We start from the raw sequence: 55,065 nt of genomic DNA on the forward strand, positions 1-55,065 counted from the left end.
GAGATCGTGAGCCGGGGAGCGGCAGAGAGAGAGGGAGAGGGAGAGAGAGAATCCCAAGCAGGGCATTCAGGGCTTGATCCCACGACCGTGAGATCATGACCTGAGCTGGTATTGAGAGTCGGACCTTTAACTGATTGAACCACCCAGGCACCCCTCTCTTTCTTTTTTAGAGGTGTTATGATATGTGTGTGTGTGTGTGTGTGTGTGTGTGTGTATATATTAGTATTTTAAAGATGTCTTTCTGTTGTGTTTTGGCCTGCATGATTTCTTCTTTTTTAGAAATAATGTCAAACTTACACAAATTTACAAAAACAGTAGTGTTTTCAGATGCCCTTCACCCAGCTTCCATGTGTTGCATAACCAGAGCACAATGATCAAAGCCAGGGAAGTACAGCGGCACAATGTTTCATTACGGTCAATCCCAGTTTGTCACCTGCCCCACTACAGAAGAGCCTGGAGAAGACTGGGGGACCCTCCCCCTGCCCAGAGCGTGTCTGTGGGGTCCCTGATGCGCAGAGTCAGCCGGTGCTGGGACTCCCCGGGGGACTCCCCGTTAGGTCGGATTCATAACCTTGCCCAGGAAAAGGCTGCTCCACGTGAAGTGGTCGAAGATCATGACAATGAAGGGCCGGTTGATGTGGACGGCAAGGCGCTTGTACGCCGCCTTCGGCGTGAGCCCGAAGGGGGCAGCCGCCTCCAGGCCGCTCTCACTCAGCTGCAGCATAGCCTTATGGACCACCTGTCGGGGAGGGGGGGGCGGAAGGTGGGGGTTGCGCACCTGCTGTGTGTTGGGGGCTTTCCACACCTCGCTTTGAGCCCTCCCACCCTCGGTTTGTGGTGGCAAAGCTGAGGCTCAGAGAGGGTCGCTTGCTGGCTCCCTAGGTGGCGGCCCCAGGATTAGGGCCAACGTCTGTCCACCTCCGGAACCCAGGTGGCACCTAGGCTTCTTCCCTAGAGCGTGGGCAGGTGGAGCCGGCCGCGGGGAGTTTAGGGGGCTCATGGTACTAACTGGACTTCGGTGTCCACATCAGGCACTCCTTCCGGGGTCCTGGGCAAAGGGAGACCTCCCTCCTCCACCCCACTAGTCACATACTAGGGTCCAGTTTATGCAAAGTGCTTGGGCCTGCCCAGGGTGGAAAAGGGACCGTTGAACGGTCTCTCGTTGTGATCAGAATTAGGGAGAATTTCTGAAATCAGCAAAATGCTGGAGTGGCTCGCGTCAGGAGCCTTGGGTGGGTCAGAACTGACCAATAAACAACATCCGAGGGGACGGTGCCTCTCAGCGGCTGGACAGCGAGGAACCGGAGGCTCTGAGAAGCTCCGTAAATGGGCACACGTAGCTAGGAGGAAGCCAAGCGGGGCCAGGGAAGCCCTGGGGTTTGTCCTGGGAAATGAGGCTTCGAGTGGAAGAGACCCAGGGCCAAATGTCACGCCGTTATCCACGAGCTCTGTGGCCGTGGGGGGGGGGGGGGGGCGGGGGCGGGGTCATCTACCTTTCTCAAGACAGAGAGGCTCCTCCCCCGAGAGATTGGCTCAGGGCTGGCTGACTCAATCCTTCAAGGTATGCGTTTTATCCAGCACATACTGCGTGCTGGACGGAGGGGCTGCTGCCTCTGGAACTCTGTCCTGTCCCCCGTCTGGTTTTGTCACCCACAGGACTGCGAGGTCCCGTGGGGGAAGGGCCCCGTCAGAATAGCGCAGGCATACCCAGTGTCTAGAAGTTTGGGGCACAGAGTGGGTGTTCAATACTTATGTTCTGGAGTGACCAGCAGAACACAGAGCTGACGGATGAAGGGTCATGAGTGTAACGGGTAGACGGGCCGATGTGATTTCACTCAGAATTTTCCCATTTCCTTGGTCCCTTCTTGGTACCGGCCGCCCCCAGTCCTGCCATGATGGCTTGGTTTCCCACCCTGTCCCCCTCTGTGTGGCCCGGCGGAAGGGGCACGCGCCTGGGCTGCGACCCTCCCTTGTCACTAGCTTCCGTGTAACCTTAGAGACATCGCATTTCCCTGCGGAGCCTCCGTTTGCCCTGTTGTAAATAAAAGTAGGGGCGTGGACAAGACCCGGGGCTCTCAACCTGGGGCTCAGAGACCCGTTCGTGAATGGGCTCCGTGTTGCTTATTATATTTGTACCGTGAATTTGGGGGGCTCTAGGGAGACCGGCTCTAGGGACATTTACCTTCGACGCCTTCAGCTGGGCCTCTCGGGTGATGCCGGAGAAATCCGTCCCGTTGACCCGGTCTGCAATGCCCATGTCCCTCAGGATGGCCCTGAGGTCGTAGTCTCCAGAGATGGACACCTTTGGGATGTGTAGGTCCACCTGGCTGCTCGGGGGGCAGGGGGTAAGCAGATGGGGTTAGACTTCCCCTCCCAGGCGACTTCCGTTTCCTCTGTGACCCCTCCGGACCCTGCCTCCCAGCCGGACACACTTTTGGGGAAAAAGAGAAGGGACAGAACAAGAGGCAGGCTTTGTCTCTTTCGCCATCACACGCATGAGCTTCCTCTCTGGGCCTCTGAATTGCTCGATCTTTTCTTCTAGGCTCTTTCTCTGAGTGGATTCCACTTGTGGTACAGCTGGACATTGAAGAAGAGGGTCCCTGAAGGAGTCCTTGTGGTCCCCCAGGCACCCCTGCAGAAAGGGAGGGGTGGGGGGAGCACCTGGGAGCACGGTCCTGGCCCCAGCATTGCCACTAATGCTGTGTAGCTTTAGCCAAGTCCTTGCTTGTCCTCATTTAAAGAGCAAGACAGCGCAGGGGCAGGGCCATGAGGGCACTTCTCTCCTAGAGGGGAATCAACCTGGTGGATGTCTCCTAGCTTCTGTATTCGCATCCAATGCCTGTGTGTGTGTGTGTGTGTGTGTGTGTGTGTGCGCGCACACACACACACACACACACACTCACTCATGCAACCTCAAGGAGTTGGAGCCAACATCTTCAGTTTCCAGATGGAGAGAACTGAACTCAAGAGAAGCTGAAGAATTTCCCCAAAGTCACACCACTGGGAAGCAGCAGAATTGTGAAGAGGTCAGGACTAGTTGCCTCAAAGCCCCATTGCCTCATGGGAAGAGAGAGAGGGAAGGAGGGGGAGAGAGAGAGAGAGAGAGAGAGAGGAGGAGGGCAGAGGAAGGGGGAAGGGGGGAGGGAGGAAGGAGGGGCAGGGAGGGAGGGAGAGAAAGAGCCAGGGAGGGAGGAGGGCAGAGGGAGAAGGGGGGAGGGAGGAGGGGGAGGGAGGGAGGGAGAGAAAGAGACAGGGAGGGAGGAGGGCAGAGGAAGAAGGGGGAGGGAGGGAGAGAAAGGGAGGGAGGAGGGCAGAGGAAAGAGGGAGGGGGAGGGAGGAAGGGGAGGGAGGAGGGAGAGGGAAGGAGGGACAAGGAAGGGAGATGGAGAGAGGGCTCTCACGAGCTGTGTGTGGGGGCAATGAGTCTTCCCTAGGAGGTAGGAGACAGCTGGACCCTGAGGGGTGCTGCTCCAGGGAGGGGGGAGGTGATCATTGGAGGGGTGAGGTGGGAGAGTGGGTGACACAAGCCTGGAGGTGAGGACCCCTAGGGTCTGACTTCTAGGACTAGCAGAGTGTCATGTGGATGGAGTAGAGAATTCCTGCCCAATCAAAATTCTGCCTTGGATGTTTGTTTAAAAAAAAAAATCTAGAAGAAAATAGTATATGTTTTTGATTAATGTTTTTTAAGCTGAAGTGTTTTAGTGAAGAGCTTATTTTTGGTGTAAAGAGAAAGATTATCCTTCTCATTTTCAACAGAAAGGGAGCCAGAATTTGCTTGATCCGCGGTGCACAACCACCACCGGGGACGCCGTTCCTGAATTCCGGGCTCCCTTGGAAGGGTGGGGGTGGGGCAAGTGAAAGGGCGAGGAGGCAGCGAGGGATCCCTCACGTTGCCCAAACACAGGCTCACGGTCACACATACCCACCCCACTCCCCCCCGTGGCCATGGGAAAGGTCAAGTGCGAGGGGTCCAGGACTAAGGACAACTCTGGGGCCCCACGTAGCGCTAGGGCATCTCCGGGAACCACGGAGCTGACCACACGGCTCTTCCCGGCTGGAGTGAGGTCAGACCCCAGGCGTCCACGTCTCCACTCGCAGAATAGGACTAAACTCTCCAGAAGCCCCGGCCCTGAGCAGCTCTCTGAGGCTACGACTCGAAATAAAAATAACTTGAAACCATAAAACCCAAACCCCGCACATGTATTAACAAAGCAGAACTTCTTTCTGGATTTTCTGCCAGCGAAGCTCTTGGATTACAAATTTCATTCAACTAGAATTTGTCTCAGTTTTTGCTGCTGTTGCTGCCTGGCCCTGTGGGTGCCCCGGGACACGGCCTCCTGGCCGGGGTTTGTGCCATTTCCTGTCCCATGCACGCTCTGGGTGGCCCTTCCGCTGGCTGAACTTGCCCTCGGGCTTAACACACAGTTCAAGTGGAAAGCAATTCCCTCCGCAGCCCTTTCTGTGGTCCCCTGGGGCAGCCAAGCAATCCTCCCTTCCCTCAGCATCGAACATTTACTTAGCTCCTTTCTGGTCCCGCGAGGACAGAACTGACGTCATTGTACAGTATTAATTCCAGCAGAATCTGTGTTTCTGCTCTCGAATGCATGTCTTTGAAGTCCATCTTTTGTCCTATCCACCTTCTATCCTTTCTGCTTAGCCTAGTACATGGTCTAAGCTGCTGCTTCCATTTGTGTGTATTGAAAGAGGGGCGCCTGGGTGGCTCAGTTGGTTAAGCGAGTGACTTCGGCTCAGGTCATGATCTCACGGTTCGGTTCGTGAGTTCGAGCCCGGCATCGGGCTCTGTGCTGACAGCTCAGAGCCTGGAGCCTGCTTCAAATTCTGTGTTCCGCTCTCTGCCCCTCCCCTGCTCACATTCTGTCTGTCTCTCTCTCTCTCTCTCAAAAAAAATAAACATTAAAAAAATTTTTTAAAAAGTTACGTGTATTGAAAGAGAGAAAGAAAAGAAAGGAAGGAAGGAGAAGGGAAGGAAGAAAGAAATGGCAAGAAGGAAGAAAGAGAAAGAAAGAAACAACAGAAAGAAAGAAAGAAAGAAAGAAAGGAGAAAGAAAGGAGGAAGGAAGAGAAAGAAAGGAGAAAGAAAGAAAGGAGAAAGGAAGGAAGAAAGAGAAAGAAAGGAGAAAGAAAGGAGAAAGGAAGGAAGAAAGAGAAAGAAAAAGGAAAGAAAGAAAGAAAGAAAGAGAAAGAAAGGAGAAAGGAAGGAAGAAAGAGAAAGAAAGAAGAAGGAAAGAAAGAAAGGAAGAAAGAAAGGAGAAAGGAAGGAAGAAAGAGAAAGAAATGAGAAAGAAAGAAAGGAGAAAGGAAGGAAGAAAGAGAAAGAAAGAAGAAGGAAAGAAAGAAAGAAAGAAAGAAAGAAAGGAGAAAGGAAGGAAGAAAGAGAAAGAAAGGAGACAGAAAGAAAGGAGAAAGGAAGGAAGAAAGAGAAAGAAAGAAGGAAAGAAAGAAAGAAATAAAGGAAGAAAGAAAGGAGAAAGGAAGGAAGAGAAAGAAAGAAAGAAAGAAAGAAAGAAAGAAAGTAAGAAAAAAGGAAAGGAAAGAAAAGGAAAGGAAAGAAATGGCATCTGTTCTGGAAGCCTTCCTGACTACTCCAGACCCCAGTGTCCCCTTCCTCCCCTGAGTCCCCTTTGCCCTTACGGTCTGCACTGCCCCACGCCCCGCCAGGGCCCACGCTGATGGTGCTGCTCGGATTGCTTGCACACAGACACAACTGCAATCTCACGAGAGTGAGGATCACGTTCAAGAACATCTATCCCCTCCTCCAAGGTGACCATGATTTTGATTGCCGTCTAACTCAGAGGTGCCTGGGGGGGGGGGAAATGAGTTCGTTCGTCCATTCATTCATTCATTCATTCATCATGCATCATTCATTCCCAGCTCCCATGCTCAGTCAACCCTCCCTGAGTGTGCACCCCTTGCGTGGGCCTCGGGTTGGGCACGCGTTGGCTGGTTGTCCCTCCCCCCTCCCCACTGGCCCGTGGGCATATACACCCCTCACCCCTTTTCCCTTACTCCTTTATTACCTACCTAGGTCCTTACTTCCTTTTTTTTTTTTTTAATTTTTTAAATATTTATTGATTTTTGAGAGAGACTGAGAGAGAGAGAGAGAGAGCCAGAGAGCTGGGGAGGGGCAGAGAGAGAGAGGGAGACACGGAATCCGAAGCAGGTTCCAGGCCCCAAGCTGTCAGCACAGAGCCCGATGTGGGGCTCGAACTCACGAACTGAGATCATGACCTGAGCTGAAGTCGGACACTTCACCGACTGAGCCATGTGTTGGCTCCGGGATGAAGGAAACGGTCATTTTGGTGTATTTTTTATGGGGTCTCTCAGGAGTGGTAACCGTGCTTGATTTCAGGGGAAGCAAGATAATAACAACGGGTAAGCGAGGGGCCGGGGGCAGTTGGTGAACACAGTTTAAGCCAACAAATCAGAAACGTGATCACGCAGAAGGTAGCTGTTAGCCTCCCAGGGACGGGGCACCTCACTCTGTGGACTGCCCCAGCGTATCTCAGTGTCAACCGACAGGTGGATGAACAGGTGTGACCTCTCGGTCAGAGAACCTCAGGCCGCTGGGGACCCAGCGGACGGGAAAGCGATGAGCCCCGGAGGGCGGGTCCAGGGGGAGGGCAAGGGCTTACCTGATGGTCAGCGACTCAGACCACCTCTGAATGGTGTCCCTGCTCAGCGCGGCGATGACCGTGTCCATCTTCCCCTCGTCTGGGAGGATGAAGAAGACGGTCCCGTTGCCCGTGTATTCCAGCTGTACCAGCTGGCAGGGGAGCACCCGGTCTTTCAGGTACTTGGTGGGGCTTGACTGGAACATCATGGGCACGGTCACCACGGTGCTCTCGTTCACATAGAAGTTCTCCTCCCTGGTGCTTTCCGGGTCGAAGGGGTGTGCCCACATGCCTGGGAGAGGAGGGAGGGGGAGGGCAGGAGACAGGCCCGTGAGAGTGGGTGACACGAGAGCTCTAGGCCGGGTCGCGGCCCCCACCAGGGAGGCGGGAGGTTCCCGGTAAGGTATGAAATCCCCGGCACTTTTGGGCCTGTTGTATTCTCCACCTCTTGGCACGGACTGAGGGTTCACTCTGTTCCTGAGCTGCTAAAAACAGGAGGAGGGAGACAGAGGAGAATGCTGGGCCTTGGATTTGGGGGTCGGATTCAGGAAACCAGATTTTGCCTCCCACCCGAGCCCGGAGTGGATCCCAGATTGGAGGGCTCTGAAATCGTGTCGAATGGAACTCGGGCTGTGAATTCGAGGTCAGGAGTGGGGGAGGTTTGGAGCAAGGGACCGCCCGTCCCGTCCCCGCGCCTTGACGTCAGCCACAGAAGCCCAGCAGGCCCCCTGGTCCCCCGTGGACCGTGCCCACTCCCCCGAGGGCCACACCCCATTTCCTGCGGGCAAAGTCAGGATAAGATGCCCTTGAGGTCACAGGCTCACACCAGCGGCCGGACTCGAAGCCCTCCGCCGTGTTCCGCGATGGCATCCCGTAGCCTCTCTGCCTGCCTCGTGATGGGGAGCTCACTACCTTCACGGACCAGACTCTCCACCACTGGTCAGCTCTTAATGGGAAGAAAATTGCTTCGAGAGCCAAAGCCCGCCTGATCGTGAGGCCTGTCTGCTGAGCCCCTTCGACCCTTCTGGGCTCATTCCAGGCGACCGTGAGTCCTCTCCCAGGTGACAGAACTCTGGATATTTAAAGACGTGGGCAGATCTCGCCAGGGCCTCCGGTGCTCTCCAGGCCCGGAGATGACTGGGGACCCTGCCTCCTGGGGGTCCCCGGTGTCTTGGATGCCTTCGGCCTGAAAGCCCCGGTGCCCTTGTGAGGTCTCTGTGTCCCAACTGAGGCTGCCTGGAGGTGGCGGCCAGAGCAGAGGTCCAGGCAGGCCTCTCTCCATCCCGCCGCCTGCAGGATCTGCGGACCACAAGGCCAGAACTCTTGTTCTGTTCAGCCTCAGTCTCCGTGAAGGGCTCCTAAGGGAGGCAGTAGGGAGAGGTGGGTGGAGGTGGGGCAAGGGCCGGGTGGAGGTGGGGCCTGGAGCCTATGCCCCGCCCCCTCCCTGGTGCCTGAATGTGACGGTCGCAGCCTGGCTGTCTCACAGCAAGCGGGATCATTTGAGGGCTTTCAAACCATCCTCCAGAGGAGGCCTGGGATCCCCTGGACTGAAGGCAGTGGTTCACTTACTAAGTGGTCACTTAGTTCACTTACCTGTCCGACTTCCAGCAAAAAAAAAAAAAAAAAAAAGTGAATTTTTTCAGGGTTAGGTTTTTCCTTGGGCACAAAACAAAATACAGAATGGGGCCCGACCTCTATTTTAGGGGATTTTTTTTTCCTTGAAAGTTCTCGGGCCATGAGAACTCGGGGTTGGGAAACTTAAGAATTTTTGGGGGCGAACTGGGGAGAGCAAGGATGATTCCTGCAGAAAACCTTCTAACGATATTTTTAGTGTTCTCAAAAAAAAGAAAAAAAGCTGTCGAGAGAGTCCACTAAGTAAGGGACATGCCAGGGACACTTTGCCTGCCCTAAGTTTAGTGACGGATAGCTATGCCGCTGCTCATTGCTACTTATTATGCCGGCCTTCTGGAAACATATTAGGGTAGCCCCAGCTTAAACAGGAGCTTGCCACTTAGTTTGGCTGTGTTCCAGAAAATCTGTATACAACAAAGCAGCACACGCCCCTGTCGGCTCTCGCATTCAGATTTCTATTTCCAAAGCCGTTCGGATTTTATCACCAGGAACTACTCTTTTCCATCAGCTCAGTCCCACCGTGGTCGTGAGAACATTGAGAAACTGCCAGATGATGTCACCAAATGACGTCATCAAATGACGGCTGTCCCACAAGCCCCCTCGCGGGCCCCGGAGCACCCCTTCCCCCGTACCTGGGTTTACTACCCTCTGCTTCCAAGGAAGTGCTGCCAGAATCTCTATGCAACCACTGTTGAGCTCCTGCCATGTGCCAAGCACTGTGCAAAGGCACTGGGGCCTCCAAAGAGACAAGGATACCAGGCAGGAGCACACAGTCTGTGGGAGAGATGGCCTGTGGAGTTTGGGGGAGCACTCGGAAACCTTTCTGGGCAAACATTCCCAGAGTCCTTGACCCTCCCGCGATTGAGTGTAAAGAACACGAATGGAAACACCAGAGACCCTGAAGGGCCAACTAATATTTGACAAGGGAGCCGAGATAACTCAATGGAAAAAGATAGTCTCTTCAATACCTGGTGCTAGGAAAACTGGGTATTCATGCAAAAGAATGAAGCTGGACCCACATCCTACACCACATGCAAAAGTTAACTCAAGGTGAATTAAAGATCGGAAACCATAGGGCACCTGGGTGGCTCAGTCAGTTAAGCATCCGACTCTTGACTTCGGCTCAGCTCATGATCGCGCAGTTCGTGAGTCTGAGCCCCGCATCAGGCTCCGTGCTGACAGTGCAGAGCCTGCTTGGGATTCTCTCTCTCTCCTCTCTCTGCCCCCTCCGTCTCAAAATACATAAATAAACGTAAAAAAAAAATCTGAAACCATAAGGCTAGAAAACATAGGGAAAAAGAAGCTCCCTGACATTGATTTTGGTGCTGACTTTTTGGACATGACTCCAGAATCGCAAACAACAAAAGGAGAAATAAACCAGAGGGACACCTCAAACTAAAAAGCTTCTGCACAGCCAAAGATACAATCAACACAACGAGAGGCGGCCTACAGAATGGAAGAAAACATTTGCAGACTGCATATTGGATAAGGGGCTACTATCCCCCATATATAAGGAGCTCATATACTTTGATAGCAGAAAGCAAATAATTCAACTAAAAAATGAGCGGAGGCCTTGAATAGGTATTTTCCCACAGAAGACGTACGAATGGCCAACAGGTACGTGGAAAGGGGCCCGACATCCCTCATCGCCAGGGAAATCCAATCAAAGCCACATGAGCTATCACCTCCCACCTGTGCGTGTGGCTAGTGGCAAAAAGACGAGAGAGAACAAGGGTTGGTGAGGATGCGGAGAAGAAGGAGCCCTCGTGCCCTGCGCGTGGGAACGCAGATCGGTGCAGCCGATTTTACGTGGAAAACGGTAGGGAGGTTCCTCAAAAAGTTAAAAACGGAAATTCCATATGATCCAACAATCCCACTCCTGGGAATACATCAGAAGGAAATTCACTCACCATCTCAAAGAGATAAAGACATTATCTCTACTCCTATGTCCGTCACAGCGTTATTGACAATAACCGAGATGCGGAAGCAACTTAGGTGTCCACTGATGGATGGATGGATGGGTAAAGAAAACGCGTGCGCACACACACACACACACACACACACACAGGGATATTATTCAGCTACAGAAAAAAGAAGGAAAACCTGCCATTTGTGACCATATGGATGAATCTTGAAGGCATTATCCTAACTGAAATGAGTCGGACACAGGAAGACAAATACTGTATGATCTCACAGGTATGTAGAATCTAAAAACCTAGAACTCCTACCACGTGAGGGGATGTGGGTGTCAGCTCGCCTCATCTTGGGGGTCATTTTGCAGTTTGTGCGTATATCAAGTCATCACGCTGTAGGTCTTGAACGCAGGCAATGTTATAAACTAATTATGTCTCAGTAAAAGTGGAGGGGAAAAAATTGCTGCCTTGGCCGGGTCAGCCTCACACCCTCCCGGGAGGGACATCGCTGCCAGGTGGGCCTCCAGGCTGGTGTGGAGGATGGAGGACAGAAGGAGGGGGGCTTAACATGACGGTAAGTCTGTCCAGGTAGCATAGAGCTGGGGGGGGGGGTAAGGTTGGCTAACGGGGGGCTCTGAGTAGGAGTTGGAGAGAAGAGAAAAGGGCAAGTGAGGATTCTTTCTGGAGACTATGATCTGGATGAGCTTTGAGGTTGTTGAGAGATACATATTAAATGTGGTTATTACCTTTTCCCCCCGTTTCACTTGCATTTCTTCAAATATGACTGGTTAACTGAGACCGAACCACCTGAGCACAGGCTTATAAGGTCTAACAAGATGTTTGTTAAAAATGAGGTGTGGGAAGACTGTAGGGGGTGCTCACGAGAAGCAAGGATTTGCCTGAGGGAATCAGGGGAGGCTTCATGGAGGAGGTAACTTTTGAGCCAAGATTTGATGAGTGGGAAGAAGTTTTTGGCGCAGGCAGGTTGGGGGGCGGCTCAGGGGACAGAAAGAGTATGGGTTTTGTGGCAGGCAGAATGGCCGCCCAAATATGCCCACATCCTAATTCATGGAACCCGTGACTCTGTTCTGTTACATGGCAAGAGGACATTAAGGTTGCCAATCCGGCGATGTAGAGAGGAGGAGATCATTCTGGATTATCCAGGCGGGCCCAGTATCGTCACAAGGGTTTGCTTAAGAGTGGAAGAGGATGGTAGGAGGGGCAGGGGCAGAGGAGAGGTCATGGTCATGTGCTAACTAACAGGCTTTAAGAGCAAACGAAGGGCCCAGCATCCAAGGAACGCAGGTGGCTTCTAGAAGCTGGGAAGGGCAAGGAACCGATTCTTCCTTGGAGCCTCCGGAAGGCACGTAGCCCTGCCAACACTTTTACTTTAACCGCCGCGTGACCCATTTTGGACTTCTGACCTCCAGCATTGTTAAGATAATAAATCCACGTTGTTTTACGCCACCGTGTTTGTGATGGTTTGTTACAGCAGCCATAGGGAACTAATTCAGGCTTCCATGAGGACAGGCGTGCTCCCGGACCGGAAGGAACTCGGTGTGGTCGGACACTGTGCACGTGTGCATGTGTGTGTGGGCGTGGGCGTGCTGTGTGTGTTAAGGTGTGCCTGCGCGTGTAATTGCTCTGTGTGCACACGTGTGTGTGTACAGGTGTGTGCGCGTGCGCTCACGTGCACGCTGTGTGTGTGTGTGTGTGTGTGTGTGTGAGCGTGCTGTGTGTTGGGAAGTTGGAAAAGGGAAAACGTTGAGATGCGAGGCTAGAGAGGACAGAGAAGCAGATGTCTCTAGGCCAGGGTCCTCAGCCTTGGGATGATAGCCACTCTGGGGCAGATATCATTGTGGGGGCTGTCCTGTGCATTGTAGGAGGCTTAGCGGCCTCTCTGGCCTCTACTTACTAGATGCCAGGAGCACACCCCACTGTACCCGCAGTTGTGACAACCCAAAATGTCTCCAGACACTGCCAAGCGTCCCTGAGGGTGGAAGGAGGAGGTGGAGATTACCCTGGGTTAAGAACCACTGCCATAGACTAAGGATTGTAGATTTTATTCTCAAGGATAAGGTATCCCTTGGGGCGCCTGGGCGGCTCAGTCGGTTAAGGGTCCGACTTCGGCTCAGGTCATGATCTCGCAGTTCACGAGTTCGAGCCCCGCGTCGGGCTCTGTGCTGACGGCTCAGAGCCTGGAGCCTGCTTCAGGTTCTGTGTCTCCCTCTCTCTCTGCCCTTCCCCCACTCACACACACTCTCTCTGTCTCTCTCCCTCTCTCTCTCTCTCAAAAATAAATAAACATTAAAAAAAATTAAAAAAAAGAATAATGTATCCCCAAATTATCTGATCATAAATACGATTGGGGGAGGGGGCCTTGTTAAAAATGCAAACTTCTGGGACTTTCTTCCAGCAGTTTTGCTTCAGTACGTCTAGCATGGGCTCTGGAATCTATAATTTTAACAAGTCCCCATGGTGACTTCTGTGAACAAGAACTTTGGAACACCCTGCTCCAAACTGGGGAGGAAGGGCTGGAGTTTGGCTGAGATGGCACTTGGTCAGAGCTGGCTGTGAATTCTGGGGGTGTGTGTAGCCTGGGGGCCATCTGGGGGGAGTTTCTGGGGGGCACGGGCTGTGTCTGGCTGGGCTTCCAGCCCCTGGCCCAGTGCCCGACTCCCGGCCAGCACTCAGACAACATACGTAGACCACGGGGCGGTCGGACTGTTCACCATTACATGTTTGGGCCTTGAATGAACCTACCGGAGCTTGGGTGAGTGGCTCAATTCTTCTAGGTGTCATTTTGAACATTTGTAAGATGGTATCATTCTACTTTCCTAAGAGGACTGTGGTGAAGACAGAGATTCCCAGATGAAAATGTGCTTTGTAAAATCCAAGATTTTGCCCAAGAATGCACCCTGGGTTTTGATGGCTCTTACTGTTCTTGGCAATGGGATGGGTGGGGCGGTGGGGGGGGGGGGTACCTTTGAAGAAGATGTAGTTGACCAGGACGAGCGTGGCTGAACTATCCAGCTTCGATAACAGGTTCACAATTTTCCCATGGGTCTTATTTTCGATATACTCATTGATTTGTCTGCTGGCTCCAGCCCAGTCCTCGAAATCCGTAGCCAAGACCTCCAACCCATAGTAGTGCTTGCTGTCTGCTGAGAACGACTCCAGGGGCTCCATGCTGCGGTCAAGGAACAAGGCGTTACCCATAGCCATCTCCAGTGTGGCGTCTGACTCCTTGTGGAAATGGTGAAGGTGCTGAAAACCCTGGTGGATCTCAGCTTCGGATGTCTTGGTGAGGTTGAAGCCCAGGCCCTGGAGAAGCTGGGCCCGTGTGTAGCCACGGGCGCCCAGGGACAACATAGCTAAGGCCATGGAGATGCTCAAGGGAGAGATGAAGACATTCTCGCCAGGAGCTGAAGCCACTAGATGCCTATATAGGGTAAAGGCAAAGTCAACGTTGTTTGGAGCCAAGTCCCGTTGAGGGCTCCTTGTGCTCACATCGGTGTCGGGGTCCTGAGCCTGGACGGTCCAGAGGTCACTGGTGGATAGCCAGAGGAAACAGGTGCACAGGGAAAGCAGCATTGTCCAGGATGGTCCAGCCCTGCCAAATCAGGAACGCTCATTAGACAATGTGGGGCCTCCAAGGCGGTGGGGCATGGCGAAAAGGTGGGCAGAAGACCCCATGGAAGGCCCCATTCAAGCCTCTGTTCCTTCCTCCCCATTGGCTGTGTGACCTGGGGCAAGTCAGGACTCTGGGCCTCAACTTCCTCATCTGAAAGTATGATTATACCTGCTATGATTTATCAAGTACCTACCAGGCGCCCAATGCTGACCTATGTGTTTTGCCTATATTTCTCATTTAATCCTCACTGACAAACAAATCAAGTAGGTATTATTATTATGATTTGACGTAGGCAGAAAGGGAGGCCCAGGAAGGTTAAATATCTGACCAAGTGATACGTTCAAAGAACTGAAAGAAGAAAACTATCAACTAAGAATCCTGTACCTGGCAAAACAATCCTTTCAAAAAAATTTTTTAATGTTTATTTATTTTTGAGAGATAGACAGAGCATGAGTGGGGCAGGGGCAGAGACAGAGAGAATCGGAAACAGGCTCCAGGCTCTACGCTATCAGCGCAGAGCCCGATGCGGGGCTTGAACTTGGGAACGGTGACATCATGACCTGAGCCGAAGTTGAATGCTTAACCGACTGAGCCACCCAGGTGCCTGGGTAAAACCATCCCTTAACAATGAGGGAGAAATCTAGACAGTCCCAGATGAACAAAAGCTGGGGGAGTTCATTGCCACTAGACCTCACCTGTAAGAAATGCTGAAGGGAGCCCTTCTGGTTGAAATGAAAGGGTAAATAAATACCATCTATAGGAAGAAATAAAATCTCTCGCGAAGGTAAATATATGAGCAATTAGAAAAACTTGTACTCTTGTAATTTTGCTTTCTAACTCCACTTTTAATTTTTGATATGATTTAAAAGACAAATCCGCGAAAAGCAATTATTAGTCTATGTTTTTGGATACACAACGAATGAAGATGTGATTTGTGACTTAAGCAACTGAAAGGATGGGCAGTATGGAGCTGCATAGGAACAAGGTTTTTGTATGCTGTTGAAATTAAGCTGGCATAAATTCAAGTGAGAGTGTTATAACTTTAGGGGGTTAAACGTCATTTCCATGGTAACCATGCCAAATCCAGACAGAGAACCTAGAAAGAAAGAAAACTACAGATAAATATTGCTTATGAGCATTGACGTAAAAATCATCAGCAAAACCCTGGCAACTAGAATTCAGCAGTACATTAACAGGATTACACACTATGACCAAGTGGGATTTATTTCTGGAATGCAAGGATGGTTCCACATGTAAAAATCAACCCGTGTGCTATAGCACATTAACAGGACGAAGAAAAAAAAAGACCACGATCATCTCAGTTGATGCAGAAAAAGCATCAACTTTGGCATTATTCCACACAGCCTTTCAAGATAAAAGCATTTAGCAAACTAGGACTAAAAGGAAGCACTTCAATAAAATTAAAAAAAAAAACAACAACATATATGAAAGGCCCACAGCTAATGTCATGGTGAAAGATTGAAAACTTTTCATCTAAGATTCGGAACGACGCGTGATGCCTGCTTTTGCCTTTTCTACTTAACGCAGTCCTGGAAGCTCTAGCCAGAGAAATTAGGCAAGAAAAAGGCATCCAAATTGGAAAGGAAGAAGTGAAATTATCTCTGCTCATAGGCAACCTGATCAACATCACAGAAACATGTGGAAAACACTAAAGATTCTACAAAAGCTCTGCTAGAACCAATACATAAATTCAGCAAAGCGACAGGCTACAAAATCAACACACACACACACACACACACACACACACACACACACACTAATCAGTTCTGTTTCCATATACTAACAACGAACAAGCTGGAAAGGAAATTAACAAAACAATTCCATTTACAATAGTATCAAAAAGAATAAAATACTTAGGAGTTAACTAAGGAGGTGTAAGACTTGTGCACTGAAAACTGCAAAACGTGGCTGAAAGAAACTACAGAAGAGATAAATAAATGAACAGACATGCTGTGTTCATGGATTGGAGGACTTAATATTCTTAAAGTTGTCAACATTACCCTAAGACATCTACTGATTAGACGCAATCCTTATCAAAATCCCAATGATGCAATGTGCAGAAATAGGAAAATCCATTGAGAATTCGTAGAGAATCTCAAGGGAACTTGAATAGCCAAAAATGGGCTTGAGAAAGAAGAACAGAGTTGGAGATCTCATACTTCCTGATTTTTACATTCCTCAACGTAAGGGAGAAATAAAACTCAGAAGAAAACATAGAGAAAATACTCCGTGACACGGGATTTAGTGATGATTTCTTGGACATGACACTAAAGGTACAAGCAACAAAAGAAACATTAGACATACTGGATTCTTTAAAAATTCTTGTTCACGCAATAGAGTAGAAAGGCAACCCACAAAATGGGGGAGAATATTTGCAAATGCCATATCCGATAAACGACGAACATCCAGAATAGAGAAAAACTCAAGTACAAAAAAATAAAAATAAATCCAATTCAAAAAATGGGCCAAGATGTTGAGCACACATCTCTTCAAAGAAGGTGTACAGATGGCCAACAGGCACGTGAAGAGATGCTCGCATTGACGTCATTGGGGAAATGCAAATCAAAACCACAATGAGATACAACTCAGACCCATTAGCGTGGCTATTTCAAAAATCAAACCGAACCGCAACAGCCAAACAGAAAACAGGTGTTGGATATGGAGGACTTGGAGACCCTGTACCTTGCTGGTGGGAATGGTAAATGGTGTAGCCGGGTGGAAAAGACAACAGCAGTGCCTCAAAAAACTAAACACAGAGTTACCATATGACCTAGCGATTCTTCTGAGCATATACACAAAAAAATTGGAAGCAGAGATTTGAGCAGATATTTGTACACTCCGATGTTCACAACGGCATTATTCACAGTAACAACAACAACAAAAAATGCATACAATCCAAATGTCCATCAATGGATGAAAAGATAAATAAAAGGTGGTTGTATAAAGAAAACACTCCTGTGTTTCTACTTTCCTCTCGCCCGACTGCCACGCTTCCCTCTGACGCCAAGTATGAGGGTTTTCCACACCCCGGGCAATTCTCCACCACCAGCTGGATGCCCTACAGTGTAACTTAATTCTGACACTATCCACCCCTGCAGGTTAAGGGCTCTCAGCTCCCACAAGACTGCCCACCCCTGACTTCAGATGCCAATCACAAGTCCCAGCTTGTCACCCTGTACTTCTGACTGGCTGTAAATCAAGGTTCCCATGACCATCTCACCGGGTTTGATAATTTGCTAGACCGGGCTCACAGAACTCAGGGAAACACTTACTTACAGTTTATAATAAAGGACAGAATAAGGAGTATGAATCAACAGCCAGACAAAGAGATTTATAGGGCGAGGTCCAGAAGGGTCCCAAGCACAGGAGCTCCTGTCTCCCAGAGAAAGGGGGGGGGGGAGGGGCGGTGAGACTGAAAATTCCAAGCTTCTGATCATGGCTTGCTCTTTCCTGGACCAGCCCCATCCTGAAGCTATCCAGGCCCCTAGCAAAAGTCACCTCATTAGAACAACAGACACTGCTACCGCCCAGGAAGTTCCAAGGGATTTAGGAACTCTGCATCGGGAACCAGGGGCAGAGACCAAATATTAGAACGTGAGTTGCTCCCGATGCTCTTATCACTTAGGAAATTACAAGGATTTTAGGAGCTCGGTGTCAGCAACCAGGGGGCAGGGACCGATATATATTCTTTCTTTTATTTCACAGTGTTATATGGATGCTGGAAACGGCTGCACAGCAGTATGGAGGTACATAATGCCACTGAACTGGACATTTGAAAATAATTTAAAAGATCAATCTTTTGTATATTTTATCACTATAAGAAACTTAAGGAAGGGGCTCCTGGGTGGCTCAGTCGGTTAAGCGTCCGACTTCGGCTCCGGTCATGATCTCACGGCTCGTGAGTTCGAGCCCCACGTCGGGCTCCGTGCTGACAGTTCAGAGCCTGGAGCCTGCTGGGGATTCTGCGTCTCCCTCTCTCCCTCTCCCCCTCCCCCGTTCACACTCTGTTTCTCTGTCTCTCAAAAAATAATAAATAAATGCTAAAAGAAAAAAAAAAAAGAAAATTAAGGAGAAAAAGACATACAGACCCTTTTCAAAGATGTTTGGTAAGAGCAATTAAAAAAAAATGCAGCCAAGGTCAAAACCAGTAAGTGAATGTTCTACCTGCAGGGCTGCTGGTCCCCAGCTCCCCTGTGCTTTAGGGAGCTACCTGTATCCCAGTAAAGAAGAAGGAGCAGGACCCCCTGCACTGCCCCGCCTAGGGGACCCACCATTCTGGAAGGGGGCCGGGAGCCCACAGTGAAGACAGTACCCCCAGGAGAACGTGGTGCACTCTGATTTGGGGACCACTGGTCTGTTCTGGAACACCCCGAGGCCCTGGCATGCTCCAAAACCAGCACCTCGTGAGCGACAGATGCAACTCCCACCCCCACCCCTCTTCCAGGCCCCTCCACACTCCTGCGTGTCCCCCTCCGTGTGGTGGGACGAGTCCTGCTGAAGTTCCCTGCCCTGTGCTCCCTGCTCCTTTCCTTTCCTGCTTTGACAACAGCCCTGTTGCCCTCCCCTCCCTTCTCGGCTGCCTGGCTTTCATTTTCCTGGTCTTGTGGGAGGCCACGCTGCATTAGGAGCCCAGCATTGCTGTTTATGAACCAGGTGACATGCGTGGACTGTTTAAACTCTGCCTCAGTTTCCTCAGTATAATTATAGAGTTGGTAATAATACCCACCACTGGCCTTTCCCCCTTTGACCTTCTGATTTTCTGGTATTTGCTTCCTTGTTCTAGTCTCAGAGCACAGTCCACGTCTGGGGCCTGTCACCTCTTCCAGGATTAGCAGCCGCCCCTCCCTGGTGTCCTTGCCCCTGTTCCGCGGAGCCCTCCCTCCCCTCTGCAGCCAGAGGCATCTTTTCAAAATTCAAGCCATTGGCCATTCTCCTGCTGAGTGGCTCCCGGCTGTTTCCAGGAGGGGTTGGTCCTCCATAACGTGGCCCAAGGGGGTGGTCATGACTCTGTGCCTGGTGACAGCCCTGCCTCAGCCTCAGATCTGGTCCCTTGAAGTCTGAGCCACAGCACTGCTGGGTATCTCGGCGGCCATCCTTCCGGCACGTACCAGACCTTCAGCCCTCTGCCAGGGGACAGTTCCACTGTTTGTGGAGCAGGGCTCTGGCCTGGGAGCTAGGGACAAAGACGGACCTGCCCCAGTCCTGCCCCGTGTGGCTCCACTCTGCAGACCTATCCTTCCCCTGCCTTGCCTGGCTCACCTCCTTTTGCCCCTGGGCACGTAGAGCCCAGCCCTCCTCCAGGAGACCTGCTCTCTATGCCTCCCTGTTGTGGCCCCATCACACTGCAGCCAAGTCTCTGCCTTAGCCCCGTCCCCTCCACACCCGCTTGGAGCCCTCCGGGGCAAGGACCTGGTGCGGGGCGCAGCCGGGAGCGGGGCTGGCTTACCCCAGTTACGAGTTCTTGCTTCCCTCCTCTTCCTGTTGTTTCTGGGACTTCAGGCCTCATCCCCTCCTGGGTTAATCCTCCAAGGTAAGGATTGAAACTCTACCCACCTTGTGCGATTGTGAGATTGTCGTGAATACCAGTCACAGCTGTTATTAGTGCCTTCGTATGTGGCCTCACTCAATGGGTCGTCCTGGGCCCACTTTACAGATGAGAGAATTGAGGCCCAGGGAGGTAGAGTAACCTGTTCAGAGCTGACATTCTGAGCCCTGCAGCCTGGCCTCAGAGCCTGGGCCGAGCCCTTCTGCCCTTCTCTACAGGAAGCTAAGTGATGAGGGTAAAATAGCTCTCCAAAAAGTGCCCGGCCGCGTCACAATGCAGTGTCCACAATCGTGGTGACTTTCATTTCATGTCTGTCCCCCTCGTCGCTCATGTTTGCAGTGATGCTCCAAACACACACCCACCGCGTTCTTTATTTTCACAAACGCCCCTGTGGGCCAGGTGCCGTCTCGGGGCCCTCTGCATTTAACCCTCCGCACACGTGGTGTCGCGCACAGTCCTGTTCCATCTGCAGGGTCCCTGCCCCGGGTGAACCAGGGGTGGCAGGCGTGTGCGACCCTGCGGCACGCCCGGTGTCCCTGCCCGCATCCCCCGGCAGGGGGCGCTGCCTCGCACCCGTCCAGCCCCGCTGTCACAGCCTTGTGCTATTCGGCCGGGCTTAGGAGCCTCGGCCAAGGGACCGATGGGAATGACTCTCAGCTCGGCGTCAAGCCCTGCGAGCCTGGAGGCCGGGGGAAATCACATCCGCATGGGTGACCCACAGACTCCGCCAAAGCCTCCCAGCGTCACTGCTCCTATAGCCTCGTATCACTGCTGGCTGCCCTAATGCTCGGTGCCCGTTAAAAAAAAATCACAGAAGATGCAGTCCTGGCTTCGTTCTGGTGGCGGCGGGGCAGGAGCGGGAGGGACGGACGGTGTTCGGTGTTACTCACGGTCTGCAAAGGGCTGAGGCTGCAACCGCCGGCCTAGTCCCGGGCCCCAGGAGGCGTACAGTAAACCGGCGGGGCGCCACCGCTAAATCTTGTTTGCCAGCTTTCCCGCTGGTTAATGGTTAGAGGGGGGCCAGTGGCCTTCACCATTTGGTGGTCCCCTCCCCCCCGACATTAACCAATGGGAGGCTTTTCCAGGAAATTTGAGCAAACACAGCAACGCTGCAAGTTAACTTTCCTCTGCGGGCAATTCCCTGAATTTTATTTTTAATATCAAAATGTGGCCGCGGTTGCGTCAGTGCCTGTGGTTGCCTGGCGGCAGCTGGCGCGGAAGCCGCAGGTGCCCTTAATTAGCACAATGGCACCCGACACCTGTGGAGAACCAGGTGCCAAGCTTGGGCTGGGGATGAGTCCTGCAAGGGTTCTGGCTTCCAGGGGACCTCCGTCCGGTGGGAGAGAGGCATGGAATGAGAGCAGCCGCGTGCTTCCCGCAGATGATCTCACTTGCTCTGCACAATGACTTTATGAAGTGGGGACAGTTCTTACCACTTTTGTTTAGATGAGGCGACTGAGAGAGCTTCCCTTGGGATTCTGATCCAAGACCACTCAACTCGAAAGTCTAGCACCTTCCCTCTTTCCCACATTTTTATTCTCTTTTGATTGGAAGTGACAGACAACAAACATTTTAAAGCAAAAAAACAAAAAAAAAAAAAACAAAAAAACAAACCACCCCCAAAACCAATATATATTGGGTCTCATGAATGAGCGTTCTGAGGGGGTGGGGAGGGCTTCAGGCTTGGCTGGATCCAGGGCTTCCAGGTTGGGTATCATTTCTTGGTCTCTCTTTTTAAAAAAAATTCTTTCTTGGCTCTTTTTCCAGCTTTCCTGCTTTAGCCTGTACAGTGTGGGGCACCGGTAGCCACTGCGGCTGCAGGTTATTTGGTTATCACTGGGTTCTTTGATATCAGAAGGAGAGAGACACTTTTTTTCTCACTGTTTATATCAGTTCCCCAAAGGACTCCAGAGTTGATTGCTCATCCTTGGCCTTATCACAGCGCACAGAAGGGGGCCTTGCGAAAGCCCAGCAGGTTCCTGTGCCCTCTGCTGGTTGATAACATTATTACTTCCCTTCGGGAATGAGGAGAGCCGTTTCCATGAGTAAAGAGGAAAAGTTGCACCCAGGCCGGGTTCTAGAGTTTTGGGGGTGCTTCAATTTTATTAATACTTTTGGTCTTTTAAACTTTTTTTAATTTATTAAGTCAATTTTGGAATTTATACCTAGGAATTTATTATTTTAAAATGCCTGTCATACAAGTGGTTTTTTTGTTTCTGTATTTTATTTACATATTTCCTTTCTTATTTTTTTTTTCCCCTTGATGAGTCTTCTTAGGGAGCTCTGTCTCGTTAATTAATCTTTCAAAGGACCGGCTTTTAGTTTTGTTAATTCTTCATTTTTTTTTTTGAAATCTATTTTTTATTGATTTCTGCCTTTTGTTTCACTTTTTACCATCTCTTCAAATTCCTTGGTTTTTTCCCCCTGTTGTTCTTTTTCTGATTTCTTGAATGAAATGCCTAGCCAGCTTTCTTACTTTTTAACATTTCCAGTCTCCATATAAATGTATTTAAAGTTAAAAGTTTTCATCTAAATTCTGACTTAGGGATGTCCAACAAAGCTTTGATATTTACTATTATCATTGTCATTTTTTGATGTGTTTCTTAATTCCCTTAATGGTTTCATTTTTAGCCCCGGGGTAACTTAGTAATATGCCATTTAGCGTATTTAGAATCTCAGACCACTCCTTTGTTATTTGCTTTTATTTCACCATGGTCAAAAACTATTATCTGTAGGCATGCCTAATAAATATTGTGGGTTTGGTTGCAGACCACCACATTAAAGTACATATCATGATAAAGCGAGTCAAATGAATTTTTTGGCTTCCCAGTGCGTATAAAAGTTATGTTTATGTTACACTGTATGTCTAAAAAAATGTATATACCTTAATTAAAAAATACTTTATTGAGGGGGCGCCTGGGTGGCTCAGTTGGTTAAGCGTCCAGCTTTGGCTCAGGTTCGTGAGTTTGAGCCCTGCATCGGGCTCTCTGCTCTCAGCACGGAGCCCGTTTTGGATCCTCTGTCCCTCTCTGTCTCTACCCCTTCCCTGCTCATGCTCCCACCCCCCGGATAAATAAACACTAAAAAAATGATGAAAAAAATAAAAGTATCAAAAAATACTTTATTGCTAAAGATGCCAAACGTCACCCAAGCTTTCTGCAGGTCATAATCACAGACCACAGATGACCATAGCAAATATAATAGTAATGAAAAAGTTTGAAATACTGTGAGAATTACCAAAAGGTGACAGCGAGACATGAAATGAGCAGATTCTGTTGGAAAAATGGTGCCAACAGACTTGCTTAATGCACAGTTGCCAGAAACTTTGCATTTGAAGAAACACAATTATCTGTGAAGCACAGTAAAGTGAAGCCCCAGGAAACGAGGTGTGCCTGCACGTGATACTGAACGTGTGGAACTTAGGATTTTTTTTGCAATCGTAGGTGCTCTATTTTTATAAACGCTCCATGTTTTCTTAAAAGATAATGGGTAATAGGGGCGCCTGGGCGGCTCGGTCAGTTAAGCGTCCGACTTTGGCTTAGGTCATGATCTCACAGCTTGTGAGTTCGAGCCCCACGTCGGGCTCTGTGCCGACAGCTCAGAGCCTGGAGCCTGCTTCCGATTCTGTGACTTCCCCTCCTCTGCGCATGCTCTCTCTCTGTCTCTCAAGATAAGGAAGGAAGGAAGGAATTTAATTTCCTTTAATTTAAATTTAATTTAATTTGAAAGTGTCAGCGTCATAAAAGACTGAATGTACTACCTCTCAGAGGAGATCAAAGAAGCATGGCATTGTAATGGTGTGATTTCAGATGAGGAGGTGGTGATTCTGGGAGGGCGTCAGCAAGAAAGCTTCTCCCTGGGCTTGGGGTGACCCCTCAAAGACCGGAAAATCATGCCTTATGGCTTCCTCAATGCATCCTCCTTAACTGCGGAAATGTGTGCTACGAAGGACATCGTGGAGGCAGTTGACAAAACTGGGGCGTGAACGGTACGTTAGAAGACAGTGTTGTACCAGGACCGACTTTCTCGAAGCTGCGTGCTTTACTGAAAAATAACATCCCCAGTTCTCAGAAAATATACATGAAGGTATTTAAGAGGAAAGGGTCATGATGTGTAAAATGGAGTCTCAAAGGTTTCTGGAAATACGTACACATTTATACACACACAGGCTGAAGACTGCAACCGTGGACTGAGCAGAGCGTCGAGCCTGTGGTAAGGTCTCCATCGAGAGAACCAGAGCTAAAGCCGTTATTCTATCTCTTTAGCCACTAAGTACTACTTCGTACTAAGTACTGGCTACTGTTAGTGCCTGACAAGAAGACTTCGTCTTTTTTTTTTTTTTTAAGTTTATTTTTATTTATTTTGAGAAAGAGACAGAGAGCGAGCCGGGGTAGGGGCAGAGAGAGAAGGAGACAGAATCCCAAGCAGGTGCCACGCTCTCGGCACGGGGCCCGATGCGGGGGCTTGAACCCATGAACCGTGAGATCATGACCTGAACTGAAATCAAGAGTCTGACGCTTAACGGACTGAGCCCCCCAGACGCCCCGGAAGACCTTGTCTTTAACCATTAACCTTAGCCCCTTAACGTGGAAAACTAATTTTCTAAAATAAACACTTCCCTTAAGCACTTTTGAGTCAGATGTCGATTTATTACCCACGTGTTCCCTGAACATTTGGTCTGTGCACACCGCACCCTGGCTCGTGGCCTCCTGGGGAGTGAGACCCGTTCCCTGCTTACCAGGAGGCCCAGTTCAGCACTGATGCATCTGGGTCTCATTCGGGAATGATCTACTGGTCTTTTAGGGCTCACCCGAAATCCTGGGAGGAGCTCCTGGCCTGAAGCCCACTAAGAATGACCACTACCTCCCCCTAACGAAATCACTCCAGCCCAGATGTGGGTTCCTCTGCCCCAACTCCGCCAACCACAGAAATGGGGACTGGCAGGGTTGCTCAGAACCTTCTGACTTCTGTAGCTCTGTGGAGAAGACAGCGCCGTCTGGAATCCCATCTCTGGGTAAACAGGGCCCGGGCCTCGCCTGGTGTGGGGACAGGACACGTCAAGCCAGGGACCTGCAGCGATAATCCGAATCGCCAGGCAGGAGTCTTGGCTGGCCTTTGCCGAGCCCTGGCCGGCTGTTTACCCTAGGAATCATGAGCTGTGCTGGCAAAGCAGGATGCCAGCCAGTGTTTATGGCCAGCATGGGGGTGGCAGGGGCTAAATCTTGGACTTTGCGGGCTAACCTGAGATGGCCCTTGCTGGTCCCAGGGCCTGCCTTCTGGCTGTTGTGGGCCAGGGGAGCTGACTCGCCCGCATTGCTGGGGCTACCTATTCCCCCTGTGTGCTCATCCTTTGTGCAGTTCCTGGACTGAGTTCCCGCAGTTGAGCAGGACTCTAACCCTGTCTTGGGCCTCCCGCTCCTGGACAGGCAGGAAATCAGCCCAGGGGGGCCATTAACTCACTGGTAAGGTTCTGCATCGGCTGGCCGCCTTTTATTTTTTTTGTATACTTCCTACCTGCCAATTCCTGCTCTGTTCTGGTTTCACAGCCACTCGGAAAGCACCGAGCATGGGGGCGGGGGCTGGCGCCCAGTGAGGACTGCAGCGGGCATTTATCGAGCCCTCGCCGGGGGCCAGCTCTGGTGTTTTATGTATTTTGATCTATCTGATCCTCACAAGAATCCACAGGGTAGGTATTCTTATCGTGCAGGATTAGCGGAGCAGGTCAAGAGTGGGGACCTGGGTTCGAATCCGGCCCCTAGCCCTGCGATGTTGGGCACCTTCCGTAAGCTCTCTGCACCTCAGCCGAGGAACGGAGACCCTGGTATCCGGAGTCTGTTAGGTGGTTGTAAAGAATGCCTCAGGTTATGTGTGGAGAGAGCACAGAGCCGTGCCCGATGTATTCCCAGGCATACGAAAGCTGCTGATGATGGAGATTCCCATTTGGCAGATGGGGTGACCGGCGGAGGGAGGTTGGAGGGCTGAAGTCACACAGGCGCGTAGACGAGTCAGAATTGGAACCCAGGTGCCTTAGCCAGAGTCCTCACCGCAGAGGTCAGGGGCCTCCGGCTTCGTGCGTTCCTTCCCTGCCCGCTCCCAAGGCAGACCAGGGGCTGTGGGCCCTCCAGTCTCTAGCATAGGAATTCCGCAGGGCAGATTCCTGGGCCCAGGAGGTTGGTGGGGTGTGGGAGGTGATGTGAATGCCCCCCTGGTGGTCCTCGTGTGGCCTGGTTCGCAGTCCCAGGAGCAGAGGATGGGGCAGGCCAATTCTGCAGGTCCCTTGCAGGGGCCTGGGGCACAGTCCCCGCCTGCCTCTCGCTCTCTCACCGACGTGTTCTGGGACCTTGGACAAGTTGCCTGACTTCTCTGAGGCTCGGTTTCCTAACCTCCCACCTTCCCTGAGGTCAGCGGAGGCAGGAGATTAGAATCGAGGCAGTAAGAGAGGGGGGCGCCCGGGTGGCTCCGTTGGTTAAGCGTCCAACGTCAGCTCTGGTCATGACCCTGTGGCTCCGTGAGTTCCAGCAGGTTTCAGGCTCCGTGCTGACGGCTTGGAGCCCGGGGCTTGCTTTGGATTCCGTGTCCCGCGCTCTCTCTGCCCCTCCCCTGCTTGAGCTCTGTCTCTCTGTCTCCCTCTCTGTCTCTCAAACACAAAACATTAAAAAAAAAAGATAGTAAGAAGACTGCCAGACCTTGGGAATTTGTCAGACTTGTCTCCGGTGTCACTACAGCAATTACTCATTGTGTGACTTTGGCCAATCCCTTGCTCTCTGCAGACCTCAACTTTTGTATCCATTCAGCGTGGTGCAGAATCGTGCCTGCCTGGGAGGGTTCTGGTGTTGATGAATGGCAGTAATGTGATGCGTAACACACAGTGGTTGTAAGGGGCCCTCGGACTACTGCTCTGGCCACGTTTGGGTGTCACTGTCACGCTGGCCTCATGTAGCAATTTGGGAAGGGTACTCTGTTATTCTAAAATCTGGGAAACTGTGCAGACTTGGCATTATTTTTTCCTTAAATGTTTGGCAGAACTTGCCAGAGAAATCATCTGGGCTTAGAGTTTTCTTTGCGAGAAATTGTTTCACATACGGATTTAACTCTTTCCTAGAGAACTATTCAGATTTTCTATTTCTTCAAGTAGGAGTCAATAAATTGTCCATTTAATCTAACTTTCAAAACTTATGTATATACAGTTTTTAAAGTTTATTTATTTATTTTGAGAGAGAGAGAGTGGAGGAGGGGCAGAGAGGGAGAGAGGGAGAGAGAGAGAGAGAGAGAGAGAGAGAAAGAATCCCAAGCAGACTCCATGCTGTCAGCACAAAACCCCAAGCAGGGCTCAATCCCGTGAACCGTGAGATCATGATCTGAGCCAAAACCAAGAGTCAGACGCTTAACCAACGGAGCCACCCAGGAGCCCCTGTATATAAGTTTTTATAACATACCCATACTATTTTTAAGCATGTTCCAGATGCATAGGAAGGGCTCACTTTTCCTCCCTGACCTTGGTCATTTGTGCTTCTTTTGTGTTTTTCTTGATCAGTCTCACCAAGGGGTCGTTAATGTTTTTGTGTTAAGAAGCGACTTTAGAGTTTCTTAATCTTATTTTACCTTGCTTTCTATTTCATTAACTTCTGTTGTGTTTATTATTATTTCCTTTCTTCTGTATCATTTTATTTGATCTGTGGTTTCTTTTCTAATGTCTTCAGATGATGACCTTGTTGTTTTTTTTGTTTTGTTTTGTTTTTTACTGTATATGCGAACATATGCATTTGAAGCAGCAAAGTTTCCTCCTCAGCAGATAAGATGTATCTGGAAAGGTTTTTTTTTCGAACAGCTTTATTGAGATATAATTTGTATACCATAAAACTCACCCACCGACAGTGTAGGATTCAATGATTTTTAGCAAATTTAGAGTTGTACCAATGCCATCGGTTTTGGAACAATTCCATTGCTAGAAAAAAAATCCAATAAAGCCTTTCGCTATCAATGCCTACTCCTTTTTTTTTAAACATTAGACTGACATATAGGTATGTGTATATATAAATATATGTATATTTTTTTATGAGAGATTGAGAGAGAGAGAGAGAGAGAGAGAAAATGTGAGTGAGGGAGGGGCAGAGAGACAGGGAGACACAGAATCTGAAGCAGGTGCCAGTACAGAGCTCAATGCAGGGTTTGAACCCACGAACCGTGAAATCATGACCTGAGCCGAAGTCAGATGCTCAACCAACTGAGCCCCCCGGGTGCCCCACTGTCAGGTCCTACTCTTAAATCCAGCTGTAGGCAACCATTGATCTGCTTTATGGCTCCACATTTTTGCCTTTTCCAGAGTAATTTGTATAAGTGGAATCACATAATATTTAGTTTTTTTGCTCTGGTTTCTTTCACCTAACATATTGTTTTTGAGACTTAGCCACATTGTAGTATGTTGTCAGATTATTCTTTTTTGTTGCTGAATAATATACCACTATGTTGATAGACCCCAGTGGTGTGTCAGCTGGAGGAGAAAATGATTGTATTGATCTCTATTTCTACCTCTATCTGTGTTCATTCATGTCCATATCTATCATCATATGTGTATGTCTATATACCTATACCTAATCCATCCATCCATCCACCCATTCATCCATCCACCCACCCATCTGTCCATCCATCCATCCACCCAACCATCCATCCGTCCAACAATCCATCCACCCACCCATCTGTCCATCCATTCATCCATCCATCCATCCGTCCGTCCAACCATCCATCCAACCATCCATCCATCCATCCATCCATCCATCCGTCCACCCATCCATCCACCCATTCATCCATCCACCCACCCATCTGTCCATCCATCCATCTGTCCATCCAACCATGCATCCGTCCAACCATCCATCTGTCCACCCATCCGTCCATCCATTCATCCATCCATCCATCCATCCATCCGTCCAACCATCCATCCAACCATCCATCCATCCACCCATCCGTCCATCCATCCATTTAACCATCCATCCAACCATCTGTCCATCCATCCATCTGTCCATCCAACCATGCATCCGTCCAACCATCCATCTGTCCACCCATCCGTCCATCCATCCATCCATCCATCCAACCATCCAATCATCCAACCATCCATCCATTTGTCCATCCATCCATCCATCCATCCATCCAACCATCCGTCCAACCATCCATCCATCCACCCATCTGTCCATCCATCCATCCATTCATCCATCCAACCATCTGTCCATCCACCCATCCGTCCATCCATTTGTCCATCCATCCAACCATCCAATCATCCATCCATCCATCCATCCATTCATCCATCCATACATCTGTCTGTCCAACCATCCGTCCATCCATTCATCCATCTTATAGAAGAAATAGGAGCATGTTTACATCCTGATAGAAAAAGTTTAGTAGATAGGGAGGGTTTGTGATTGAGGAGGTAAGGGGCAGGGTTGTTGGTGTGGTGTCCTTGAGTGGGTGAGATAAAATACTATCAATGACATCGGGGGGGGGGGGTGGCCCTAGCTAGGAGTGTGACCAGATGTTCCATTGTGACAGGAGGGAAGGTGGAGATATGAGCAGAACTGCAGGTGGGTGGGCAGATGATTATCGCCTATGTTTTGCCAGTGAACAGGAAGTAACGTCATCAGCCGAGAGTGACGGCAGGAGGTCTCAGAGGTTAGATAAGAGGTGAAGGTATGAAAGCCAAGTTATGGAGTATGTACTTAAGGCAGTGAGAGCATAAAAGTGCTCGCGTAGAGGGAGACTGCTCCCAGGATCAAGTCCTCTTTTATGGTTTAGTGATCATGAATTAACAATGAGCCCCATCAGTGCGTTATGTATTTTTTTCTAGCTGTATTCAGCAGGTGGAGTGCAGGCTTGGAACGGGGGTGGGGCGGGGGGGATCAGAGGGTTTTGCCAAGCAGGCATGATAAGGGCAGACAAGACAGAGGAGCTGAGGGTACAGCTGGTCGTGGAATTTATTTATTTATTTATTTTATTTATTTATTTTTTTAATTTTTTTTAACGTTTATTTATTTTTGAGACAGAGAGAGACAGCATGAACAGGGGAGGGGCAGAGAGAGAGGGAGACACAGAATCGGAAACAGGCTCCAGGCTCTGAGCTGTCAGCACAGAGCCCGACGCGGGGCTCGAACTCACGGACCGTGAGATCATGACCTGAGCCGAAGTTGGACGCTTAACCGACCGAGCCACCCAGGCACCCCAGCTGGTCGTGGAATTTAAGCAGGGCAAGGAGGAAGCGAGGGCCCGGGGAAGAGAGGGAGGTGGAAACTGGCAGGATCAGGGGATTGCACATCCCAGTGGGTGCAACGATGGTTGGGGTTGGATGCCTAAAGGAAGGAGCTGGAAAGAAAGGAGGGGGTGGTCAGAGAGGACACTTGACCTTGCGGCAGGGTCGCTGGGCCGTGACGGGGTCTGTGCAATGACTAGGGAGCGAAGTCCCCAGGGATTCCCACCAGCGTGGAGCGGTTCTTTGACTCATTTGCTGTCAGGCGACACCTTCAGCACCTGTCGCAGTGACTCACATTCCATCAGTACTGGGCTCCTTGACCTTTCGGCTTAAACTTCCACCTGACACGCCTCCCAGTTAGGACAGGTACCCACTTGGTAGCAAAAGAGAGTATATTACACCGCTTACAGTTTGTCCCCAGACCAGGAGTGGTGCAGTGGGCCGTGGGCCGTGGGCACCTCCATGACGAGCCCTTTGAGGTTGGGACCCGCCTCCTCTGTCTCTTGCAGCCTCAGGACCGTGCCTCGCACACATCAGGTACCCGACGGAGGCTAGCTCAGAGGATTTGCATCGGACTGACTGTCTGATGGAAACTTCTATGAAGAGCTCAGTGCCTGCTCTGTGAGCCGCTTTCAGAGAAGGAGTCCCTCACGCAGAGTTTCGCGGACAGGGTTTGAAAGGCAGCGCTGTGCTGGGTCGGGCTTTGCAGGAGCAAGGCTGGGGCAGGCCAGTGCTCCCAAACACAAAGTCATATTAAGTAGCTTTTCTGAGCAAAGAGAACTCGAGAAGTTCCCTGCACGTTTTCCTTCTCAGCCACTTGTGGAGAGACCGGAAACCCAGCTGGCCCCTCGTTCGCCTCCGGGCCTGTCGGACGCCCGCGGATAGTGACGATAAGGCAGTCCTGCCCTCTGTGTCACACAAATGCACCTAGACCGCTCTCGGTGGGTTCCCCAAGTCATGCAGGGGGGGGCGCTGGCCCAGTGGCACCAAAGCGATTTCACACAAGGCTGTCACTTGCTGCTTTAGAGTTGATTGCTCAAAGGAACACAGGTCTGCCACGGTCCAGGAGCAAGGGCGTGAGAGAACTAAAAGCAGAGGGAAAAGTCCAGAAACCAGCAGGGGATGTGAAGCTGCCAGGAGGTCACGAGAGTGACACGGGTCTGCAGATCCTCCCGGGAATGTTGGTGTCGGGGCAGTGGGCTTGGCTTGTGAACGTTCCACTGTTCTGGACGTTGGTGTGCTCATCTGGGCCACGGGGATAATGACTCAGAGGGGTTTTGTGCAAAGACCAGAAGACAGACCCACGAGCTGTGGGCTCAGCGTGCTCCCGCTTCATTTTCCTTTTTCTTCAGGAGCCCAGGACGGTGGAGGTGGAGGCCAGCGCGTCCTCTGGCCACCTGACTATGCTTTTGCTATGCGATTCGTCACTCTCCCCATGGAGAGAAGGCTGTGACCGCCTTCCTTAAACATTAACAGCAGGAAAGGTCTGTTGAAATGAAAGGGGGTGACAGATGGGACCTGGGGAGGGACCGGAGGCTTGAGGCATCCTCCCTTCTTCTCTCTCATCCATGGTCAGCTCTGCTCGGTGCACTGCCTGCGGGGACCGACGTTCCGGGTGCTGATCTCAGCAGGCGCTGCCCCTCCTGGGGGGGTGGCCACCCTGCCCCTGGGTCTGGGCGCAGACCCTCTGATTGCCTTCCTGGGGCCTGTAATCCACCCCCCCCCACCCCCGGCTCTGTGATGCGTGAGCCGGCCTCCCCTGGGGGGGACAGTTTCCTCAGAGATCCCACGGTGGTGTTAGGACTTCAGGATTCAGTCTAGCGGGAGGCTCGCCTCTGATTCTTACGGAACCACGAGGGGATGGCCCCGCCCTTCCGGAGGGGTCAGTATTGCAGAAACGCACCTGGCCTCACGCTGTCCCCAGAGCAGGGGCGCTTGCCTTAGCGGGGAGCCTGGGAAAGGGGGCATCACCCCTCACCCCCAAGTGAGGCTCAGCCCTCTCCTTGGGAGCAGCTGTCCCCAGGATGCCACTGGGGTGTCGCAATTCACCATTTCCACGTGTGACGTCTCTCCCCACCCCCAGATGAGGAACCCTTGGTGGCCGGGCCCTGTGTACCCCAGGGCAAGGCATGGGCATGGGCATCGCCAGGGCCCCTCGGTGCATGCTGAATGAATGAGGAAGGGAGCCACGTTATAAATGGCCCAGACACCCGGGATGTTTACTTACCCTGGAGATCTTCATGGGGATGGTTTGCAGAGAAATGCCCATGATTCCTGCACGGTCATTGAATACATCCAACAGGCCCGCTAAGGGCAGGAGCCGCTCACGTTGACTGTTCCCAGATAGAGAGAATTTTGGAAAGCACAGCCTCCTCCTGTTACTTAGGGGGGATGAAGGGGGAAGACAGAGCTGAGGTCATGTCACCTAGTAAGTGGCCCTGGCCAGCGATCTCACCGCACGTAAGTTAATAGAATGAAATCTGTGTCAGCCGTGTTTACTGGGCGCCTTCAATGAACAGACCTGTGCCAGGTACTTTTTAAGGTAATTTCATTTTGTCCTCAAGGTGGCTCTGGGAGCTGGGTGCCACGAATACCCACCTCCCATCGGTGAGAAAATGGGGAGTCCAAAAGGTTGAGTGATTTCCCCGAAGTCACACAGTTTCTGAAGGGCAAGGATCGAACCCAAGTCTGATGCCGTTGCTGCTTGGACTGGCCTGCCACCGGGCCCTGCGGAATAAGAGGCTGTCCGTCTGTGTAGCCTTGCCCTGTGGCTTTGGCTGAGTGTGGCCCCGGGGCAGGGCTGGGAGCCCGTTGTGCCCTACTTCTCCCGGTTCACCTTACGGTGTCCGCCCCGGAAAAGCACACCGGGGTTCACAGCCGCAGGGAGACCGTCTGCCCTGGGCTTGCTTCCCTGTCTCCACCGCGAGCTGAGCCGACAGTCTCCTAACAGCTGCAGGCGCCTTGCAGGCGGGTCAAGCAACCCACGGGGAGGAGAGCTGAGTCCCTCCGTCTTCTCTGGGGGCACGGCGCTGGGGGCCGAGAAAGTTCCGCCTGGGCGAAAACCTCAACCGTTAGCTCAGTGCGGTTTGCTCCCTGTCTAGTCAGCCAGGTCTGGGGAGGGGATGAGAACACGGGGCGGGCAGGGTGCAGGAGCCCACAGTCCACACCCGGGGTCATCCTGCAGAACAGAGGAGAGTTTGTCTCGCAGGGGACATCTGGCAAAGTTTGGAGACATTCTTGGTGGTCACAAGTGGTGTGTGTGTGTGTGTGTGTGTGTGTGTGTGCTGGGTGTGCCTCTGGCATCCAGTAGGTAGAGCATCTGGGCATGGGGCCAAACATCGCATAATACGCAGGATGGCCCCCCGCGGGTGAGGAGCGGTGTGGCCCCTGATGTGCTGAGACAGAATGACGGCTGTAGAGACCGTATGAGGGAGATAGCCCTGGCTGATGTGTAATGACTGGGGATCTCCAAGGTCTGCCTGGAAGCAGTGAGACCTCCCTGGAGCCCAAGTCCGGGCTTCCCAGAGTCCCATCTGGATGTGAATTCCCTGGGATCTTGTTAAAATAAAGGTTCTAGGGGCGCCTGGGTGGCTCAGTCGGTTGGGCGTCCGACTTCGGCTCAGATCACGATCTCGTGGTCTGTGAGTTCGAGCCCCGCGTCGGGCTCTGGGCTGACAGCTCGGAGCCTGGAGCCTGTTTCGGATTCTGTGTCTCCCTCTCTCTCTGCCCCTCCCCCGCTCATGCTCTGTCTCTCTCTGTCTCAAAAATAAATAAATCTTAAAAAAAAAAATTTAAAATAAAATAAAGGTTCTAAGTCAGTAGGTGTGCGAGGGGGCCCGAGATCCTACATTCCCGACGAGCTCCCGGATGAATCCAGTGATGCTGGTCCCTACGCTACACTTTGAGTAGCCGAGGCCTCACGTACCTCGGGGAGCCCGTGAGCTAATCAAGAGCATGGCCAAGAGGAGGGAAGTGCAGGGGGCTGGAATACCACGACCTGGTGTGAAGGGGTCTGGTCCTGGCTCCCACTGGGTCACTCACGGGGCGTGGCGAATGGATCGGTTACAAGCTGGACGACAGCTAGCCAACCACGGCTTCCGCAGCACTGTAGTTTGTTCATAGGTCTTCTGTGAAAACGCGTGGTGTGTTCAAATCCCGTTCGGGACAGGCGGGGGGAAAGCTGAGTGAGACATCGCTCAGTCCTTTACAGCGTCTCAGGGCTGGGAAATCGTAGCACGCACCGTCAGTCTCTCCGAGGAAGACTGGATGTTTTGTTGCGACACGAGGGCACCCCATCTCCCATCTCTTTTGCAGGAGTGTTTGGCTGAGTCCTGCCTAATAATCGGGGTGTGAACTGTCCCCCGCTCTCTCACATCGCGGGCCCTAAGACCGGAGGGGTCACAGCCCTGCCACCCCCAGTTGCAGAGGCTGAGAGGGGGGCTGCTGAGAAGGGCTCGCTGCCTGCGGGAGCAGAAATCCTTGGGCTTTTACCTTAGCGGGAGGGGCTGAGTCCACGTGTCAAAGGGCTCTTCCACGAGAGCCTCTTGGGCCTCCCCGGCCTGGCGCGGGTCGGGCAGAACGAAGACCGCGGTGGTGTTGCAGCTGGAGGGCAGCCGCAGGACGTAGCTGTGCAGGTGGCTGGTGGTGTCAGAGCTGGAACCAGCCCAGCCGCTGCATCACGGGCACCAGGACGGTGACCCCCCTCGCTCACCGAGAAGGGTCTGAGCTCAGTGAGCTATGGGCCACAGAGGACTTTCCATTTTCCTGACAAGAGGAAGGACAGTGCCAGCATTCGTGGCAGGGGGCACTGGATGCCAGACGTTTCACTCGTTTGGAAGATAGTTCAGGAGGGGCTACTGCATCGTTCTCGGTGCGGGCAGTCGGGTTGCGCACCGGAGACCGTTGTTGGAGGGGAGCTTACACGGGGCGGGGGGTGGGGGAAGCCAGGAATAAAAAAAAAAATTCAGGAAAAATAAGTCAGATGATGGTGGTGCTGAGGAGAGAAATAAAGGGAGAGGGAGATAAGAAATGTCAGGGGAGGGGAGTTATCGGTTCACATAAGGTCTCCCTGAGAAGGAGACGTGGAGGAAAAAACCTGACAGGGGGAGGGTGTGATGACACGACAGGGAGAATAGCCCCGAGAGAGGGCATGGCACGTGCAAAGGCCCAGGGGCAGGAATGGGTCTGGTGTGTTTAAGGGGCATGGGGAAGCCTATGGAGCCGGAGCAAAAGGAGTCAGGGAGAGGGTGGTGGGAGGGGAGGCCAGGGACGGAAGGGGGACCATCAGTTTCTTCATGTATAAACTGGAGGTATAACAGCTACCCCACTGGAGATGTGCGAGCACTCAGTGAGATGCTCTAAGTGAAGCCTGAGCCCAATGCCTAGAAAATAGTAGCTGCCCGGTAATTGTTGGCTATTAATTCTACTATTAAGTGCTCACTGTGACTCTACCAAATACGACGCTGTACTCTCCCCCGTGCCAGGCGGAGAAGCCCGAATGCAGTCTATAAGGAAACCGTAGGCTACAGGGCCCAAGGAGCTTTGTCAGGGCTGGGCTGAGCCCACCCCCTCCTCCTTTGGAGTTGACTTTCTGTCTTCTCTTCTGGCAGCCGAGGCTCCTGGCCAGAAGCTGAGGGGTCCAGCTCCGAGGGGCCACACGGCCAACCCCGCAGGGCAGGAAGCGCTGAGAACCAGGAAGCCGAATTTCTGAGCGCTGTCATCTGGACGGTGTCTGGATTCCAGTGAGGCAGGTGTTATACGGTGCAAAAACCTCTCCCACATGCAGAAGCCCCCGGTCTTGCGGGGACAGAGAGGAGTAATCAGAAAACGACAACGTCGCGCGTTAAGTCTTGAGATTAAAGAGAGGAAGTGGTACCACCCCAGACCACAGAGGAGAGATGGGTTTGTCCCCTCCAGTGGCTCTAACCCTCCTGTTGACCGAAGACCCCCAACTCTCTATGCACAGTCCACCCATGCCTCTTATGAGCTCCAGACCCACATCCCCCGCCGGCCATCTGGTCACCTCCATCCACATGTTCTAGAGGCACCTCACACCCAGCAGGTGGAAAACAAAAAATATTTCTCCCACCGCCACCTACTTTGGGGCACGGTGGTTAGGGTTGCCACAAAATATAGGATGCTCACTTACATCTGAATTTCAGAGAAATAAGAAACACTTTTTAATAGAGGTATAACTATGTTTTGTTTCTAAATTTGGAAACCCTAGCGGTTGTTAAAGAAAGCTTCTTGGGGGGCGGTGGCTTTGAAGCCGAGCCCTGAAGGGGGGGGGGTTACCCGATGGTGGGGGACATGGAGGGGAGGTGGGGAGTAAAGGGGTGAGGGACCTCTGTAGAGACCCACAGGCAAGAGGGGTCACGCAGTTCAGGAAAGGGGTGTTGTTTCATGTGACTAGTCTAGGGGACTCTTGGATGGGGGAAGGGTGGCGAGGGTGACAACAGATGTGGTTGAAGATGTCAGCTGAGAGCAGGTCACTGAAGTGGTCCAACCCAAAGACGAGCATGACCCTAAGTGCCACAGTTGGGTTGGCGTGACTTACAGGTTTTCAGCAGTGGAATTACAAGGTCAAATTTGACTGATAGCATGGTTACCCCAACCGCAGGGTGGAAAATGGATTAAGGGAGGCAAACTGCAGACAGGAAAGCCAGTTAAGAAGCAACCGTAATACTTTTGGTAAGAGATAATGTAGCCTGAATGAAGCCAGTGGTAGTGGAGAGGGACAATGGGACAGACTGGAGAACGATTAGGGAGCAAACATCCACAGGTCGTGGTTCCGGTTTATAAGTGTGGTGTGGGAGGGAAAGGAGACAGGTGATCGGCCCAGCTAGTGGTTAGACCTGGTTTGGGCAGGCGCATTCGGACTTAGAGGGAAGGAAATGGAAGAGAGGATTTTGAGGGGGGAGAAACAGTGGGAAGAAATTCTTCTTGCTTGGACCATGCTGAACTAAGGACACTTCTTGGACATTTGGGTGGAGGTGACCAGGCAGTCGGTGGGGGGTATGGGTCTGGAGCTCATGAGAGGTTGGCGCTGGGCATAGAGGAGTTGAGGGTCCAGAGTGCAGGAGGGGTAGGGGCCACTGGAGGGCCAAGCTTGCCCAAAGAAGATGACTGAAGGAGAACTCTGTGAAATACCGTCATTTAACGGGGCTCTTCGTGAGAGGGAGATACGCAAAAATGGCGGAGGTAGGGGAAACAGGAAAGGCATGCTGAGCCCACGAGAGGAAAGTGTCAGGGAGGGGAATCCACAAAACAGAGTTAAATGTAGCCAAGCTGGGTGGACGCAGAAGGACAGGGCTCCCGGCTTAACAAGGAGGTTTGTTCTTTGAGGGTGGATGGGAGACAGCTTGCAAAACCATTTGAGATGCGCCCTGGGTCCAGAAGCAGGGCTCGTGTTTGGTAGCATGGAAGGCAGCCTGGGACAGCCGCGTGGGGAGGGCTGGCTTCAAGGAGGTGCAACCCAGCTGTCATCAGGGCCCCAAATGTAGCTTAATGCTCTGCGGTCGCCACCTTGAAAAGTGAGTTTTGAGCAAGGGCCCCGACATATCCATTCACTGTGAAACGCACAAATTATGTAGCGGGTCTGTGTGGGGGCACCCCTACCTGAAACTTTGGTTGCGATGGGGCTATAGCCTGAGAGGGAACTAGAATGTTCAGGAGAAGGTATCGGAAGACGGGCTGCAGGTACGGGAGAGACAGGAGTTAAGGGGTAGCATTCTCGGAGAGGTAGGGGAGAGTGGGGCAAGAGACAAGCTGCAAAGGGGTCCGAATAACCCCTAGAGAATGTCTTCCCTTTAAAGAAAAGATAATTGGCCAGAATCAAGACAATGTCCGGGGTCCACTCCTGGGCCAGCTTCCCGATCTTGCCGCTGGCAAAATGGTGCATCTACTCCCTGGCTACTTGGTTGTTCCCGAAGGGGATGAGGAAGACCTCCGTGTGGGACATATTCTGGGCGATGTCGACAAACCTGTGTGACAGGTACTGCCTCTGGTCCACAGACAGCATGCTGCCCATGTGTGGCTGGCACGCCTCCAGGGACCGCAGCGGGGCAAGGAGTTGCCGACTGAAGTGCTCGTGACCATGCTGTCTGGGACCTGGACGAGGGGCAGGCCCAGACCCTCCGGGACCCGGGTGCGTGCTGCTGGCCTGGCCTGGAGAGCCAGCAAGGCGAGGGGGGGTGGAGAAGCTCAGCAGGGAGGAGATCATGTTCTTGCCTGGGTTTACGGCCGCCGTCCGCCTGTACGGGCTGAAGACCGAGTGGGAGTTGTTCGGGAAGGTTGAGGGGGCCGACGGGGTCACTGGGGTTGGATGATTTCGTCGGTCTGGAACCCCTTGGCCACAGGCATGGGGACCCAGCCTGGCCACCAGTAGCCAGAAGAACAGAGTCGGGGGCACCATCCTGGACAAACAGAGACACAGAGCACCGTCACCCAGTCCAGTAGGGCTTGGGACCCCAGAATGCTTCCCGTTGCTCTCTCCTCCATGGAGCGCCCTGGGGTCAGCTTTAACAGGAAGTTCAAGGGGAACAGTGAGCACTTGGGTGAGACACAGGCTTTGGGATCGGGTAGACCTGGGTTTGAATCCTGACTTTGGAACTGTGGTTGGCTTGATGCGAAACACAGTAGGTGTTCGGTAAAACCATAGGCGTTCGACAAAAAGTCTTGGCTGTACCCTGCAGGCTTCTTTAGATTTTAGTTATAATAATAAATTCTATTTAAAATGTAATAGTCACACTATCAAGATTCAGCTCCTGCCTGCTCACTCAATCCTGCTCCCCAAAGGTAATCAGTTTTAAGAATTTGTCGTACGTTGGCCTAGAATTTTTTGTTTGTTTGTTTAGGTCCGTGTATGAATTGAATATGTGATATTGACACACAGAACGTAGCTGTATGTATGAATAATCGTATGGGCACACTTCAAAATGAAGTGAATTACATCTTGCATAGTGTTCCATCACTTGCTTTTTAATTTGATATACGCTGGATGTATTTTGCTAATCTGTCAGTAGGTGCCCATCATTCCATTATTTTGATGGTTCTATATATTGCATAGAAAGGATACACTTGCTATGTTATTAAATCATCTTTACTGATGGGTGTTGATTTTTTTCAAGCTTTTAAAAATTTACCTTTGAAAGAGAGAAAGAGTGCGTGAGCTGGGGAGGGGCAGAGAGAGAGAGAGAGAAAGAGAGAGAATCCCAAGCAGGCTCCATACTGCCAGGGCAGAGCCCAAGGAAGGGCTCAAACTCAGGAACCCTGAGATCATGACCTGAGCTGAAATCTAGAGCCGGATGCTTAACTGACTTAGCCACCCAGGTGCCCCTGTTGATTTTTTTTCCTGCTGTTTCAAAAATGCTGCGTGAACAATGTGAACGATTTTGTAGGGTTCACGTATGACTTTGGCATGCATTTAAATTTCCTAGGTAATGCCAATTTGCCATCCACAAAGTCTGAACCAGTTCTGTTCCTACAAACTCTAGGTGAAGCTGTCTACTACGCCATGTTCTTTCTGATTGGATAGTGGCATCATTTTATTGTTGACTATGTAATAGATGGAAATAGATGTTTGTTGTACCTTTTTAATGTTGTTCAGTTGTCTTTTTCCCCCCTGATTGGGTTGCAGGAAATTCTTAAGTACGTAACAAATACTGAGCCTTTGCGGGTCATAGATGCTGCGAGTGTTTTCTTTGGCTAGTCTCTCTTTGCCTTTCATCGTGAAGAAGTTTTAGTGTTTTAGGCACTCTGATCTGCCAACAGTCACGCTAATGAAAGACTCTCCTGTCCCAAGATTATAAAAAACCACACACACCCATTTCTTCTTCAAGGACTTTTTTTTTTTTTTCTATTTTATAATTCTGTGCTTGTCTCTTTAATCTATTTGGAATTAAATTTGCATTTGGTGTGACGTGAGGATCCAAGTATCCCATTCCTCAAATGGGCAATGGATTGAGCTGATAGCATTTATGGACTAAACCAAAGTTTCCTCGTGGCCATCATCGCTCTGTAGAAAAGTCCACTTATCACAGATTTTTCTGGACATTTTATATTGTTCCTTGTATCCACTTGCCTATTTTCTCTGCTGGTACCATCCTGTTTTGATTATTGTAATTTTTAAAATACATCAGATATTTTGCAAGGCAAATCACTTTTGTCTCCTTTTTCAAAAATTACCAGTTATTTATGCGGGTTCATTCCACCGGATGAACTTCAGAAACGATTTGCAAATTGGAAAAATTCCAGATGGGATTTCAATAAGAACTATTTACTTGAGAGAAAACATCTCTCTTTCTAAAAGTGAGTCTTTTAAACCAGGATGCAATATAGCTCTCTGACAATTTAGGCCTTTAAAAGGAGGGTTTTTTTTTTTTTTTCCTATACAGGTCATTCCCCTTTCCTGTTACACTTATATTTCCATATTGCAGTATATTTATGCCCATTTTTTGTTACCGTTACAGATTAGCTCTTAGGCATCAGCTTCCCACCTCCCGCCGTGCTGATAGATCTGGAGTTGGGGACCGGATCCAGGACTGCCAGACTCTTCCTTCAGAATTTGTACTTGGGACTGAGCCGGCCTGCCCCTGTCCTGTGGCTGACTTTCCTGTCCTGTGAGCATGGGAACGGTGGTGTTTGTCATTGTGGAATGGGAGAAGCTGATGGCCAGGTCTAGAGAGAAAGGGAAGGCAGGGGGAGGGTTAGTAGGCTCCCCGAGAGAGGGAGACAGAGAACTCCTGGGTTCCCCAGGCATTCCAGGTCCTACACCAGGAATCAGGGTGCTCTGCCACTGTGTCCGACTGGGCAGGGGTGAACACCAGCCCATCCCCCCATCGCCCTCTGCCGTGGTCACATCTCCCCATCTTTGGAGCCACCCCCCTCCACGCACAATGCTTTATGATTTGGTAAAATACGCACCCTCGTTCTAGAGAGTTGCTAAGGAAAACTTGGGGTTGGCGGTTGGGGTGAGGGGGTCGCTGATTCTCCCCATATCCCTTAAAAATGTCCAGAATCTGAATTCTAGATCAGTGGGAAACTCCATTAAACCAACGTGGAGTATTCTACTGTAGGGAGTGATTGTATGCTCAGGGCTCAACTCTTCGTTGAGTCGAAGTTACACGAAATAGTGTGCGTGCTCATGGCACACATTAAGTGCTCGGCACAAGCTGGCTGTTCCTCTTTCCGTTAGCGGCTATCTTTTTTTGCACATTATTCTTTGATGTACTGTCTGTCCTTTTCTGCCGCGTCCCGGGAGGCTGACCCCTCTGCCCCGTACTGCCAGGCGCGCCTGTCCGCTGACTTCTTCTTGGGTGTCAGAGTGGGTGGGTGTGGGTGGGTGTGCTGGGCAGGAGGAGAGAGGGTTTGGAGGATTTGTCCCCATTCCTCCCTACTTCAGCTCCAAGCCTCTGGAGCAGCTGTATCCTTCTACCATTTTGGATGCTTCCAGACAGTGCCTCCTTCATGGCCCCTGCTCTCACCATTTCTTCCCTTTACAGCGTCAGCTCTGGGCAGGCAAGAGCCCCCTCGCTTTGCTAACTTCTGGGGTCCTCACCAGAGACCCTCCTGTTTTCCCCTCCAACTTTTCCATGTAGTCTCTTCATAAAAGTCTCATCCTTTGAACCAAATACTCTGAGCAATACTCTACTTAATTCTCACAACCAACCCTTGCAACATTTGGAGTCCAGGGGAGGTGAAGTGGCTTATTCAATAAGTGGCTTATTCAGCCAGTGACTGAACCAGCATTCGGGTTCAGGTCTGCTGCCCCCAAAGGCTTGATTTTTATCCTTCACTGCCTCCCTATTTCTGAGCGAGGTGACCCTACAAGAAGACCCACCTGCAGGTAAGCCCCAGATCCTATGGTTGCTGCTGTGTTCTCTTCCCATACCCTACCCCATATCCCAGCCCATAGCCATGCAGAGAGGACTATTCCTCAGGTACTAACTGGGAGCCATGGGGGCCAGGAATGAGGCTCAGGGAAGGTAAGTTTTACTTACAGGCCAGGTACTAGGAGTCTGATGCATCCACAGCACCCTCAAGGCTGGCCTCTGTGGGCAGCTGTCCTTGGTTGAGAAGAGAGGGTAGTCAATATTAGTAGCCAATTCTGGCGGTCAGGGAGGCAGAAATGCACAGGAAGGTCAGGGTGTACCCTCGTTAGGCCAATGTTCCAGCCCTTAGCCCACGGCACCTACATCTTTGGGGTACGTGACGTGCAGTGCTCACTAGAGGGACAGGAGATGCCGAACTGACTTGGCCATGGAAGGTGGCTTTGCTACATCGTCAGAGAGGCTAAGGAGGAAGGACAGATGCCACATTCTGTTGGCAAAGTGTTTTTCCATCTTCCCATCCATTTACATTCATTTATGATGCCCCCATCCATGCATCCATCCATGCACCCATCCATGCACCCATCCATGCACCCATCCATGCACCCATCCATGCACCCATCCATGCACCCATCCATGCACCCATCCATGCACTCATCCATGCATCCATCCATGCATCCATCCATGCACCCATCCATGCACCCATCCATGCATCCATCCATGCACCCATCCATGCACCCATCCATGCATCCATCCATGCATCCATCCATGCACCCATCCATGCACCCATCCATGCACCCACCCATGCATCCATCCATGCACCCATCCATGCATCCACCCATGCACCCATCCATGCACCCATCCAGGCACCCATCCATGCACCCATCCATGCATCCATCCATGCACCCATCCATGCACCCATCCATGCATCCATCCATGCACCCATCCATGCATCCATCCATGCATCCATCCATGCACCCATCCATGCACCCATCCATGCATCCATCCATGCATCCATCCATCTGCTTCTGAAGCCCTATGCCTAACCCCGGGTGGGCATTGAGGGGGGATTCAGAGTGATCTTATTTCTGCCGTCAAGAGGATTGTCTCACTTGAGACCATGGATATCTGTTGCCTCCATACTCAGATACCTCAGGGATGGGTATTGGGGTGTATGCAACCCTGGGCTGGGGAAACCCTGAGGTGACTGACAGAACACCGGGTTGACAAAAGTCACGTTAAACTGACGGAATGTAACTCGAGTTGACTAAGATTCAGCTTCCTCCACCAGACAGAGTCTTGAGTACTCAGCGGACGCTCCTGGAAGAAGGTGTACCTAAGCTGGACCCCGAAGGATGGACAGAATCTGGGCAATCACACCGGAGGAGGAAGAGATGGGGACTAAGCAAACTGTGAGCCGTGCCCCAGATGGGCTCAGATTCCACCATCGTCACACTGTATTCCTCCAATTTGTTCACGTGCCTTTTCTCCCTTTTGCACTTCTCCAGAGTGTGAGCAGTACTTTATTTCCCAAGCAGAAGCCCAAGGACCAGCAGATCAATATAGGTATAGGTACTAATAATGATAGCAACCCATGCAGGGATGGCTGAAGGTTGAGTAACCTCTTCAAAATCAGCTGCTCGTTGAGACCGAGGCAGGCTTGGCATGCAAAAGTGTGTGACACCCTGATCTGCCTTCTACTGTAATAGATAGCTTCCTGAGCACAGGCACATTCTGAGGTGGCTGCAGTGGTAAGAAGAGAATTGGAAAGGTGGTGTGAAGGCTTAATTAGAGATGGAAAAGAAAGCTATTCATATGGTATTGGTTTGGAGCTGGTATCTCATATCCATCAACACACACACACACACAGAGCTAATCTTGGTTTAATAATTTCTTCTGAAGTATCTTCTAGAGTATCTAGAGTATCTTTGGACGTATTTTCTTGCAATGAAGTGGCCAGTGGTTTTTACCTGACACATCAATGGGAAGCCATTGGTAAGGGCTGCCAAAAACTGAGTTGAGAAGGCATTAGAGGCTCCATCTTTCTTGTGAGAGTGCCTTAATCCATTCACCAGGTCTGTCTTGGGCATGGGCAGAGGAAGTCAGTTACTTAAAATAATGGAGTTACCAAAATCTAGGACCCTGGATCTCGGGTCCCCCAAATCTAGGGGAGCGTTGGACATTTGGTCCGGGAGAAGGGGAGCTGAAGGAGAAGGACAACTCAAAACGTAAGAGCCCGGACAGTGAAGTGTCCCAAATAATTTCCACATGGAAGTCTTGAAAGATGCAAAACAAAGTCATCTCTCGCTTAGAAGGGAATCAAGCTCAGAAAACAGAGGAACCGGAGAAGGCATTTTAGAGATCATCTGGGACAGGAAGATAAATGGTGTCCATCCATGCTGCCATCTTGGATCTCTTATAGTGATTCCCAGAATCTTATCTTGAGAAGGATTCTGGAGGCTCTGTCTGAATGAAGATGAAAACAGGGCCGCGGTTGATTGGTGAAGTCTGTGTGGATGTGAGGGCTGAAGGACTTGCCCATGACTATGTGTTTGTCATTTTTAGTCTAGGCCAACGCCCTCATTTTATAGGCAAGGAAGTAGAGGTTGGGGGAGGTAACGGGAACTTACCACGGGTTACACAGTCGGGAGCAAAGTGAGAATTAGAATCCCTTCTCTTGCCTCATGAGCAAGCATTCTTTCTACGCCAGTGGACATTCTGTCAGGACTGACAATAAACCATAGTCAGTTCTCACAGTGTCTAATATGGAAAAACAGCTGATATCAGCCGAGTATTGATTTTGACATCCACAGTCTTGCCGACCTTCGCCTGCAGCCATTTGTTTATTGTACAAACAAGCCTTTGAGCCTGTTTGTTAGCCCTCATGGGGCTTATCTCAATCTTATCTCTGAAGTTTTGCCCCCATTTCTTAAGCACTTACTGTGTGCTTAAAGCTTTCCATGTAATCCCTTATTTAATCTTTGCTGCAACCTGTGTCTTTGTGAATGAGAAAATTGAACTTGAGTGGCTTATCCAAGATGATGTAAGTTTGTGAGTGGTTAGTGCCAGGAACAGACCCAGGCTCCAACAACTCTTTTGCCTGGTTGCCATGGCTGGTTGCTTGGGTTCCTGTGGTTTGTTTGTTTCGTTGGTTTTTAAACAGCCCTGTCTTGCGTCTTAATTTGTGGAATAGTGTTGGATGTCAAAAGTCAATAGTGGCAAAACTCTTTGCTTATAGCCCCATTATTGGGCATTACTGTTCTTTGGATGCCAGTGGGCAGTGACTTCCCTTCCTCATCACCTCCTTTGAAGGCAAACATTAGCTCATGGTCAGTTCCCAGCAACCCAAACCCCACATTTGTATCTACTCGAGGAGTTCAAGATGGAGATCGGTCTCTGCTAGCCTTCAGGGTGCCTCCCTCAGTGCAGACTAGAAAAGGCACCTGCATTAGTCGGCTAGGGCTGTCAAAACTAAGTACCACAGATTGGCTTCCTTAAGTGGCTGAAATGTATTGTCTTCCATTTCTGGAGGCCAGAGGTCTGAAGTCACACTGTTGGCAATGTTGGTTCCTTCTGAGGGCTATGAGGGAAGGCTCTGTTCCAGGCTATTCTCCTTGGCTTGTAGACTGACCGTCTTCTCGCTCACTTCTTGCTGTAGCTTCGTATTGTTTCCCCCTATGCTCATGTCTCCGGGACCAAATTTCCCTTTTTTATAAAGATACCCGCCATATTGGATTAGGGTCCACTCTAATACCCTCCGTTTTTTTTTTTTTTTAACATTTATTTATTTTTGAGACAGAGAGAGACAGAGCATGAACAGGGGAGGGGCAGAGAGAGAGGGAGACACAGAATCTGAAATGGGCTCCAGGCTCTGAGCGGTCAGCACAGAGCCCGACGCGGGGCTCGAACCCACGGACCGTGAGATCATGACCTGAGCCGAAGTCGGACGCTTAACCGACTGAGCCACCCAGGCGCCCCTCTAATGCCCTCCTTTTAAGTTGATGACCTCTATGAAGACTCTGTCTCCAAATGAAGTCACATTCTGGGGGTACTGAGAGTTAGACCTTCAACACAGGCATTTTTGACAGGGGACACAATTCAACCCATAACAGCGTCTCTCTGGCCCCTGCATAACGTGACAAGGAATGACATTCCACTTTTCCCCGCCTCAACATGTTATTCGGTCAGTTTCAAAATGCAGAGTCAAGTAGAAAGACTTTCGCAGTGGACACGTTAAATCTACCACCGAGATTCAATCGTTAACATTTTACTACACTCATTTTATCACGTACCCGCTGAAGTAATAACATCTTTATGTAAATTAAAAAGAACACCTGCTATACCAGATGGAAGCCACCTCATGCCAGGGCGCACCACTTGGCGAGTGTAGCGTGGCCTGGATTTCACGCCCCACGCTCCCTCTGTCAGGCACCCTTGGGCAGTGCACAACCTGTACCCCTGTCCTTTTTGACCCCGAAGACAATCCTCCAAAGAAGCAGCAGGGCGATAGAACGTCTACAGAGCCCTTGCTCCTTTTTCAAGGAAGTTTGTAATGAAGTTATTCACCGAATTTACACAGAACTTACACACAGCACAATGTATAGTCCTGGGCTGGCATGTGGTTGGCATTTAGCACAGACAGTTGGACCAATGGACGATTTACTTAGTATAAGACGGTTGAGCGAGAGAACGGTTCGTTGACTGAATCTACTTCTGTATGAATTCAGTTTATATGAACAATAACTAGGAGTCGAAAAAGTGTCCAGACACCAAAGTCAGGGGGTGCCCACCAGGAAGAAATGTGTTCCTAGAAGTGGCTTTCGTGGCACAATTATTGAAATGCCTCAAGATGACAATTATCCTGAAGCCCTTTGGTTGACCACGCGTGTTGCTTCTACTGGGTTTCTGTTCACATTTAGTCCTTTACCAGGTACCGCTTGGTCCCGTGGGGGGAATGTTCGCCAACACGCAACTATAGGGGATTAGAGCTGCATGTTTGTGGGGGACTCAGCAGGATCACCATCTAAGGCCAGGAGAGAATTGTTGAAGGTCTAGCCAACAAGAAGAGCAAAACAACATTTGTCAGGGCAGTGACTTTGGAGATAGCTGGCATCCCCCCAGGCTGGAGACTGAGTTAATATTAACGGGCCCAAGGTGATGTGGGCTTGTGCAATCCTGAGCCTGGCCACCTCCTCCCCGGCTGACAATCCTGTTTGTCCACTCTGCCTCTTGCCCCTCAGCCGCCCTTCGGTTAATGCCCAGAGAGGAGGTTGTAGGCTGGGTCTCTGGGCAGCAGCTGATGATGCTGTCACTCTGAACCAAGAATGTCCAGCACGACTCTGCCCCATCAGTATGCCTTCAGTGGGGGCCAGGGAGTGTCCGGGGGCAGGAGCACTGGTATTCAAATCACTGTCTTTCAGCAGAAGGGCGTGTTAGCCCAGACGTGTCTGTGACAGGGGAGTACGCTCTCAGACCTCCTTACACCTCATCTTGCCTCGCCAACCAATCCTCCTCGCTTAACAGCCTCCTCACCCACGGCAACATTCAGCAAAGTGCATTCCACGGAAGCCTAGAGATGATTTGTAAAAAGAAAAACAGGGGCTTCAGGGTCAAATAAAACTTGAGAAACGCCACATCTTCTCTTTCCCACTTGGATGGTAATACTTGGGAGAGGCTAAGAAATCACACTCGGTCTAGAGTTTTCCAAAGCCATTTCACCAAGGTCCCTTTTCCTCCCATAACACAAACTAACATGGGAAATGTCTCGGCATCTCTGGCCTCTTCTGCTTCTCTGTCTTTCATACTCTCCCCTTCTCTAGGCACCCTGCCTTCTTGCTTCCCTTGACCATGCCAGACACTCCTGCCCCAGGGCCTTTGCATCACCACATTCCCTATGCCTTGGCTACTCTTCTTCCAGATAGCTTACTTTCTCATCTGCCTTGGGTTTCTCAGTAAGGCCTTCCCTCACCACTCTGTCTGAGCATGTCTCTCATACCCCAACACTTCCCATCTCCTGTCCCTGCATTATTTTTTGCTGTAAGACTCATCACTTACCCCTATTCTACGCACGGTATTGACTTACCAGGACTGTTGCTTATCCCCCATGGAGCTCCTGTGTGCAGGGATCTTGTCTGTTTTGTTCACAGCTGTGCATAGTAGATGCTTACTAAATAAGTGAATGCGTGTGTCCACACGAGAAATCACACACTTTGTACATTGTTCTGTCTTTTGCTTTTTACCATATTAAAAAAAAAAATTTTTTTAACGTTTATTTATTTTTGAGACAGAGAGAGACAGAGCGTGAACGGGGGAGGGGCAGAGAGAGAGGGAGACACAGAATCTGAAACAGGCTCCAGGCTCTGAGCTGTCAGCACAGAGCCCGACGCGGGGCTCGAACTCACGGACCGCGAGATCGTGACCTGAGCCGGAGTTGGCCGCTTAACAGACTGAGCCACCCAGGCGCCCCTACCATATTTTGTTTAGAGATCTTGCCCTATCAGCCTATATAGAGTTAGCCTATGTATGACATTCAAAAGCCTGCATGACATTCTATTAGAGAGGTGTCCCTAATTTTATGTAATCGATTCCCTGTTGAAGGACATTTAGGGTTTTTTGTTTTGTTTTTTGTTTTGTTTTGTTTTTTGTTTTTTTTTTTTTTTTGCTCTTCAATGCTGCAGTTAGAAAGAACTTTTTTCCTTACGTTTGTTATTTGTAAATATTTCCATGGGGTAAATTCCTAGTGGTGAAATTCCTGAATCAAAAACTAGGGTATTTTTTTTCTACTTTTAACTTTAACAGATGTCACAAAACTATCTTTCCGCAAGATTGCACCTACTTCCATCCTCCCCCCGCCTCTATTATTGAGAAGATCTGTTTCTTCACGTGTAAACAGCAGTGAGTATCGTCAACCTGGCACATTTATGCCGATCTGACGGGTGGCATATGGGACTCTGGTTTGTGTTTTTAAAATTAGAAATGGGGTTGAGAAATCTCTTATATTCCCATTGGACGTTTGTATTTATTTACTTAATTTTTTAAAATCTATTTTGAGACAGAGAGCGAGCAGGGAAGGGGCAGAGGGAGGGAGAGAGAGAATCCCGAGCAGGATCCGCACCCTCGGCACAGACCCCGACGCGGGGCTCGAACTCACGAACCGGGAGATCACGACCTGAGCTGAAACCAAGAGTCAGGCGCTTACCCAGCGCCCCTGTATTTATTTTTCTGTATTCTGCCTGTTTAAGTCCTTTGCCCATTACTCTCCTCGGTTACTTACTGTCTCCTTATAGATTTGAGAGAGTTCTTTAAAATTAAAATGATTCTCTGTCATATCAGCTACAAGATTTCCCAGCTTGTCCTTAGGCTTTGTTTATGGCATTTATGGCATGGCGTTTGCATACGTATTTTTTTTTTTTTAAACAACTTGATGTAAAATTATCATGAAAGCCATTGGATTAGGAGTAATAGCTTAAAATGTCAGGAATTTCACTGGCTTCTTTGCAGACCATTGGTCATACAGTTATCGTTATTAGTACATTTAAAGCTAATTTGTATTATGTTGTCTTTCATTGTGGTAAAACATACAACATTCACGATCTTACCACGTGTAAGTATACATCTGGGTAGTACCAAGACATTCCCACAGTTGGGCAACCATTACCACCTGCCAGCCCAGAGCCCTTTCCGTCTTGCAAAACTGAAACCTTGTCCCTGGCAAACGCTGCCTTCTCGTCTCCTCTGCCCCTCACCCCCGGCACCCTGCTTTCTGTCTCTGTGACTTCCATACTCTAAGTACCTCGCAGAATTGCAGTCTCACGGTATTTGCTCTTGCGCGACTGGCTAATTTCACTGCCTCAACTTCGTGAAGTAGAAGAGGCCAAAGCAGGCATCCTGGGCTTGTTCCTGATCTTGGAAGAAAACTTTCAGTCTTTCCCCATTGAGGATGATGTTAGCTGTGGGCTTTCCATACGTGGCCTTGATGCTGTTGAGGGAGCTTCTTCCTATTCCTCTTTTCTTGGAGTGTTTTTTATCATGAAAGGGTGTGAAAAATGTTGTCAAATGTTTCCTCTGCATCAACTGAGACAGTCACGTGTTTTGGTTTTTTTCTCTTCATTCCGTGGATGCGATGTATTGTACTGATTGATTTCCATATGTGACCCATGTTTGCATTCCAGGACTAACTCCCGCTTGGTCGGGGCGTATGATCCTCCTACTGTACTGCTGAATTCCCCTTGCTAGTGTTCGGTTGGGTGTGTCATCCATATTCATCAGAGATGTTGGTCTGTGCTTTTCTTTTCTTGTAGCGTCTTTGTTCTGGCTTTGGTATTGGAGTAATGCTGGCCTCGTAAAACGAGTTAGGAAGTGGTCCCTCCTCTTCGATTTTTTTTGGAAGAGTTTGAGGAAGGCATCTGTGAATTCTTTTTTTTTTTTTCTAATATGGTGATAATTCTATCCATTCTTTAGCAGGATGTTCTTTAACCTCCATGCATTTGGAGGCTTCCCAAATTCTTCGTTGCGGTTGATTTCAAGTTTCGTAGCGCTGTGATCTGAAAATATGCATGGTATGATCTCAATCCTTTTATATTTATTGAGGGTTGTTTTGTGACCAGTATGTGATCTATTTTGGATAATGTTCTGTGTGCTCTTAAGAAGAGTGTGTATTCTGCTGCTTTGGGATGCAAAGTTCTGAGTGTATCTGTCAAGTCCATCTGGCCCATAGTATCATTCAGAGCCATCGTTTCTTTATTGATTTTCTGCCTAAATGATCTGTCCCTTAACAATTCTATCCATTACTCAATGTTCATCATGATAAATGTAGTCACCGTGTGTCATTATACAACATTATTGATGAAGTCTTTGTGGTGATGGGGCATTCGTGGGGTCTGGTTCTGATGGCCAAGAAATAATTCTTTCTTTTTTTTTTAATTTAATTTATTTACATCCAAGTTAGTTAGCATCTAGTGCAACAATGATTTCAGGACTAGATTCCTTAGTGCCTCTTACCCATTTAGCCCATCCCCCCTCCCACAACCCCTCCAGCAACCCTCAGTTTGTTCTCCATATTTAAGAGTCTCTTTTGTTTTGTCCCCCTCCTTGTTTCTTTATTATTGTTGCTTCCCTTCCCTTATGTTCATGTGTTTTGTATCTTAAAGTCTTCATATGAGTGAAGTCATATGATTTTTGTCTTTCTCTGACTGACTAATTTCACTTAGCATAATAGCCTCCAGTTCCATCCACGTAGTTGCAAATGGCAAGATTTCCTTCTTTTTGATTGCCGAGTAATACTCCATTGTATATATATACCACATTTTCTTTATCCACTCATCCATTGAGGGACATCGGGCTCTTTCCATACTTTGGCTATTGTCGATAGTGCTGCTATAAACATGGGGTGCATGTGTCCCTTCGAAACAGCACACCTGTATCCCTTGGATAAATGCCTAGTATGCAATTGCTGGGTCGTAGGGTAGTTCTATTTTTAATTTTTTGAAGAACCTCCATACTGTTTTCCAGAGCGGCTGCACCAGCTTGCATTCCCACCAACAATGCAAAAGAGATCCTCTCTCTGTGCATCCTCACCAACATCTGTTGTTGCCTGAGTTGTTATCGTTAGCCATTCTGACAGGCGTAAGGTGGTATCTCATTGTGGTTTTGATATTTCCCTGATGATGAGTGATGTTGAGCATTGCTTCATGTGTCGGTTGGCCATCTGGATGTCTTCCTTGGAGAAGTGTCTATTCATGTCTTTTGCCCATTTCTTCACTGAATTATTTGTTTTTTGGGTGTTGAGTTTGAGAAGTTCTTTGTAGATTTTGGATACTAACCATTTATCTGATATGTCGTTTGCAAATTTCTTCTCCCATTCTGTCGGTTGCCTTTTAGTTTTGCTGATTATTTCCTTCGCTGTGCAGAAGCTTTTCATTTTGATGAGGTCCCAGTAGTTCATTTTGGCTTTTGTTTCCCTTGCCTCCGGAGACGTGTTGAGTGAGAAGTTGCTGTGGGCAAGATCGAGAGGTTTTCACCTGCTTTCTCCTCGAGGATTTTGATGGCTTCCTGTCTTACATTGAGGTCTTTCATCCATCTTGAGTTTATTTTTGTGTCTGGGGTAAGAAAGTGGTCCAGGCTCATTCTTCTGCATGTCGCTGTCCAGTTTTCCCAGCACCGCTTGCTGAAGAGACTGCCTTTTTCTATTGGATATTCCTTCCTGCTTTGTCAAAGATGAGTTGGCCATACGTTTGTGGGTTAAGAAAGAATTCCTGAAGACATCTTTGGTGGAAAAAGGTGATTTTATTAAAGCACAGAAACAGGACCTGTGGGCAGAAGAGCTGCTGGGGACCCTGAGGAGAGGCTGGTCTTATACTTGGGAGTTGGGGGAGGTAAGTTAAAGGGAAGTTTTCAAGGAGATTTTCAAATGCTAAAGAAGACTCACAAGATCCTGGAGGCCTAGCTATTGTCAAGCTAAGGTTGTTTTCCCCTGTAGCAAAGCATTAGCGTTAAGACAGTAGGGGGTTCCTGGAGAAATGTTACACTCTGTATTTGCCTCAAGTATTTGTCAATGGGCTACGGGTTAGGAGGAAATGTAATTTTACCTGCCATTTCTTTCTTGCCTTTGTTCCCCACACCGCTATGGAGGGGTGATGTTGGGGCTCCAGGAAGCTGAGTCTATAGGTTTCTGGAGATTAGGCTATCGATAAGACTGCCTTTTTCTTGTAATTTACTAAGATATTTGTAAATGGAAGGTGACTCAGGTCCAGCAGGACTTGTGATCTCTATCAGTTACTCATTTGTTTTTCCCCTTTCCTTTGTTCTTGGGCAGCCAGGAGTGCCCGAGGGGTGTTTGTGGCCCGTCTGCTTGCCTTATGCTCCCTCATCAATTATTACAATATTATTGACAATATTCCCTATGTTGTACTTTTCATCTCCTTGACTTATCTATTTTATAACTGGAACTTTGTGCCTTTAAATCTCCTTGATCTTTTTCATCATCCCCTTCTCCCCTTCCCCTCCGGCAACAACCAGTTTGTTTTCTGTGTTTAAGGCTCTGTTTGCTTTTGTTTGCTTGTGTGTTTTGTGTTTAGGTTCCACATATAAGTGAAATTATATCTCTTAGTCTTTCTCTGGAAGACTTATTTCACTGAGCACAATACGCTCCAGGTTCGTCTATGTTGTTGCAAATGGTACAATCCCATTCTTTTTATGGCTGAGTAATATTCCATTATATATATATATATACACACACACACACATATACACACACACACACATTATATATATATATATATATATATATATACATTATATAACATAATATATATATATACATATATATACATTATATAACATAATATATATACATACATATATATTATATATACATACACATATATACACATATACATGTATATATATACATATACATAAACACCACATCTTCTTTATCTATTCAGCTATTGATGGACACATTTGGGTTGCTTCCATATTTCGGCGATTGTAAATAATGCTGCACTAAACGTAGGAGTGTATATATCTTCTCCAATCAGGGTTTTCATTTTCTTTGGGTAAATATCCAATAGTAGATTTACTGGATCATATGATATTTCTATTTTTAATTTTCTGAGGAATCTCCATACTGTCTTGCCACAGTTGGCTGCACCAATTTACATTCTCACCAACGGTGCACGAGGGTTCCTTTTTCTCTGCATCCTCACCAACCTTTGTTATTACTTGTCTTTCTGACATTAGCCACTCTGACAGGTGTGAGGTGGTATTTCATCGTGGTTTTGATGTGCATTTTCCTGATGAGTGATGTTGAGCATGGTTTCATGTGTCTGTTGGCCATCCGGATGTCTTTTTCGGAAACATGTCTGCTCAGGTCCACTGCCCATTTTAAAATTTAATACGTTGTTTTTTGTTTTTGTTTTTTTTTTTGGTGTTGAGTTGTGTAAGTTCTTTATACATTGTGGATATGAACCCCTTATTGGATACATCATTTGCAAATATCTTCTCCCACTAAGTAGGCTGCCTTTTTGTCTTGTCAATGGTTTCCTTTGCTGTGCAAAAGCTTTTTGTTTTGGTGTGGTCCCAATAGTTTATTTTTGCTTTTGTTTTTCTTGCCTGAGGAGAACTATGCTGCTAAAGATGATGTCGAAGAAACTAGTGCGTATGTTTTCTTTTAGGAGTTTTATGGTTTTGGGTCTCGCATTAGGTCTTTAATCCATTTTATTTTTGTGTATGGTGTAAGAAAGTGGTCCACTTTGTGTGAATTCATCTTTCAATGTCTGATAGAATTCACCAGTGAAGCCATGTGGTCCTGGGGGCTTTTTTGTTGGGAGTTAACTATCGATTCAATCACTTTACTAGTTATACATCAGATGTAGCTAGTACCATGTGTCAATCTTCTATTTCTTCATGATTCATTCTTGGTAGGTTGTGTGTTTCTAGGAATTGATCTACTGTATCGAGATTATGCAATTTGTGGGCATTCAAGTTTTTCATAGTATTTCCTTATTATGATCCTTTTTATTTGTGTAAAAGAATGTCCCCTCTTTCATTTCTGATTTTAATTATTTGATCCTTCTCTTTTTCTCTTAGCTAGTCTAGCTAAAGATTTGTCAATGTTGTTAATCTTTTCAAAGAACCAACTCTTGGTTTTGTTGATTTTCACTCTCGTTTTATTTTTTGAAATTCTCTATTTTGTTTATCTCTCTTCCGATCTTTATCATTTTATTCCTGTGCTGGCTTTGGGTTAGTTTGTTCCTTTTTTTCCTTTTCTAGTTCCTTAAAATACGAAGTTGGTTGCTGATCTGAGATTTTTCTTCTTTGTAACGTAAATGCTTACAGCTACAAACTTCCCTCTTAGGACTGCTTTCTCTGCGTCTCGTAAGTCTTGGCCTGATGTGTTTTTATTTTCACTTGTGTTAAGATATTTTCTAATTTCTCTTGTGACATCTCCTTTAACCCATTGGTTGTGTAAGAATTGTTAATTTCCATACATTTTTGGATTTTCCAGTTTTTCTTCTGCTACTGATTTCTAGTTTTCTTCTGTTGTGGTTAGTAAAGGTACTTTGTATGATTCCAGTCTTTAAAAATTTGTTACAGCTTGTTTTGTGGCCTAACACATGGTCTGTTCTGGAGAATGCTCCCCGTGCCCTGGAGAAAAAAAATGTATTCTGCTGCTGTTGGTGGAGTGTTCTGTGTATGTGTGTTAGCCCAGCTGGTCTATAGTGTGGTTCAAGTCCTTCTTTTCCTTATTGATCTTCTGTGTGGTTTCCTGTCAGTTATTCAAAGTGGAGCATTGATTCTCCAGTTACTGTGTTGCTACTTCTCCCTTCAACTCGGTTAATGTTTGCTTCACGTATTTAGGGGCACTGAGGTTGGCTGCATAAATATGAGATGCATTAACCAATGCTTTCTTCAAGGACATTGCTTCTTTTAAAAAATTTTTTAAATGTTTATTTATTTTTGAGGCAGAGAGAGAGACAGAGCACAACCGGGGGAGGGGCAGAGAGAGAGGGAGACACAGAATCCGAAGCAGGCTCCGGGCTCTGAGCTGTCAGCACAGAGCCCGATGTGGGGGTTTGAACCCACAAACTGTGAGACCATGACCTGAGTGACAGTCAGACGTTTAAC

At 49.3% G+C, this 55,065-nt stretch overlaps 1 protein-coding gene across 3 annotated transcripts; it reads right to left on the reverse strand.

Annotated features, from left to right (window-relative positions):
* Positions 1-302: 302 nt before the first annotated feature.
* On the reverse strand, positions 303-20,396 carry SERPINA6 (serpin family A member 6). 3 transcript variants are annotated; one of them, XM_042940691.1, is made up of 5 exons: positions 20,268-20,396; positions 13,162-13,790; positions 6,654-6,924; positions 2,183-2,327; positions 303-739 (listed from the first exon to the last, which is right to left on the reverse strand). In XM_042940691.1, the coding sequence occupies exons 2-5, from the start codon at positions 13,769-13,771 to the stop codon at positions 554-556; spliced, it is 1,212 nt and encodes a 403-aa protein (XP_042796625.1). In that variant the 5' UTR covers positions 13,772-13,790; positions 20,268-20,396; the 3' UTR covers positions 303-553. The 3 variants fall into 3 exon arrangements, with proteins under 3 accessions (XP_042796625.1, XP_042796626.1, XP_042796624.1); XM_042940692.1 differs by lacking the exon at positions 20,268-20,396 and adding an exon at positions 19,386-19,568; XM_042940690.1 differs by lacking the exon at positions 20,268-20,396 and adding an exon at positions 19,279-19,568.
* Positions 20,397-55,065: the final 34,669 nt, after the last annotated feature.

This window comes from Panthera leo, chromosome B3, assembly GCF_018350215.1.
Source record: "Panthera leo isolate Ple1 chromosome B3, P.leo_Ple1_pat1.1, whole genome shotgun sequence".
Classification (NCBI taxonomy): Eukaryota; Metazoa; Chordata; class Mammalia; order Carnivora; family Felidae; genus Panthera; species Panthera leo.

Coding starts and splice junctions, on each gene's coding strand:
- SERPINA6 (XM_042940691.1), bottom strand. CDS start 13,771: ATGCTGCTTTCCCTGTGCACCTGTTTCCTCTGGCTATCCACCAGTGAC. Junction 6,925..13,161: donor CAACTACATCTTCTTCAAAG/GTACCCCCCCCC, acceptor CTCCTCTCCCAG/GCATGTGGGCACACCCCTTC. Junction 740..2,182: donor CCCAGCTGAAGGCGTCGAAG/GTAAATGTCCCT, acceptor CCTCCCCGACAG/GTGGTCCATAAGGCTATGCT.